Source organism: Vulpes vulpes, chromosome 15 (assembly GCF_048418805.1).
Source record: "Vulpes vulpes isolate BD-2025 chromosome 15, VulVul3, whole genome shotgun sequence".
NCBI classification, from domain to species: Eukaryota; Metazoa; Chordata; class Mammalia; order Carnivora; family Canidae; genus Vulpes; species Vulpes vulpes.
Window position 1 is genome coordinate 105367177 of NC_132794.1, and position 70696 is coordinate 105437872.

At 51.3% G+C, this 70696-nt stretch overlaps 1 protein-coding gene across 2 annotated transcripts; it reads left to right on the top strand.

Annotated features, from left to right (window-relative positions):
• Positions 1-38653: 38653 nt before the first annotated feature.
• EMX2 (empty spiracles homeobox 2) lies at positions 38654-45508 on the top strand. Of its 2 annotated transcripts, XM_025994187.2 has the most exons (3): positions 38654-39648; positions 41568-41752; positions 43985-45508. In XM_025994187.2, the coding sequence occupies exons 1-3, from the start codon at positions 39240-39242 to the stop codon at positions 44150-44152; spliced, it is 762 nt and encodes a 253-aa protein (XP_025849972.2). In that variant the 5' UTR covers positions 38654-39239; the 3' UTR covers positions 44153-45508. The 2 variants fall into 2 exon arrangements, with proteins under 2 accessions (XP_025849972.2, XP_025849980.2); XM_025994195.2 differs by lacking the exon at positions 41568-41752.
• The last annotated feature ends 25188 nt before the right edge of the window (positions 45509-70696 follow it).

Sequence of the window (70696 nt, forward strand, 5' to 3'; positions counted from 1 at the left end):
GAGAGAGAATATGGATTTTCCCCTGCTCTGAAAGGCACATACGCACTCACACATGCACACATGCACCCACCCATGGGTAGACATCTCAGGAATGAAAAATGACTAATCGTGTTATTGGAACTGGCCAACGCGGGGCCCCGGTGGTGAGATAGCAGGCTCCCGCCCTGCCGATGGGAGGGCTGGTTTCAGAATAGATTTAATATCCTCAGGCCCAATGCCACCAAAGAGTGATCTTAGAGAATAATCCCATGAATGCTGGATCGCTTTTATTAGGTATTGGTTACTGGTACCAGGCTCCGTGCTGAGCACTTGGCACGCATTACCTCATTGCACTGTTGCAACGACCCCTCTGCCTTACAGACGGAAAGATACCCCATTCCGAGCAGGTCCTTGTTCAAAATTATGTTCACTTTTTACAGATGGTATTTGGCTTTCTTAGTCCTCCATGCCTAAACCATGTAGATAGAGGCTACAATTCTACATTGGTTTCGTAGAGCATCACCTGGGAAGAGGTCATCTGCTTTGGCTGTGCTCGGTGCTCTGTGGGTTCCAGTTCAGTGTTGACAGAGAAAGACTCTTCTGGGGGCTTATTTCTAGTCTCAGGAAACCGGCCTCTTCTGGCCTCAGTTGTCCCAAACTTGCATGGCCTAACTCTTCAAGCAATTGGCTGAAGACTGTTAGTTCCCAGGGAGTGGGAATGGCCCTTTGAAAGAGATCCCTGGAGAAGGCAAAGAAAATAGCACAGTCAAGAGGAATCCTAAAATTTTTGGATTTTCTAAAAGTTTGGAGCCAAAAGACTTTGGATATCAGTGTCAGGAGTGGCAAATATATGGCAAAGAAATGGTACCACCACCCTCATTCCCGTGGTCGTAGCAGACATTGCTAATTGATCCCAGTCCTTGCTCTCCTTCAAACCCTCAAAATCCTTCTGAGCACAGTTCTCCAGGCAGCCTCTACCAAAATATCAGAATTAGGGAAGGAGTTGAAAGCTATTTGCAGTCCCTTCCAGCCAAATGTTTCATTTTTGCGGCAGGAGAGACAGGGGCCCAGAGAGAAGTCAGCTACAAAGCCAGTTAGGGAGACAGTTCCCTGACTTGCCTGCCCACTGGTCCTTGAATCCACACTAATGGGGCTGCTGGAAGCCATGGCACAGTGGGTCATAAACCCGTGTTTTGCTGGGTATGCTCTCACCCCCACCCCGCCACCCCCAAGAATGTCACAGATGCTGCTCTGCAAACAGGATAAAAGGTGTCCCCTAGAAGGCTGCAGAAGATTGAAATCTCTCTTTTACTTTAGAATGGTTAACTCCCAAACTGGGATACGGTGGGGCCAACCTGAACCCACAATATCTCACAGCCCAGAGAAAGAAGTAGAAGGTTTCATTCTGGAAACACTCCGGTCAGCAGACATGCCCCACTCTGGCCTCTCCCACTTCTCTTTGCTTGCTGGACTGCAGGAAATGCCTACATCAAAGGCACCAGCACTCAGCAGGCTGAAGGCATAGAGTGCGTGTCTCAGGTGGTGGTCACACCTTCCTAAGACTTTTCAGCTAAGTGGAATTTTCTGTAGGAAGAATAATGCTTTGGTGAAGGGGAGGAGGCATCTCCAAGTTTGGAAGTTCTCTCCAAAACCCCTTTCCTGCTGGTCCTTCCCCAGACCCATCTTAAATGTATCTCTTGGGCCCAGTGTGGCCCAAGAGGGAATTTGGGGTCTCTCCTTGTGCTGTGGAGTCTGATTTTCCATAAGAGAAGTGAGGCTGAGGACCAGGACTGGTTCAGATAATCAGAATGAATCCGATACACCACATATTTTCATGCGAGGCAGTCACAGTGTGTTGAATACTGAGAGTCTCACCACTATCCCATTTAGCAAGGTTGGCTATTGGATCTTTAAGGGACCTGCTTAAAGAGTGGGTAACAGTTGTGTGTGACTTGCATCTCACCTATTGGGTGGCTCTTGGATGTTTCTGCAATTTCTGAAGAGGTTTGAAAACACCTTGTTTAAACATACCTCCTACCATCTTGTTTACACTATGAATTTGGAATTCACAGTGAAGAAAAGTTTGCTAACTGAATCATACTCTAGCCCAGCAGAGGCTCTTGAAAAGATCACAAATATTGAATTAGTGAGGTCCCGAATAATGAGGATTTTACAGGACTCAAATGACACGCCTTGAAGGGGTTTGTTGACCAAACGTCATTTGTTGAATAAAGGTGTTTGTCTGTATTGCAAAGTAGTTTTCCGGAATGTTCCTGACTGAGGGAGTGATTGAACAGTTTGGGTGGGGTTCAAGATAGGCATGGGGGTGAGGCGTGGGCAGGTGGGCAGTGAGGAGGGGAGGCATGTGGTGCACAATTTTGGATTCCATGAAGGGATACGTGAGTGAGCGGAGGCATGTGTGAGTTGCCTCTGAAGACCCCAACACAAAGGAGAATCAGGTACCGCTGGAAATTACAAACCAACTCAGTGGCCAAGCAGGGATTCACTACTTGTGCAACGTTGGGCAAACCAGGTAATCTCTCTGCACTTTGATTTCTTTCTTTATAAAATAAAGGTAATAACAGCACTTGACTCATAGGGTTGTTGTGAGGATTAAGTAAAGATGAAGCACTTATAACAGGGGTTGACAGCATAGTAGCAAGAAAATTGTATCTCCCAAGCTGATGAACGGACAGACAAAATGTGGTATATCCAACCATTCAGTGGAATATTATTCACCCCTAAAAAGAAACGTAGCACCGATACATGGGACTGTGTCGAAAGACCTGGAAAACATGATGCTGAGTGAAAGACGTCAGACACGAAGGCCATACACAGCATGGTCCCATTGATAAGAAAAGCCCAGAAGGGGCAAATCTATAGAGATCAGGAGTAGAGTCATGACTGTCACAGGCTGGTTGGGGGGTGGGGGATAGAAAGGTAGTGACCTGATCGTTAAAAGGATTCAGGGTTTCTTTATGAGGTGATGAACATGTTCTAAAACAGACCTTGGTGCTGGTTGCCCATAGCTGCGAATATACTGAAAACCACTGAATTGTACACTTTACGTGAGCAAATTATTCGGTGTTTGACTTATATCTCAATAATGCTGCTGGGAAGAAGAAACCTGTCTTATGAGTGTGTTTGAGTGAGTGTGGTTGTAACAGAAAATGGCAGTGCCTGAGACAGCAGGGGACTCCTTGCCTTGCCAGAGACATTCAGGTTAAAGAGACCCAAAACATGCCTGGAGGCCGGCCTTGACCTCAGCTTCCCCATCTGTTGGAAGAGATAGAAGCTCCCCCCTCCCCTCAAAGGGCTGTTAGGAGGAAAAATGAGGTGATCCGTGTATTGTGCTTAGCATGTCCTAGGCGCTGAGGAGACAGCCGTGGACATTGCCACTATTCCATTAGTGTCTAGAATTCCATGCTGGAAGGGGTGGGGGGGACAATCTGGTTGGAAAGAGGGGTGCCTAGGGGTCATGTACTGAAGCCGCAACCTTTGCATGTCAACCTACTGCATCAGCTTTGGTCATGCCCTACAGCATCAAGATATTTGCAAAGTTTTCTAAAGATGCTCATATTCACACTTTCGTAAGGTTGAGGGCTTGTCTATACCAAATAACAACATTATTATTGTTAAATTTGAAGCATCCTTGAGGGGAGGCTGATGAAGATTATAGAGGAATTGGAGTCTCCCTCATTCCTGCAAGCCCCCCACCCGCTACCGTTGTTAGAAGTAGGTATTTAAGACCAAGGCCATGTACAAAGAACACTGAACAGAGTCCAGTGCTGGAATCTAGAACTGACCCAGCTGATCTCAACTGTCAGACTTAAGGAAAATAATTCAACTTCACATTTTTCCATTATAAACTGAGAAGGTAGTGGGTTTAATTGCTATCTTTCGAGCAAAAAACTTCAGTGTCCATAATAATGGCCCAAGCCTTATTGCCAGCTAGGTAAGCCACTCTGGCTTTTCCAAAAGTGTGGACACTGGTTCCACAAGCCTGGAGCTTATCCTTTCTAGTCCAAGAGTCTCGAGTTTAGAATCCTGAGCTGAAGCTCACAGCACCCGGGCCAGAGAAGAACCTCACTAGCGCCTCTATCTTGATTCCTCCCTGACTGAAGCATCAATGTGGTTCCTTAATCACTCTCTGGACCTGGAGGCCCAGGGTTGGCTCTTGTTTCCCCCCCTCCAAAAAAAAAAAAAAAAAAGAAAAACAAAAATCTCATATCCATCAGAACCTATGAATGCAACTTTACTTGAGAATAGGATCTTTTTTAAAAAAGATTTTATTTATTTATTCATGAGAGACACACAGAGAGAAGCAGAGACACAGGCAGAAGGAGAAGCAGGCTCCAAGCGGGCCCTACTGGGACCCGATCCCAGGACCCCAGGATCACCACCTGAGCCACGGCAGATGCTCAACCACTGAGCCACCCAGGTGCCCCGAAAATAGGGTCTTTGGAGGGGTGTCTGGGTGGCTTAGTTGGTTGAGCTCGGGTCATGATCTTGATTTTTGGCTCAGGTCATGATCCCAGGGTTGTGAGATTGAGCCCAGTGTCAGGCTCTGCACTGAGCGTGGAACCTGTTTGGGATTCTCCTTCTCCCTTTGCTTCTCCCTCCTCCTCCTGCTCGTGTGCTCTCTCTCTCTCTCTCTCAAAAAAAAAAAAAAAAAAAAAGATCTCCAGTCTTTGGAGATATAATCAAGTTAAGACAAGGTCATACTGGACTAGGGTGACCCTAATCCAATGTCCTTATAAGATGAAGAAAATTTGGAAACAGACACCTAGCGATATAAAGAGGCAGACATCGGAGTTTTACTGCCATCAGCCAAGGGATGCCTAGGATTTATAGCAGCCACCAGTGGCTGGGAGGGAAGCATAGCAGACTCTCCCTTGGAGCCTCCAGAAGGAACCAATCCTGATGACACCTCAATCTTGGACTTCTAGCTTCCTAAAAAGTGAGAGAATAAATTCCTCTGTGTTAAGCCACCCAGTTTGTGGTACTTTGTTACGGCAGCCCTGGGAATCTAATAGAGGGCATGAGGCTTCTGGTCTCCCAAGCATCAGCACCATCTTGATTCAAGAAAGACTCCCGGAAGGGAGGGAAGAAGGCGGCTACCATGTGGGCACTGCTCTCCTTTGTCCACCATAGAGGCTCATGAGGCTGCTGCAGGAGACTGCCTCTCCCTGGCCCATGACGCTGAGCATGGAATTGGGCAGCAATGGGCTGGGTACCATACGCCCAGACTACTCAGGAAGGCTGCATTTGACACAGGATTTCCCCATGTAATCTTGACTGTGCTCAACAGTAAGAAAGACATTTTACATTGCAACCTCATACCCACATCCCTGAAATGAATGTCATGAAACAACGCTTGTTCTTACCTATACTTGGATATTTTCTGTTCTATATTTTTAAAATGATGGTTGCTACCCCCTAAATTGACTTATGATCCACTAGTTGATTATGACCTAGAGTTTGAAAAACACCGACTTGGAAGAAATGTGAAAATAGTAAGGTCTGGTCCCTAGCCTACACTCTTTCATATTTGCAGACCTCAGAAAGACAGTCATCAGCAAAAGTATTCATCCAGCAAACATTTATTAGCATCTCCTATGGCTTTGAGAGATGGGGGGCTAAGAGAAAGCGGAGAAACCAAGATAATAAATAGCAATTGGAGAGCCACTCTCCTGGGCCAGCCATTGTGCTAAGCATATTATGTAGATTTTCTCAGGTAAGTTAACATACAGGTCATGTGCCCAAAGTCAGACAGGTAAGAAAACAGCAAGAGCAGGATTTGAACTCAAGGCAGCTCAACCACAGAGTCAATGGGCTTACCCACCTGGCTTTCCAGGAACCTACGGATAGAGGGAGGGGAGGCTCGTTTGTGAGCGTTTGTAAAAATCCAGCAAAATTGCGCTTTTCCTCCTTGGCTCAACTACTGTCAACAGTTTGTAAAATGTCTATTCAGACCTTTCTCCCTGTATTCAGAACACGGATACAGTTGGAATAAGATCCTCTTTTGTGTTTATGCTCATCGGAGGTGAAACATAAAAGGAATCTGCGTTTTCCGGTGTCATTTACAGATGTGTCTCTGTCGTACTTTTATGTCCGTGCACACAGCACCACTTGTGTCTCTACCCCCTGCCCGGCTACCCCACGGGCCGGCCAGCTACTCCTGTTCACATCTCCTGGCCCTGTTTCTCAACCTTGGGTTCATTTCTAAATTTTCACTCTTATGATGAATATTTCTGTATCTGCGTCTTTGTGCACCTGTGACCTCTTCTCCGGGGCGGATCCCTGGAAATGAGTACTGAGTGAGAGAATAGGTGCTTTTTAAGAAATGCTGTGGGGCACCTGGGACCACCCTCCCCCAGAAGCTGTCCTATTTTCTCCTCCCTCAGGCACCTGGGTGGCTCAGCGGCTGAGCATCTGGCTTCGGCTCAGGTGATCCTGGGGTCCTAGGATCGAGTCCCACATCGGGCTCCCCACAGGGAGCCTGCTTCTCCCTCTGCCTGTGTCTCTGCCTCTCTCTGTGTGTCTCTTATGAATAAATGAATAAATAAATAAATAAATAAATAAATAAATAAATAAATAAATACAATCTTTAAAAAAGAAAAAAAGAAATGCTGTCAAATTCTTCTCCAAAGAGGCTGTGCCATTGACATGTCATGGTGGGCACCTGACAGTATGCGTTTCTCTGCAACCTCACCGCAGTGCGTACCATCAGTTTGTGATTCCCGCGGGTTCAAAACTAATCTGTGCTGATTTCATTTGTGTTCCCTTGATTACATGAAGTTGAGCATTGCATCTGCGTGCCATCTCTGGAATCTGTCAGCTAGCCCAATATCCAAAGGCCCAGCACATTCCTATGCCTGGCCCCGTGGCCGCAGGGGTGCGAAGAAGCAGGAATTGCCTCCTCAGCTTTCCATAGTAGGGGGGGAGCCTGCATCGCCCCATGATACCTTGCAGTGGAGAAAGGCCATGGTGCCCTGAAAGGCCAGCCGGGGGTCAGGAAGAATGGGGTTGGGATGCTGTGTGGGAACAATGACAAGTGTCCACAACCCACCTTTGTACGGTCAATGCCTCTTTCTGCATCTGTTAATCAGTGGATCATGCTCTTCATCCATTTTCCTCTCAGCTTGTCTTTTGTCATATTTATTTGGAGATTCCTTTAACCTGCACACCCCCTTTCCCAGATCCCCTCTGCCATTAGGGCAGCTTTCTTTTCTGGGCGTGGTGAGACCACCACTCTTCCTTTCTGTTTGCCCGGAGAGGAAGAGGCTTCCCAAAGATAAGTGGCTTCTCTCGGGATTGCTGTCAATTATACGGTATCTCTGAGCGTCTTTGGAAAAGGGCCGCTTCCTCAAAACATGTCGCTTCTGTCTTTTGGAAAAGTGTCGTAATAAACTGATTTTATTTAGAATAGACACTTTATTGCAATCCAGAGAAATGGAATAAATAGACAGATCTATGCTCTGCAAGATGTGCCTGGTACTCCTTTAGTGAGGCCGCCCTGACGCAGTGCACAATCTGCCCAACTGGATGGGGTGATCCTGGTCCTAACTTCTGACAGCCCCTTCATGGTACACAGTCCCCATCTGCATCCTTGGGGGGAAGCCTGATGTGAATAGACTCCCATCCTGGCCTCTCCACCCCTATCTTGCTGGTTAGCTTCAAATTTGTCACGAGATCTTTCTTCCTCCTGAATAAGGCTTAAAGAGATACTGTCTTCTGGGAAGCCTTTGAAAGGTCAGAGGGTACCTCCAAGACGTGCTATTACTACTATGGAAGCACATTCAGGTTACCATAATGTAACAGTCTTAAGCATACCGTTTTTTTTTTTTTTTCCTTTTTAAAGCATACCTTCTTTACAGGTTGTTGGTTCTGTGCTCATCCGGCCGTCCATCCAGAAGGGCACCGTGCCCTCCTCACTCTGGCTGCCCTTAGAGGGGCACCCCAGGGTTTCTTGGTATCTTGTGCCATCTGGATTTGCTTCATACAGTTGCAAAGAGGCCTCTATGTGCAGCCAGGTTTCTGCCCTCCATGGTTTTGGGGGCCAGACCACTCCCCAGAAGCTGTCCTAGTTTCTCTCCCTGCTTGGCCTCAGTACTTGGTCTATAGGTCTCCACAGTGGCCCGCAGCGGTGTGAAGGGGCAGAGATCAAAGCTGGCCAGTCCCTTGGACACCATAGCACCCCTGGTGGGCCCGAGGATGGACAATTTGGTGATTCCAGGGCTCCAGGGTTAGCAGAGATTGTTCTGTGGATTCCTGAGCATTTTTGCAATTTCTAAGAGTCTCATGGACCGGTGTAGTGACTCCTAACAAAGTCACTCGGGCTGAGTGACGCTTTACATTCCTTTGCAGTGATCTGGAATGACATCAGCTGGACACAGAGACGCTGATTCTCTCGTGGTGATCGGAAGCTGCCCTGATGGCAGGATTGCAGCTAGAACGGACTTTTTAAAATAGGGAAGCGATTCGTACCTAATAAAGTACATTAGTTTGGCAAACAGACAGTTTTCAAAGTGCAGAACTGTAGGGAGAAGCAAAATAATTGAAAGTGTTCTTGGTGGGAGGAAAGCCCTTAATTCAATAAAAATATCTTTGCACGGCACAGCATGTCGGGTCATGTCCTTGGGGGTGGGGACAGTGACGCACAAGAAGAGAGGGTCCCTGCTCCCACGGAGCTGACGTGCTTACCACAGGAGAGGGACAGTAAGTAGGGAAACGAAAGAGTCTCTCTCAGGTGCTTAATAAGTGCTAGTTATTAATTAGAAACAATTTAAATGTCCCACAATAGAGGATTGGTTTAATAGATTTTAATGCGCCCACACTTGCAAGTATTTTATAACCTTTTTAAACGTGGTTTTGAAGAATAGCTAATGACACAGAAAAGTGCTCATGGTTGATTCACTTGTTCAGCAAACGTCAGTTGAGTACCTACTCTGGCAGGTTCTTTCCTGGGCTCTGCAGACTGAGCAGGGAGCAGCAGAGGCAAAGCTCAGACAGGCTCCCGGATGTTCTAGAACTTATATCCTCCTCAGGGAGACAGTTAATAAACTAGTGGAAAAACATCCAGACAGGAAAAGAGCAGATGGAGACAACAAACAGGGTGATAGTAGAGACTGCCTGGGGCGGGGGGATGCTGTGGGCTGAGTGATCAAGGAGGGCTTCTCAGAGGAGGTGACCCAGGATTAAGACCTGGTCAAGAGGTGGCCGGTGGGTGAAGCTGAGGAAGAGCTGCATTTGACCATCTTTCAAGGGCAAGGTAAAGATGAGGGTGCATAGATAGATGCCCCAACTTGGCAGGTCAGAGCTTTGGGGAAACTTTAGGACCAGCTAGCGTTTCTTTAGGAAAGCTGAGTTGGCATGATTTGTTCTGGAAGCTGGTAGCAAAACCGGGGTAGAGCCTTGGGTATGGACTCCCTGGACAGTGCTCTTCCCCTGCTGTGGTTCACTCTGGCTCTCAGTAAAGGCCCCTTTCGAGTGCTTTTACAGACCTAGGGCCACACAAAGCCTGTGTCTCTCCAGCAGGCAGCTCTCGGGGATTCATGGAAGGCCTACAATGTGCCCGGTGCTGTGCTCACAGCCGTGATAAGCCTAACAGACTGAGCCACGAGGGATCCACACCCATGCGAAAAATGGAAGCAGCTACACCCAAGAGCTTGAATGGGGACACAGCCTCCAGAGGTGCCACCAACAGGTAGCATGTTGAAGGGACCAGGAGGAGAGGTCAATGAAGCCAGGCCGGGAGACTGTACTCTCACCTATTCACAGACAACTTCTCAACCCCCAGGTCATGGGTCCCCCCATCCCTAATGTGGGACCCCAGGGAGGAGAGGGGGCCTTTGCTTTGCACCCTGAGTCGGGGGTGTCCCAGGCCTTCAAAGAAGCCCCAGCCCCAGCTGGATGCAGCCACAGGAATGATATGGGACCAGTCCCACCCCTGCTCATTTCTGTTCCTCACCGCTGTGGCACCCCCCACCCCCGTCTGGCTTTGATCTAGGTCCCAGGGAGCTTGGACCAGCTTTGAGGTCTCCTGCTGTGACGCCCCAGGCGGGGTCTCCAGCTCACAGGGACTCTCTCTGTTTGTCTATATCATAGCCTGGATCTGGCCTCCTGCCTGCTGGGCTGTGGCACCAGGATCCCTGGGGACCCAGGGGAAGGTAACAGGGGGGGGACACGGAACCTAGGGCCAGCCTGGAGAGGGTTTTGCAGGCTGAGGATTGCTAAGCAGACGTACTTCCATGGGCAATGAGAGCTCCCCCATTCATGACCATCCGAGTGGCATGTAAGACCCAATGGGGAAGCTCGTGGGTAGTAGGAGTTCAGGCTCAGGGGTGGAGGGGTAGTCGTCAGGGGTTCAGGCTCGGAAATGCCTGAACACGGGGGAGACGTGTTCACACACCAGTCTAAGCCATTTCCTCCCTGCGCGACTGTGGCCACATTCCTTAACCACTGTGTGCCTCAGTTTGCTCATCTGTAAAATGGAGTTGAGAGGATAAACCACTTCCCATGGTTTGTTATGGGGATGGAATGAAGGGATGTATGTGACGGCAGGTGGCTCATGGTAGACACTGTACCCTAGCTGTCACTGATGTCTCCGTCTCAGCCGACTTCGGGGGAATCGGAGCCAGCCCTCCGGATACAGAGCCGCGCTGGTCCTTGGAGCCTCTTAACCTGCCTTCTGCATGAAAAAAGTGTAACTCCTCTTTCTCAAATCCTTGTTGTCCTCTCTCCTCTGGCTCCTGGTCCGGGTTGGATGGAATGGCCTCTAGGGAACTGGCCCAGATCCTTCCTTCACCTTCCGGACCCAGCCTGTCTCTGCTCCGGCTCCTCCTGCCCCCCGCTGCCCCGAGGATGTCCCAGCCCTGCGGCAAGTCCTCCGCGGCCCTCCGAGACTGCAGGGGGAAAGGGCGGTCTGCTCAGCTCTCTGCAGCTTTTCAGACCCTTGGCCATCTGACCCTTCCTGAACCTTCCGGCCAGAGATGGACCTGAGGTTGAATGTGGTCGGGCTCTACTGCATCCGAGCTGTGAACCCTTGGGACATGTATAGAACACCGCACCTGGGTTTCCTTACCTGTAAAGCGGGGATGATCGCACCTGCCTTCCTGACTTCACAAGGATGTCTGAGGGTCAGATGCGTGGCGTGTGTCCACCTGGAAAGCAACTCGCTGTTTGGGGGCCGCACAATGGTTTCCTTTCCCTGGGGCTTTGATCTCACCATTCCCTCCACCCTCCGGACCACCTTGTGCCCCCTCCCTCCGCCTTGTCCCCCCCCACCCCCCCCACCCCCCCGGTTAGCATCGTCCAAATGGGTACGTGTTTGGAGCCCAGGCAAACACCACGTCCCCTGTGAAGCTGCACTCGCCGCCCTGCCTGAGCTGATCTTTTGTCTCAGCTTTTCTGTGTCGTGTTGCTTACACGTCTCTGCAGGGTAACAGGGTACCGGGGACAGCCTCACATCATCCCCGTATTCCAACATTTGCCGTATGTCTCCTTGGACTCCTGGAGGCCAGGGCTACCTTGGAATCAGCTCTAGTTTTCCACCTAGCCCCCCACACCGGGTGCTCGATGTGTGTTCGTTGAGGGGACAGGTGATCTTATGAACGAATGCACGCATTTGGGCAGAGAGCCATGGAGCCCTGAGGTCGGAGATGGGCCCCATCCATCCCCTGTGCAGCCAAGGGATGGTCCCAGTTGGCTCTGTCCAGCCCGGACAGCCATTTCCTCCATGGGCCCAAATTTTCACAAACAGAATGGACCCAGGGTTCCTATTTAGGAAGGGCTGAGGGCAGAAATCTGAGTGGTGGCTGGGGCCGGGACTTGTCTGGAAGCTGTGTCATGCAGAGCAAATATACAGAGAGATCTCCCCTTATTGACCATGCGGGTGAAGGGCGGGCCTGGTCATACAACTAGACCAGGGGCTGGGGATGAGTCCGTGCCACACCTTGCTCCTACGCCTGAGGGATGGGGTGTCTCTAAAAGCATCTTTCTGGGAGGGAGTGGGGAACAGCCGGGCTGCCTGGGAGCTGGGGGTGATCTGAATTATGCGCCATACACAGGAGCACCTGATTTATTATCAGGGAGTGAAACCCAGGAAAGAACAAAGGACCCTGGGGACATTTGTGACTCAGCTGCTCCGTCTCCATACTGAGCCCAGGCACTGCACTGTCAATAGTTCCCAGAGGCCTTGTCGCCTCTTTGCATGAGCCCCTCCTCGATGCTCCCCCACACACACTGTTATATTCTGGGGCCGCGCATTCCTCAGGCGATGCTGAATCCTAAGTATTTTAATGCCTGATACCTATCTCCGTATGGATTTTTGTTTTATCATGAGGCCACTGGAAAGTTTTTTTTGATATCTCTTTGAAACAGATGTCAACAAAAGCTTCCAGCACAGATCAAGGGCAGGTTAAGGCCTTTGAGATGGGTCTGAATGTCCCTTTAACATCGTTCAATCTAATACCCAAATATACCTCGAGTCATTACCCTGTTTTTATAAGAAGCTCTGAACCATATGTTCGGGAACTAATTAAGCATACAAATCAAGCCCTGGGATCAGGTGGGGCTCTGTTTAAATATCTTAACCTTTTATGATTATCTTAATTTAGAGAAAATTCAAAACACATTCAGAAGTCTTAGAAAATGAACTAACCAGGAATTTACTGGCTGGTTTCTTTTCTTGATGTTGGGATCATATCTTTACAAGCCCAGCCCAGATTCCTGGGGAAATCCTCTGCACTCATGACTTCCCGGGGAATGCAGACATTCCCGGGCCTGGGAAGCCCAGGAGGGGCCACACCTGACTACCTGCCCCCCTCACCACCACCCCGCAGCCTCTCCCAGCCTGAAAGCCCACCATTGCCCAGTTCCAGCCCAGATGTTTTTTGGTCACCAGAAGGAAGAGGGAGAAAAGAACGGACGCTGAACCCAATGTTTCATCTTCTTTTTTTAATAATATAAATGAAGTATGAAGTGAGTTTGGTGTGAAATATTCTTGTAGCCCACGTTGTTTTGCGGGGAGCCCTGGAGGGGGGTTCAGGGCAGGGGCCGAGAGGTATGCTGCACAGATCCGGCTTCATGTTGGTCACAGGTCGCTGAAAGGGAAGAGGAGAGCATGGAGCCTGGCCCTTTCCCATTCCAGGTCTACTCTGGAGGTGGGGAGTGAGGGCTGGAGCAGCTGCAGGGTCTGTCTTCTAACCTCCTTCAGGTAAAGCACATGCTAGATCCACAAGGCATGTTTAAAATATACATTCTTTTTTGGTAAATTGAACACCAATAAAAATTAATTAAAAAAAATAAAATAAAATATACCTTCTTACCCAGTCTGACTTACAACAAGGTCTCACAGTCTTTCAGCGGCTCATTCAGTACGTCTTTATTGGGGACCCACTGTGTGGCAGGTTCTGTTGTAGGTGCCGGGGATTCAGTGAGCAAGAAAGACAGTCTTGGCAAGGATATTAAACCACTTCCGATACAGGTGCTCCTTTAGGGTACCAACCCTGGACCGGGTCTCAAAAACACTTTTCCTTAAGGTATTTATTTATTTATTTATATTTTTTATTGGTGTTCAATTTGCCAACATATAGAATAACACCCAGTGCTCATCCCATCACGTGCCCCCCTCAGTGCCCGTCACCCAGTCACCCCCACCCCCCGCCCACCTCCCTTTCTACCACACCCTTGTTCGTTTCCCAGAGTTAGGAGTCTCTCATGTTCTGTCTCCCTTTCTGATATTTCCCACTCATTTTTTCTCCTTTCACCATTATTCCCTTCTTAGGACCATTAAATCTTTAGAACAGGGTTGCCAGATAAAATATAGAATGCTTACATTTTAATTTCAGATAAACAACAAATACTTACGTACTGTATGCTCCACATATTGCATGGGCCATCCTTTTACTGCATAACTGTTGTTTACCTGAAGTTCGAATTCAACTGGGCATGGTGTATTTTTATTTGATAAATCTTACAATCTTAATTAAAAAAACGATACAAATCCGTAGAGGGTAGCATTTCCGTCTTGCATGTTAAATACTGATTTTGAAGGTAGGCAACCAGAACACAGCCTTGCTCAGGCCCCTTTACCCGTGCTATTTCATCTAGACCCTACCACGACTCCATGAAATGGGTTCTGTTATCATTCCCATTTTGCCTACAAATGGATGGAAGCTCAGAGAGGTTAAGTGACCTGCCCAAGGTTGCCCAGCCTGGCCTTTTTCCATGGCACCCCAATTCCAAGCCAATTGTTATCTTTGCGGAGTTCTTATTTTCCTAGCTTGTCCTGGCTTCTCTCAACTTCTTCCCTTTTTCCATAAACGTTCAAGGAAAGATTCACTCCCATCAGATCAATGTCAGTGCCCTAATGAAAACCACCACCCAAGCCCATGAAGGACGAGATCTGTCGAACCCTAATGAGAATGGTTCCGATTATGCAAAAAGCAACCTCATGGTTATTCTAATGTTACAAGTAAATATAAAACATTTAGAAATACTTGGCTTGTGCTGTTTTTTTCAAGTACAGATGTCTGACTCCCTGCCAGTTTGTTATTAAAAATGCTACGGTGGTTTGGGTACAAAGATTGCTGTAAAAATAAAAGCTGATGCACTCCGAGCGCTTGTTTTGACTTTGTAGGGAAAGTCAGCGACGGCGGGGCCGGAGCAGATGGTGGCTGGATGGGGGCTCTACAGCGGGTCCCCCAACATTCACAGCCCAGCCACCCTCCAGCTTAAAACGCTGCACCTCGAATCCCAGATCGGCTCCTGCTGCCCTCCAGCCTCACCTGCTGCCTCTCCCCTGCCTACTGGCTGCTTCCAGCTCCAACATTGGCACTTGCTGCATCCTCTGCCTGCCTGTTTCTCCCCATCTAGCTGGTTCCTTCTCAGCCTGCTCTGACCACCTTCTCTGACATGGGTGCGCTCCTCCACCCTCCAGTGGCTGGGGCCGATTTCCTTTCTTTCCTCCTCACTTTGAAATTACCATTCAATTTTTGTCTTTCTCACCAGAAAGTAAGCCCCATGAAGACAGGGACCCCGTTGGTGCCATTTACCCACTTTGTCCCCAGCTAATAGAGCAATGTCAGGGCACATGGTAGTTGCCCCGTAGGTGTCCGTGGAACAAAGTAATGAATTTTCCAAGGCAACTGAAGCCTGGCATTGCAGAGTCCCCTCTGGGTCCATGGGCCAGCAGGAAACAGGCCACTTCTACACGTTTTAATCAACTCATGGAAAACACTGAAACTGGGGAGAATCCTAGACCTCTGTGAGCAATGCTTTTGCTCAGGGTCTCCAGCAATCGGAAACTTTAATTTGCTGTAGCTACTGCTTACGTATAGCAGGAGACGTGTGAAAGAGATGGAAGGTTGAGGGGGTTCCAATGTGCCAATGTCAATATCGTCACCCTAATAAACACATGCTGTTCCTGGTAAATGTGCTGATGTGGTGAGAATGATTTTGAGGCATGGGAGAGGGAGCATTGCCCAGAGCCTTTGCATCCTAGCTTGGCACTCAAGACTCCTCACACACTTGCTTTAAACTCTTCCTTCGAGTTCTCCTCCTGCCTCTTTTTATGCAGCCTGCGTCTCATTGGTCCCAAACTATTTCTCATGCATCCCATTCCCTGCATGCTTTCCCTATGCCTGTCCCTTTACTCTCAAGAAGCCCTTGATCTAAAATGCCCCTCCCTCACCTGATAGATCCAAAGCCTACTCACCAGTAAGGGCTGGGTTCAAAGATTATCTACTTGTCAGACTTTTATTACGTCTACCCCCACCTGGCAGTGATGTCTCCCTCCTCCAAACAACCTGGGCATTTTTTTTTTTTCTTTTCCTCATCATGTTAGACTTGATATCAAGCCTGACTTCATGCTCCATAAGGGCAGGAGCTGTGCCTCATTTTCTGCAATAAATGAGTTCATGACGTTTCCTGGGCATACACAGCCTCATGTCATAAGCTCTGCCCAAGAATGGGGCAGGGTCAGGAAGCTATGCTGAGCAGAATCCAAAACTTAACTTCTCCCTCCCCAAAACATGAGGAGGGAGTGCTGTGGCTTAGAGTTTGGGGAATCTAAACCAGTGTCCACAGGATCCTACGTGTCCAGACGAAGGGTCCAGAAAACAAACTGAACTTTCCCCTTTCTACTCAGATGTTTTCCTGTTGGGTGGCCAAAAGCCTGAAACAGCTGAATTCCTGGGCGCTCTACAAACCTCTCCCATCCCCAACTTTCCCAAATATTTTATTCCAAAACTCTGTCCAAATAAAAAATCCCTAAAGAAACTCAAGTGCTAACACTGAACACATGAGTCCAAGAACCAGAGATCCGAGTGGAAATAAATACCCTGTCTTTGCCAGGTAGATGTTGTCAAATATAGGAACATGCAAATATATTTATCTCAAGTGGGTTGTAAACAAAGCATGCATCTCCCTCGAGGTCCAAGTTCATTTACAAAAAGATGGTAACTGGTTTTGGAGAATCTCATACGCATGAAGCCAAGGATCCTCCCTTTCTGTGTGATCCAGGAGATTTGGCACTGTTCTGTGAGCAATGTGGTTTTAAAACGAAGCCCAGTACAAGCTTTTGATCTATATAGGACAGTATGTGTGCATGTGCAACCCTCCTGAATCGACAGGCTAACAGTGAATGCTTCTTTCCCATACAGAATCTGGGTTTATTACTTTGCTTTGGGACACACACATCTTTGGGGTTTTCTACATATATAACATGTGCAGAAGTGAGGTAGGAGTCTGTGGACCAACACCCAAGTGTGGCCTTGGCAGCTCTGGGGACACCGTCCTATTTTCAACAAGTGATTGCTGTTAGAGGGTGAGCTAGTAAAAATGTTCCCCTGAACCCATCGTGAATTGCAACAGGAGGAAACACTCCATCACTGAGGAGTGACACTAATGTATTCTATTAGATTTGCTTATCATGTTAAAGAGCATATTAAAAGGAAATGTTTGGAAAAGAGATGCCATAATGTGGTATGATGGATTGAGAATTCCTAATTTGGAAAAAATGTGCTAAGACAACATGATTGATGTGAGTGACCTACTTTATTTTATAAGAAAGTATGAGTTGCCTCGGGCTCATTGGTACACATATTTGGAAAAAGTTGTTTTTTTTCCACATTAAGTTTTTATTAACATTTTCAAAAGAGCAGAAACACCATAGAAGGATATAAGTTGTGACTTGTCAATGCAGATGTGTTTGTAGTCACTTGCTGCTTAGAAAAACTTATCCCCTTGCTGGAAGGGTTTCTGAATTAGGAGTTTCTTGCCAAGTGAACACCTGATGGGGAGAAATATGACACCTTTTTGACTGATAAAAAACGACAGGGAAGGGGCATTTTTATTTCAAACACAAATGGGTCTTCTGCTACTTGTAGCTAGTGATCTCTCAGAATGATTAACATTTCATGGAGCCTCCTGGCCACCTTCCTGCAGCAGAGCGCAAAGGAAATTGAGACTGATTTAACCATTTTATTTCTCCTCTGGAAACTGGAGCCCAAAGTTGTGGTTCTCCGTTCTCAAAAGAAGCTGCTTGGTCTGGAATTTGGGAACTCTAGGGGTTTATCCCAGAAGCAGAACTGTGGGGGTTCCAACAGAGGGTTGGTGGCTGACAAAACACTCTGTTACCATTAAAATGACGTTGCCTGGGAGTTTAAGACTTAGGAAATGCCCACGGTACAAATGTTTACAGAAGAAAGTGGGATCTGAAGAAGAAATATGTATTGAAAAGTGGAGGTAGAAGAATAAATTGGTACAAGCTTTCTGGAGGGCAATTTGTCAACTTGTCACCAAAGCCTTAGATTTCTGCATGCCTGTGGACCCAGAAATCCACTCCTAGAAAGTTCTCCTAAAGAAACAATCATGAATACTCAGAGAGTTTGCAGTAATTAAGATGTTCTCTATAGATTTCTAAAATTAAAGAAATTGACTCTCTAAATGTCTGCAGTTGGGGGTTGCTTAAATAAATTCATGCATTTAATGCAGCTGTTGACATGATAATGTAGAATAACAACACTGTGGAAAAAGGTTTGTGATAGTTTATTAAATAGGAAAAGTGGGTTAGAAAGTGTTATGCATAGTATGATGCTATTTGAACAACTCTGTATACATATACCTACTTAATTCTTAAACCTATGCATTATACACCTCAGTAGACATATGTGCAATGTCATATATGTTATGATACTATTTTATGTATATATATATACACATACATATACATAAATGTATATAATATATACAGTATATGTGTATATTGTATCTTTTGGGGGGTGAGACATTCATCAAGTGCTAAGAATAACTTTTCCTAAGGAGTAGATTTTACAGGTCCTGTTTGTCCCTCTCCTTTTGTGTGTTTTCATATTCTACAATAGATATGTTTCCCTTTTGTAATAAGTAAAGCAGCTATTAAGTGGAAAATCCAAGAGACTCAACAGATTACTTAATAGAAACAATAAGAGAATTTGCAAGGATTCCCAGACACAAACTAAATAGTTTTCTCATATAATAGAAATAGCCAGTTGAAAATATAAAAATTGTTCCTTTCGCTACAGCAAAAACAAAACAAAGCATAAATCACCAAAAAATTGGAAATACCCTAATTTGTGTAAGAAATACCTTAGACCTGTTTAGAAGCAAGTTTGAATACGCTGACGAAAATCTAAATAGAGCACCTGGGTGGCTCAGTCGGTTAAGAATCTGCCTTCAGCCCAGGTCATGATTCCAGGGTCCTGGAATCTAGCCCTACATCTGGCTCCCTGCTCAGCAGGGGTCTGCTTCTTCCTTTCTATCTGCCTCTCTCCCGCCTCATGCTCTCATTGTTTTCTATTTCTTAAATAAATAAATAAAATCTTACACAAAAGGAAAATCTAAATAAAATATATTTCTGCTTGGGATGTTGAAATATTGTTAAGATCTCAATTCTCCTCCCAAGTTAACTCGTTTATAAATTTTATGCAACTTCAATAAAGTTTCTGATTAAAATAACTGGCAAGTTGACTCGCAATATTATCTAATATTATCTGCCTACAGAGGGCAGATACATGAGGATAGACAATTTTTGTAAATGAAGAAAAATGAGACGGGGCTTGCCCCATTGGACTTGAAAAGATATTACAAAAGTCGGAATAATTAAGCAGTATGCTAATGTACAAATATCAAATAGATAAAGAAATAAAATAGAATGTAGACTAGAATAAAATAGGCTAATGGAATAAAATGTAAGTGATGTGATAGAGATTGTAATTTGTATTTATGGAGAAAGGCTACATTCGGTGCATTGATGGTGCTGGAATAATCAGTTACCCATTCAAGAGGGGAAAAAAATAGGTTTTCACCTCATGTCACATTCACAGAAAAAAAATTCCTAATGTTTTAAAGATGCACACATTTTTCAAAATTATAAAAGTTGCAAAAGAAACAAGATAAAAGTAATTCCATAATCTTAAAATTGTGAAAAGCCTTCCTTGAAAACAGACAAGCCTCAGAATCTATAAAGAAAAGAAACTAGGGGAATCCCTGGGTGGCTTAGAGGTTTAGTGCCCGCCTTCAGGCCAGGGCGTGATCCTGGAGACCCGGGATCGAGTCCCACATCAGGCTCCCTGCATGGAGCCTGCTTCTTCCTCTGCCTGTGTCTCTGCCTCTCTCTCTCTCTCTCTCTCTCTCTCTGTGTGTGTGTGTGTGTGTGTGTGTGTCTCATGAATAAATAAATAAAATCTTAAAAAAAAAAAAGAAAAGAAACTAACAATTTTACCTGCATAAATATTCAAATCTTTGGTATGGGAGATACACACTATAAACACAAGACAAACTAGGGACATAGAGTAACTGATATGACAAGCAATTGGTTAAAAGCTTTACTATATAAAGGGCTGCATTACAATAAGAAAAAGACCATCACACCAATAAAAAGATCAGGAGACAGAAATGAACACTTTACAAAAGAAGAAATACAAATAGCCACTAAATGTACCAAAAAAAAAAAAAAGAAGCTCAACCTCATTAACTAGCAGTTTAAAATGAGAAGACAATAATATTTTCCCTCATCACTATCAAAGTCTTAAAAAGGAAGAGAGTACTCAACGTATTGAGGATGCGGAGAAAGATTTTTGACCCATGACAGGGAACTGATCCAATGGAAATATTACAAAATGGCCCAAGAGATGTAGAACACTCTGCAGTTGGTTGAAGGAAAGAGGCAGACCTACCTATGTGAAGATTAAAAAAAAGTCCAAGAGACAAGATACCCTCGTGATCTCAATTTCTGTTTAAGAAGTAGGAAAAAAAAAAAAAAGAAGTAGGCAAAACTATTGGTGTATTGAGAAGAATTTCTACAGCGGACTGTCAGTGGCAGTGGAATGGGGGAGGCGTCTTCACTGACTCTTTCCTCTTCTGTCACATTTACATTTTTTTATGATCATGTATCACTTTTATAATAAAAAACAACGCACATCTGACATGTACTGTCAGCCCAGAGGGGGAGGCAACTTGCCCAAGGTGGACAGTACATGAAGACCAGCGGCTCTGGGTGTCCCAATGCCCAGGCTCCCACTGCCCCCAGGGTTCCTTCTTCCTGCTGAAGAAGAGCTTCACCCCCATGGAACCCAGGAAGCACCCTGAAAAATGCCATTTGTCGCCACCTGTCGGCCATGCATGGCATTGGCTTAATGGGTTTCAAGTGGGGCCATAAGCCGGACGTTGTAATGGGACAGCTCAGTCAGTGCCAGGGCCAGTTTGCCCACTTGCCTCCTAAGGAAATCCTGTGAGGGCGTCTGTGGTTCTAGAAGGACCCCCTGAGAAATACAAATCAAAAACCACAATGAGATACCACCTCACACGAGTGAGAATGGGGAAAATTAACAAAGCAGGAAACCACAAATGTTGGAGAGGATGTGGAGAAAGGGGAACCCTCTTGCACTGTTGGTGGGAATGTGAACTGGTGCAGCCACTCTGGAAAACTGTGGAGGTTCCTCAAAGAGTTAAAAATAGACCTGCCCTACGAGCCAGCAATTGCACTGTTGGGGATTTACCCCAAAGATACAGATGCAATGAAACACCGGGACACCTGCACCCCGATGTTTCTAGCAGCAATGTCCACAATAGCCAAACTGTGGAAGGAGCCTCGCTGTCCATTGAAAGATGATGGATAAAGAAGATGTGGTCTATGTATACAATGGGATATTACTCAGCCATTAGAAACGACAAATACCCACCATTTGCTTCGACGTGGATGGAACTGGAGGGTATTATGCTGAGTGAAGTAAGTCAATCGGAGAAGGACAAACATTATATGTTCTCATTCATTTGGGGAATATAAATAATAGTGAAAGGGAATAGAAGGGAAGGGAGAAGAAATGGGTAGGAAATATCAGAAAGGGAGACAGAACATAGAGACTCCTAACTCTGGGAATCGAACTAGGGGTGGTGGAAGGGGAGGAGGGCGGGGAATGGGGGTGACTGGTTGGCGGGCACTGAGGGGGGCACTTGACGGGATGAGCACTGGGTGTTATTCTGTATGTTGGCAAATTGAACACCAATAAAAAATAAATTTATTATTAAAAAAAATAGAAGGACCCCCTGAGCTGAGGAGTGGTGAGCCTTCTGCCACCCACACGAATGTTCCTGGATTTGCTATACGGGGAAACCTCACAAAGCTGGTGGCACAGGGCATTCCTGGTGGGGTGGTGGAGGTGGGCCTCAAAGTCCATGATGTCAGCTTGTACTGTAAAGTGCTTTATAATGTGATTTTTCATCGATTACCTCATTTGATTTCCAGAATCATCTCCTGAAAGAAGAATCAGCGGACTGTTATTCCCATTCCAGAGGAAACCACTGAGACTCAGGAGGCTGAGCCACTGGCCAGGTCACACAGCCGGGAGGTGGGGAAGAAGGAATGAGAGGTTGGGTCAGCTTGGCCTTCGTTCCCTGCTCCTGCCACACTGCTGCTTCTCTTCTGTAAAAACACCCACCCACCCTCGGTGCCTGGAAGCAAGTTCCCCTTGCTGGAGATTGCCCTTGACCATGGACACTGTGGAGTTTTCTGCGTGGTCTAGGATGACTTCTGGCCCCAGCCCCTACCCCCGTGCCTAGCATGGCCTGGGTCTTCTCTGCCAGCATTTTTCTCCTTGGCAGCTAAGACTGGTTGAGTTGACTGTTTAAGGGACCCAGGAGAAGCGCACAGATCTGAACATTCTCCAACAGAGGTTATCATCCTGCCCAGGAAAGGCTTCTAACCACCAGAACCTGGTCTGGGAGCCCCAAGAGGCATTGGTTCCCACTTGTGCTACATCAATCTAGAATAATGCCTGCCATACAGCAAGTGCTCAGGAAAGGTTTGCTGAGTCAGTAGATTGGTAAGATCCTGGGTCCCCACTCCAGGTTTTTGGATCTCACCCTGACCTCAGGCTAGCCCTGTCCCCACCCTGAGACTCTTCTTCCCCCAATATAGCATGGGTGTGGGCCAGTTTCTGGGACTTGAAGCAATGCCACATGGCTACGGGACACTACGAGCTTACATTCAGAACAAAGGGGTTGGAGGAGCAGAGGCCAGCTCTGCGCAAGAGACATAGAGCCAGAGGCTGCAGAGAATGGCAGGAGGGTATCCAGAGAACTATTCCGAGCCCACCTTTCTAGTAGTTTCATTGGCTTCAACTTCCCCAAGAATTTGACTCCACCAAGAGCAGCCCCTTAAAATCAGAGACCTTGCTTTTCTGCTTCTGTTTGTCCTCAGCACATGGCAGGTGCATGTGATTGAACGTGGGCTCTTGTAACAATCTGCCACAGTAGAAATGAGAAGTTTGGGAGTATAAATGACACTATAGGCTACGCAGGCCAGCTCCCTCCATTGGAACCCAGAAGATTTGCCGACAATCCCAAAGAGAGAAGGAGAGGGAAGCAATGGAGAAGATCTGGGCAGGATGAACGAGCTGATTTTCAGAGATCAGCCAAAGCCAAGGCCAGCTCACTTGGCTTGGGTTGGGGAACCTGATTGGGAGTCACCCAGCACATACCAGAACCCCCACATTGGCTCCAGCCAAAGCTCAATTACTGCTGGGAGAGGCATGATGCTCTCATAATGAAGTCATATCTATCGAAAAGATCCTTGAGGCTACTTACCTGTGAAATAATTACATGTGCCTCAGAACTAGGAGATCAAGGATTTTTATCCAACATCCCATGATGCTCTTAAAAAAAGGTTTCACTATAAACTGCAGGTGGGGTGGGGAGAGGCAAGATTTCTGAGCCAGGGCACCATGTTTTAATTCCACCTTTTATGTTCTGGCATCATCTCATCTACGTGTATATATCTCTCTATAGACATATTAAAACAACATTAAAGGAGATTAAAAGAGCAACAATTGTCATCCATAATCATATTGCTATAACTCAGTTGTACCCACATGCATACACTTTATTTAATTACACAGGCCATACACCAATGTACTTTCAATGTCAGAAGTGAAACCATCAAGAAGTATACATTGTATAGTTGTATACATACATTGGAGTCAGTAATCGTGCCTGGTGCACACCATTCCCCCACCCGTTCCCCTTTCCTCCCTTGAAGTAGCACTGTTGTCATTTGTGTATCTTTCCAGATTTTTTTTTCCAAGATCTCATTTAAGTATATACATGTAATGTATATTAGGTAAGTGTTTTTTAAAACATTAATGGGATCATATTATGTATTGTTCTGGAATTTGCTTTATCCCCCTGTAACAGGTCTTGGAGATGTTCTTATAATACTACATATAGATAGCTACTCCCATCTTTTTAATGGTAACATGACTTTCTGTAGTATGGAAGCAACACAATTTTTTACTAGTCCTCCACTGAAGGACACATGGATTGTTTCCAATTTTTCAATATCCTACATAGTGAATATATATATATATATATATATATATATATATATATATATATAGCTTTGTTCAGCCTTAAGCTTTCTGCCTCTATCACGTGGCTGATGAATCTTTTTATTCATGTCAGCAGATTGTCCTATTGGGGAATGTCAGCTCCACGAGGGCAGAGATTTTGTATTTTCTTTACTTCTATGTCCTCGGCGCCCATCCCAGTGCTTGCTCGGCAGCTGTGCACAGTATATATTTGTTGGATGAAAAACTGACCAGCAAGAGGAGGACATAGCTGCAAACTATTTTAACATTAATGCTGGTCTAATGCTGGAACTTTACAGAGCAATGTTTGCTTCCTAATCACATTCTGTCCTTGGAACAATTGTGTGAAGTCAGTAGATCCTACATTGTTGTTACCCCCCAACTTGGTGATAGAACAGCATCAGGAGGAAAAAAACATAGGGGATTTTATATCTGGGCACACTAAATACTAGTTATCTAGTTTCCCAAATAATCTTTGAGAGCAAGAATCATGATCCACTAAATTGTTTAAGCCCTGTTAATTGCTGGTCAGGTGCAAATTTCCTTATAAATGGTAAATGCGCTATATTGATTGAATGACTAAATGATTCCCAAATACTATAAATACATGATTGATTGATTGATTGATTGATTGATTGATTGATTGATTTTTGAGGGAGAAGCAGGTTTTGCTGAGCAGGGAGCCCCATGCGGGGCTTGATCACAGGACACTGGGATTGTGACCTGAGTTGAAGGCAGATGTTTAACAGACTGAGCCATCCAGGTGCCCCTAAATATGTGATTTTAAGTGGTGCCATACATCTGTGGGCACAGTCTACTAACCCACTTTGTTTTCAACACAGCAACCAAGCTATCCTGGCCCAACTTCACCCCCTGGTGGCTGGTATGGGGAATGGCCTTTCTTTCCTCCCCTGTGTTGGGGTTGATGCTTTTACCTGTTTCACCACTGGGTCAAGTTTTACCTGTGACAATCCTTTTCCAAGGTTTACACATCTTCTAAATTTCCATTCCTTTTCTCTTTGGAATATTAAGTATTGCCCACCTCTGCTCCCTTCTAATTTGAAAGTCAAAACCAACCAACCCCAAACATGACTGAGAGGTCCAACTGTCATGCTCTGCCAAGAGAAGGAAAGACATATATTTTGAAGTAGAATCAGATCTAGCACCACAACCCTTCAAAGTGCCCCAGGACCTGAAGGGTGTCCCTCCAGAGCTTCATCTAATTCCTTGTCCCAACAACTCACACCGCTTCAAAATGTGTTCTCCTCTGCCAACTAGCATTCACTTCTATTTTTGTTTTCTTTAATTATGACAACCTCTGTCACCACATCTATGAATCTTATTTATTTACAAGGTCATCTTCCTCTACTAGACAGTGAACTGCTTTAAGGGGAAAGATCATAGATTTTTCATTTTTGAATCCCAAATGCTAACACAGTGTCTGGCAGAGAGCAGGCACATTTTGGCGGGGAGAGGGGGAAGGAATTTGCTTTTCATAGCAGTACAACCAGTACAATTCAACACACTTCTATTCCTACCAAGCCTACAATCCTTTATCTTAGGAGTAGGCATCCAATAGATTTTTGAGGGGAGGAGAAACTTGAAACCTTGACTATTGTTTACCATTTTTAACACTGTTGCTGTGAGGGACAACATTCTGAGTCCTAGACAGTGATGAAGAGAGAAACTTTTGGAACATAATCTATTTGAAACTTTAGGCCTTCCAGCTTCCTTCCTGACTCAGCACAGATTCTTGTTAGGATCCAAGGGACACCACGCCTCTATCAGGAAATGCAGTTCCTGACTACAAACATGGAGGAGAAACAGCATCAAAGAAGAGAGAGTCTGGTAGATGGTGGGTCCCAGCAAGATCTTAAGATTGCTTACCCTGTTAAGGATCCAGTCCTCTTGGATTTAGCCATGGGCCTGCAAAAGGGGGCTGCTGGGGGCGGCTGCTTTATGGGGCCAAGTCTGGTATCCCTTTCTGTAAAGGTCCAGGTTCTGTGTATGGTATGTCTTAGCTGAGCATCTTATGCTTCTTTTTTTTTCTTTTACCTCCCCAGCTTGGTCTTTGGCTATGATATTTGCCCAAGATTCTTCCTTTTCTTTCCTTTTCCTTTATTGAGGTATAAAATTCTATAGTAAAGTCCACAAGTCTTAAGTTCAATGAGTTCTGGCAATTATATACATACATGTTACCATCACCCAAGTCAAGAAAGAGGACCTATCTAACACCCCTCAAAGTTTCCTTGTGCCTCTTTGTACCCAGACCTCTGCCAGAGGCAACCACTGTTCTGACTTCTATATCCAGTTATGCATTTCATAAAAACAGAACTACATGGCGTGTTTCTTTTCTTTCTTTATTTACTGGAACAGCAATAATGAAAATGTGTAGACATAATCAAATTTCTTTTCTTTTTCAAGGTGTCAAAAGTTAACATCCCCAAATGTTTGACAGTGGTGGCCTCTGGCTAGGGGAAATTCAAGTGCTGTTATTTACTTCTTCACACATTCTGGTCTTGTATGAAAATATTCATATAATTTTATAATAAATAATGAGACAAAGCTTTTCCATGGAATGGAAGGACATGGCTCCTGGAGAAGTGCAGAAGTGAGGTTCAGATGGGCATGGAGCTGGAGCCCTGGCTGTCTGAAGGCTTATGCCATTCCCTGGCAAGGCTCTTCCTGGTGGCAGGGTACTTGGTACATCCCCTCCAGGTTAGAGACCTCTCAAGTAATTTCCTGTCTGGATTCTTGGTTATGCTTTTGGATACGGAACCATTTGACCAAAGGATTCCTCCTTTAAACTCTTCCCTTTGGATCTTAGCAAATAGGAAACACTGTCTAAAGCAAGGTTTAAAAATTCCATTAAAATCATGAAAAATACACACATACATAAATTTGAATTTTTATGATACATCTGAGCTTTAGTGATGAGCATAGGGCAAATGATTATAGAGCAAAATATATAAGCATAGGTAAAATCTATACACGGTCATCTCTGAATATCATTGAACACAGACAAGAAGCAGTTCCCTGTTTTGTTCCTCTGATGGCTCTGTGACACAGCCGGGTACACACATGGAGAAGGAATGAGTACGAGAGGCATAAATGAAGAGAAAGTTTTGAATCCCCCAAATAATATTTGCAGGAACACTTAAAGAGAAAACAACCTAGCAATTTCACAACAGAATGCAAGGCCTGACTCTGTTGGTTAAATGGTCCCATATGTGGTGTGCAGAGCTGGGAGGCTTGGAATGGGCTGGCCCGGGCCAGTGCCAGGGCTCTGAGTGAACTGCCTGGGCAGTGAACACGTTGTTCAACTTCGCTGAGCCTCTCTAACTGGCTAGTAACAGCAGTATCCACCTCTCTGGGCATGTGGGAAGGTGGCTGAAGCAAGGTGTGAGCAGGCTGTCTGCAAGCCATATATGCTACCCATATGCCATCTCTCTTGTCTGTTCCAGATCTGGAATAAATGCTCCGGAGAGAATGTGGGATCTAGGATCTGTATTTTGTGATAATTGACTTACTGGGGGACTCGGAGCAAAGTGTTATCCTTTTTCTCACAAAGTGTTATCCTGATTTCCTCACTGGGGAGAAGAGGAACATTATGTTAGGATGCAGGGGCTAGGGGGAGGAGGACGAGTTGTTGGAATCACACAGCCCTGGGTTAGAATCCAAACCCCTTCATTTACTAGCTGTGTGTGTGTGTGTGTGTGTGTGTGTGTGTGTGTGATCTTGGGGTGAATCCCTTTCTTTCGAAGTCTCAGTTTTCACATCTGGAGAGTGGGAATAGACTGATACTTCCATGAATTTCTGAGAAGACTGGATAAGATAGAACCTTGTAATGGATGCGTAGCACAGCATCTGTACAGGCGCCATCAGTGATAGAAGTGGACTGTCTCTCATGCAAGATGCCCCCGCAGCAAATGAGCAATGAAATAGACCCTATCTTGTTCCCAGCACACCTGAGCAGCTGCCCCTTGAATCAGAGTCAGCGGGGCTCAGAGCAAGGGGCAGAAATATGGAACTCTCATGCTTACACAATGAGAATCAAGTTTTCCACCACGCTGGGCAGAGGCAAGATGGATCACCTGGATGGAGAAAATGCTACAGATGGGCCAGATGTGCTGAAGCCCATCTGGGGGAGATCCACGTCCACATGGTTGGCACTGTGATCCACTCTTCATCTGGAAGGCTTGGCATCCCCTGCGTGTTCAGACGCCTGGCCATGCAGCCAGGCCTGGAGACTGCAACCACTGGGGAGGGGGAAGGTCGGTTGTTTTATTTTTAGCAACACGAAGACGTTCTCCCACTCCCGGTCCCCAGCTCTGTCCTAGGAGCCCTCTCAGGGACAGAGCAGGGAGGCCCCAACCTGCAATCTTCCACCCCTGTGACTTCCACCAAAACCTTTCCAGAAGGCTGGGGATTGGACCCAGATCAGAGTTGGGCTCCGACTCGCAGAGCTCAGGTTTTTGTTGGAAATGGGAAACCCAAATCTCTTGGTGAGCTGTGTGTGTGTGTGTGTGTGTGTGTGTGTGTGATTACAACTTTCACTGCTTTATTTCACAGACCAGGTAGCCATTGGGGGTGGGGGTGGGGGCTCTTTTTAAGAAATGGCCCACGCACCCTGGCAGCCTCCCAACCTCCTCCGTCTGGCCGCTAGGTCTTCTTGCTCCCCCCACACCCCAACCCAACCCAGCCCCTCTCCCGGACTCCCAGGCCTGGGGGTGGAAGGAGCCGCCTGCCGCTTCCCCACTGGAAAGTTGGGGCGTTTCTCAGGTCTGAAGCTGTCTTGGCCGTACCTGGCTTCCACAGTCTCTTCCTTTCCTTTCTCGTCCGCGCCCCCTCCCACCACGAAGTGGGTCTCGGGTGCGGTTCCTGCCTCTTCCAGGGGCGCACGCGTGCGACCTGTGAGGTGCCCGACCCGGTTCTCCCCGGCCCCGCCGCCGCCGCCGTCCGCTCACTCCGGCCCCTGGAAGAAGCGGGCGGCCGCGGGCAGCACCGGCCGGGCGGGCGCTCGAGCCCCGGGCAGCTGCTCGGAGCGCGGGCCCCGGAGGGCGGCGGCCCGCAGGCGGCCGAGGCCGGGACCCGCCGGAGCCGCACCCCCCGCGAGGCCCGAGCCCGCCGCGGCGGCGTCTGCAGCCCCGAACCTCCGCCAGGCCTCGGCTGAGCATCTGCCGCACTCCCCAAATTCATTTTTAATTCATGACATCAGGTTAGGGACCGTCTGAGCCTCTAAACGGCCCCTCTCAAAACCAAAACAGCCACCACCACGCAAATGCAAAGTCCAGAACGTCAGTCTTGGGACTGGTCCTCCCTCCCGTCCCCAGGGCCAAAAATTGGACCCCCCGGGTATTTGTCATAAAGACAGAGCTGGCGTCAAGGTGGTTTCGATCAGAACTCTGTAACGTTGCATTAAACAATCAAATATACACTTTCAGGGAGATTATAAGGCTCCCCCAAGTACTTTTGCACACAGGACACATATATAATAAATGTCTGTATATGTACCTATGCATCCAGAACTGAATACAGCTACAATATATACTGTGTAATTAAACACACGTTAATAAGTAATCTAATGTAACCTAAGAACTAGATGTTAAATATACGTCAAACAGCATGTAATATGATGAAACCATATAATCCATGTTATGTTAAATAATATGTAATACATAGCACATGATTATATATTATATATAATAATAGGAATGATGCATAATGCAAACGGACCATATACAATGTAATACACGATAGGTCACGTAGATTAAACAGAATGTCCTCCTCCGAAATATCCCAGAGGCCCCAGGAAGCCTGAGAAGGAGGCAGGTGTACAATGGTTCTGGATGCTGGTGGCACCGGCCCCAGTCTTTGCCGCATCCCAGTTCCCCACCAGCCCACGTGTCTTGGGGTGGACATAAAGATTTCAAACGACTAGCTCCTTATTGGAGTAATGGAGTTAACAGATTATCTCTTATAGAGGTCAGTCTCCAATGAGGGGGGTGGGGCGACACAAATTTCGTAAATGAGACCCTAGGGCATCCTTCCTTACGTTGCCTGAAAGCCCTGAGCACTTGGCATTCGGTCCCCCCCAGCGTCAACCTAAGTGTTCTGTCTCAGACACGTAAGACAACTTAAAGTGCCATTTTCGAATGTCGGCATTTAGAGGCAATTTGGAAATTGAAACGAATCTTTATATGCAAGACTTGACGTTTCGGAGGCCCTTTAAAGCTGCGGTCAGAAAGGCAGCTAAGAAACCCGTGGATGGGCTGCAAGGAGACGATTCAAAGCAAAGCAAAACGCACAGTTAGAAATTTGATATTAACCGCGCACTTCCAAGTAATGCAGCTTAATGATAATTGCTGCGAGTGTTTACTCTTCTCGTGCCGGAGAAACAGGAGAAACGCTTTGACAGAGAAGTTTACCCCGAAGAGTTACATCTTTTAAAAGGGGAAAATATCTTACAGGCCGACGCTGGCTTCCTGGCAAGCCAAAGCCGCGTGAGTGGGAGCCAGTTTTTCTCCAGTTACCTAGAGGCGGCACCTCAAAATCCAGCGTCTGGGAGGTGGGAGCGTGCGCTAAGCGAGGGTGGTTCTGGTGGGAAGGCGCAGCGCTCTCCCCAGGCGCGGCCTCCCCAACCCCGGCTCCCGGGTCGGAGGCCCGGGGCGCGCGCCGCGGAGAGCGCCCGGCTGCGGGCTTGTCCTCCGTCCCGGGGCGCGCCGCCGCCCGGCGGCTTGTTTGCCGTCCCTTTAACTTTCCATTTCTGATCCTCTTCCCTCCGAGCGCCCTGCCGCGGAGCGCTAGGCAAGCTCTGTCGTCTGTGGGCTCTCACCCCAGAGTCAATATTATCTCAGATGGGCACAATAGACTGGAATGAAAAGCTAATATTGAACCAATGAGGTCCCTGCCCGCGCCGCCGCGATGCCACCCTTTGTTGCGCTGCTCCCGGCGAGCCGCGGGCGGCCGGCTAAGCGGAGGGCGGCTGCGCTCGGGCCTCTCCCGGTCCCCCCCGGGTGGCGGAGACAGGCGGACCCCGCGCGGAGGCCCCGGAGGCCCGCCCCGGAGGTCCCCTCGGGCGCCACTCCGCCTGCCGCCAGGGGCTGGCCACCCGGCCGCGCGGACGCTGGGCGCACAGCCGGTCCCCGCGCTCGGACGCGGAGGGGACGCAAACAGGGGAGCCGGGCCTGATGCGTCCAACCCCCGGGCGCTAGGAGTCCCGGAATGTGAATGTGGTGGGCAGGGGTGCAGCTGCGGGGCCCCAGCTGGAGGGGCTCCCTCCCACCAGTCCTGGGGGCAGCCTGGCCGCCGCCTGTAATTAAAGGCCGCGGGGGCCCAGGCTCCAGGAGTGGGTCTCATCAGGACCCGGGCTGGGTGGGGGGAGGCCGTCTCTGCGGGCCTCCTCGGAAGCTCCCTGTCCCTGGGCACTCTTCTGTCCCCTAGCCGGGTCCGCGCTCGCCGGAGGAGCTAGGGAGGCAGGGGTAGCTGGATGAGGGGCCTCCAGGCCGCCCTGCTGCCTGGGAGGGGAGCTGGGACCACGCTTTGCCTTTTGCGGCCGCAGGCGCTGCTCTGTAGGCGCAGGGCCTCTCCGAGTCGCCCACGGGAGCCACCCCAGGGTGCGGGGCGCACGGAGTCTCCGCCGCCGCCGGGCCACCAGCGTTGCCCTGACAGCTCTCCGGCTCCCCGGCTGCAGTGAGGCCGATGTCGGCCCTCTTGTCCTAAACCCCGAGGTTGGATCGCGGGAAGGGACCAGGGAAAGAGAAAGAGGGTGTGGGGGCGAGGCCTGAAAAGGTGGCCTGGATGACAACGGTGGGCAAGTGGCTTCCAGGCAGGCGCCAGAGTTCCGCCAAGTGGGGCCTGGATGAACCTCCCTGCTGTGACGGGTTTGGGTGCCCCCCCCCCCCAGTCTGCCAGCCGGTTGGGGGGTGGGGCTCTTCACTTTCTTTTCTCATTGGCTTGAATGTAGGTGTCTGGCAACACTGGGGGGTGGGGGTGGACTGATCGGTCCCAGGGCCCCTCTTGGAAGGGCCACAGCATGCTCGGCTAGGGGGTGAGAATGCTTTGTGTCACCTCTTTGAGCCTCAGTTTTCTTATCTGGAAAACGGGTATTATGGCTCCTTCCACATCATATTCTGAAGTTCACTGAGATTACCAATGTGAGAAAAAACGGGCTTTTAAATGCTACAACTTCTAAACCTTCCAGGCATCCTCTCCAGGTTTCAAGGAGAGCTGCAGCCTTCAAGAGAAAGTTTCCAGTCTCCCTCTTTCCTCAAATGGCAGGATCCCTTTCTCAGCCTTAGCCCAGGCCCCTAGAGTCCAAAAAAAGTGGAGAGATACCGAGAGAAGACACAAATTCCTGAAAGAGGGTCTGGTGGGGCACCGGTGTTTCAGAAGCCATCCCCAGGTCTGATGGTTCGTTAGTGCTGACAATCTCAAGGAGCTCCTAAAAGGACCGAACCCCAATTTACGAGGTCGGTCACGGGTGGCAAGAGCAGAGTCTCAAAGCAAAAGATGCCAAAGAAGGCAGTAGAGGAGTTAGAAGGTGTGTCCCCCACCTTCCATGCTGGTCCCGTGGCCTTTTGGACATCTTGTCCAGCCTCCGGGAGCACCTGGCAACAGTCAGTGCCCTTGAGTCCCAAAGGAGACACAATTATAGGGGTGGGAGGAGGGGAGTGTGACAACTCTATCTACACAGGGAGGGGGGAGTGCAGGAGAGACAGGACTATCGCCACCCCTGCGGAGCAGTCCCTAGAGCAAGGCCAGTGGTTCCTAACCCCTCTTGCCGGTCTGTGTCCATAAGTCTGTCCCTCACGCTTCTTTGCTTGGCCTTAGACTCATTTGAAGGCAGCTGAGGGAGATAGAGACCGGCGTCTCCTCTGATTCTGTTTCTTTGCTTTCAGTAGTGAGTCCAGACAGCCTGTGTGTTGAGGGATTGATGAGTGAGGTAAATCTCTAGGGTCAGGTCCTGCTTGTAGCTCCAACCAGTGCGGAGTTCCTGGCTCTGAAATGTTAGATCTAAAATTGGATAGATCTCTGGAGCCCCAGGGGTTCACAAGCCCCTGCTAACATCCAGAGAAGGGCAGCACCAGTTTCCTGCAGTCGCCTGGGACAGCAGAGGCCGAGGCCAGGGTCCAGACACTGCGGTGAGGGCTTGGCCCCCAGGTGGACGCACTGAACAGTTACCTGGGGAGTGCCTGCATTTCCAGAGACCCCCGCGAGGATGCCACGGCTTCACCTCACCGGAGAGGCTAGCCTGCCCCGAGACAAGAGCAGGTCCGCGGGCTCCAAGAAGAAGGAGCCTGTCACCCGGCCCGCGGTGGCGGGGCCACCTAATTTCGTCTGATGACCAATCGCCGCCTCCGCAATAATCACCAGGACCCCAGGCTCCAGCGATCATTGGCCGCCCACGAGGGGGCGCGAAGCCGGAAGAGCCGCGCCCCGCGCCCCTAGCTCCTCCGACTCCACCCCGCGTGGGGCCAGCGCTGGGGAACAGGGGTCCATTCTCTGAACCACCGCGGTTGGGCAGCGGGATCTGGGACCTCAGGCACGGGTTTGTGGGTGCATTTGTGCAGTAGTTGGCCATCGCCCTGGCCCAGGTGATCACGGCCCTCCTGGTCCTTTTGAGAACTGAACCCGTTCCCCCTTCCTTGCACTCTTCGGGAAAGAAGCCCGACTCCTCCAGGAGCTGGGATTCCAAGAGCTGGAGCTGATGGAGGGGGGAGGGACCCATTTCCAAGTCGTCCTCTCTACTGTGTAGTCAGTGAGCCTCCATAGACGGCCTCTCCCGGCCCTGATGGCGGGCCCCGCAGGAGCTGGGCGGTGGGGCGCACCCCAGCACTCCCCAGGGCGCGCGGGGCTCAGGGCGCCGCGGCTATGCAGCCCGCTCCGGCCCTCGCCACTAGGCGCCGCTGCGCGCACGCGGATCCCGGCCCAGGGAGCAGCCTCGGGGAGGACGCCAGGGAGGGATTTTGCTCTAATAACAATTTTTAAAAACATGTTTTTAAAGGTATGAATTCTTTTCGTCTTCCCACCCTCTCCGTGCGCGTTCGAAGACGCCGGGTTACTGGGAATCACAGTGGGTGGGAGGAGTAGTTAACTGAGCCCCTAGGCCCTGACCATCCCCAGGTACCTTTTGCTTGTGTTGTGCCCAGGAAGGGGCTCTCCCGGGAAGGGGCTCACCCTTCGCCGACGTTCATGCTTCCCCTGCTTCCTGGAGGGCTCACGGACCCCCTACGGGCTCCCAGGGAGGGCCCTGGACATCGCGGGGTGCAGGAGGCCGGCTGGACCACCCCAAGCCGTGGCCTAACAATAATATTTGATGAAGGGTGACTATGCCAAACATTAGCTCACTTACCCCTCAACAACTGTTAGGATAATGCTATCTCCTGTTCACGGATAAGAAAACCGAGAGTCGAGAAGGTGGTCGCAAATGTAGTGATCCCAGGCAGCACCTGGGCATCTATCCTGAATTGCAGGAGGCGGTGAATGCACCCCAGGGAGGAAACTCAGGGCAGAGAGCTATGGGAGATTCCCCTCTCCACACACACACATTTCTGCCCTTTGATACCTCCCACTAGCCAGGAATCCAGGCTTCTCTCACCTCAGCACCAGCCCAGGGAAGTCCTTGGCCTTTTGAGGGAGCATGGAGAAGCTAGTGGCGGGAGTGTGAGACCAGCAATGGCTTATGCTTGCACAACTATATTGTTCAGTTTTGAAGCCCAGGAACAAGCCCTGGAGGTGGCAGGTAATAATAACAGCAACGCAGGAACAGGAGCTAACTTTTATTACAGCTCATGATGTGCTAATCACAGCCTAAGCAAGCACTTTGCTTGGCTTATCTCCTTAAACAACCCCAAGGGCCAAGATACTATTATTTATCTCCAGTTCACAGGAGAGAAAGGCACGGAGAGGTCAGGTAATTTGCTCAAGGTCAACCAGATCTGACTGCCGTTTTGGGGTGGGGCAGATTCATTAGGGTCTAACATCTAGTGAAATTCACCCTTCATGGTGTAGAGCTCTATGAGTTTTGGAAAATGCTCCTAGAGTTGTAATTGCCACCATCATCAAGAAATAGAAGGGTTCTATCACTCTTCAAAACAAGCCTGACTTCTAGGCTCCACTGTCTTGGGGGCAGCATTGGCCATATTTTTACAGATGACAAGATGGAGGTGGGGAAAGGTTGGGTGTCTGCCCCAGATCCCTCATCAGACAGTAAGTGACACATCTCAGATTTGAACCTTCATCTTGTGTCTCTTAGTCCCACTGCCTGTTTAGTGGAGATTCCTGAATCTACAGAGTCCCACTTGAGGTGGTTTGGGGCATGTAGGAAAAAGAGCCCCTTGCCCTAAGAGGGAGCCTCAGAAATCCCCTCATGGCTCACTGCATACTCCAATACCTCACCAAACACCCATCCTGCTAGGGCAGCTAGGGAACAAAGAGGGGCCGGATTCTGCAAAGGCCTAAGCCTCGAGGAAAGTAAGTGGCGAGGAAAGTAAGTGGCAGCCGCACGGTGCAAGGAGCAGGGGTAGAGTTGGCCCAGGGTCCGAGTCCAGATCAGAGTGCCCAGTGCCCTGCTGAGCCTCTCCCACTGGTCTTGGTTAATGAGTTACTGTCCTCGTTAATTCTCCTGTATGTCGGGCCGCCTTTCGAACCTTCCCGAGTTCCTCAGGTCTCTGGCTGCATGAATTAGCATAGATTATCTGGCTTCCCCGGTTTCCACGAGGCTCAAACTCATTTGTCCCTCCTGTGGGCCTGAGTGAGACTTGGGGCCCCCAGCACTTGGGCCAGAGGAAACGGACCCTGCTGCTCCTCCACCCTTGCCCACCTGCCAGCCACAAGAGACCCTGAGGCAAATCTCTGGGCACTTTGCAAGAGGCGGGTGGCCTGCAGAGGATATTGCGTGACCGTGACCAGAGAGGAGGCTCCAAGCAATCTGGGCCCTTTGCCCCAGGGCTAAACGTTCCTGCCTCGGGCAGCAGGAAGAGGAGGGGTCTGGGCTCCAGACTGTGGTTCACTCCCTTCGGCACTCTGGATGCTTCTAGGCAAAGGTAGGAAAGAGTTTAAGGGAGTACCACCAATACTTGAGCGCCTGGCCTCTGACTTTTAAAAAAGGTCAAATGCCCTACGTTTCACACGCCACGGTGGCCTCACTCCACCTCCCAGACACTAACTGGATCCCCTCTGCCCTCAAGGTCATCTACTCTCATGTCCCTAGCCAAGATCACTAATACTGTGAAATAAATTATCATTCCCCACCCTGCAGCCAGGGCAGGGCTTCTAAGTGCCCCTAGTTCGGACCCTCATCTTTCCTGGAGAGCCTGCCCAGGAGAAGGAGGACCTTTCCCCCTGGTTGCAGGATCCATGATCTAAGCCCACCTAAATTGGGTGTCCTTTTCTGGCTTTAGAAATGGAGGGCTGACCTCTACCCTCCACCCCCAGGCTCTGGCTAGCAACAGCCAACCGCCTTTTCAGGTGGCTTCAGGTTCCCTGCTGGCCTGGGCATGGTGAGGTTTGTGTCCCTACAGCTTAACTGAGGGAGAGATTTCTGAACTGGAGACGATATTTCTGGAGGGGAGGATATTTCTGGAGGAGGTCGGTGGTTCACGCCACAGGCAGGCAGGTACATCTCCAAATGTACCCCATTACAAGAGGCTGGACTGAACACCCTGCATCCTTGGGCCTGGGAAAAAGGATAGGGGGATGCTGCAAAGCAAAACCACAGGAACCTGGTAAGGGTGAAAACCCAGCCACCACCCTAGCCCAGAGCTGGCGTCAGAGGTCTGAAGTCTGAGACAGGGTCAGGTTTCGCAGGGCATGAGGGCAAAGCCAAGGCCCACACCTGTCTTGTGTGTGAATGTGTGCATGTGTGCATGCTCTGGGAAAATTGGTGGTGGTGGTGGGGGGGGGGGGGAAGTGCGGCAGATGATGTCTGCTAGTTAAGGTCAGGTGCCCAGACAACCCCAGAAGACACACTTCTAACTTCTCTTGCCTGGAGAGTTTTCCTGAAGGGTTTTCCCTCCCCACCCCCAAACAAATTATGCCTGGAATAAAGAAGTCAAGAGATTGATGTGAACATAAAAACACATCAGATGAAACCAGAGAGGGTCAAGGGAGATCCCAGGGCAGGGAGATGGGTGGTTGGGCAAGCAGGGGGCTCAGTGCAAAGACCCAGACCCTCCACTGATGAAGCTGGTGGTGGTAGCCATCTCCCTCTCAGGACTTTGCTCTTCTTCCCTCTCCCAAATCGACTTTTCCTGGGTCTCACGGCAACCTAGTCACCAAACACTGGCATTTCTTCCTCCTTAAGAGAAATGGCACGGACCTCTAAGTGATAGATTTAAAGGATGCCGGATTTTTTCCCTCATTAATTGTAAACGTGCAAAATACCTGCTGGTACTTCACTTAGGAAGAATGCAATTGGCAAGAAGAAAAAAAAAAAAAGGAAAAAAAGAAGCGGCTGATGAATAGATAATAGATCTTTAACCACCAATAAACAGAGAGCAGCGCCAGCAGCCTGGGGGATGTGATCATAATTATGCCGCGGCGCGAGCCAATGGGGACGAGGGAACTCGGCCCTAAAATCATCCCAAAACCGAAGGCGAGCTCGAAAATGCGGACACGGCCTGGGACCGGAGACGCGATCTGCAGTCCCTAGCTGCAAGCCCTGCTCAGCAACCCGCCCCTGGGACGACAGATGGCGGAATAATAATAGAAATAATAATAATAATAATAACAAAACAACAACAACAGCAGCAGCAGCAATAATAATACTAAAACTAACGCAGGTAATACCGACAGCGTAACGATAAGAATAACACCACATCCGTCTTTCCCCTGACCTTGGACCCCTTGGTCCCACTTATTACAGAAAGGAACAGTTTGGGGGAAGGAGGGGAGCATCCTCCCAGAGAGAAAAAAGCCGGGAGCCCGCGGGGCCGGTGGGAAGCGCGTCCCCCGGGCAGGGTCGCTGACTCGTGGCTCAAGTTGCAAACGAAGGACCCCGGTGGAGGATCGCGGACGCGGCGACCCTGGGACCCCAAGGCCAGGCGCGGCTGCAGGACCCCCTCCGCCCCCACCCCCGAGCCCGCGCGCCCTCCTCACCTGGGAAACCGCCCGCGCTCTGCCGGGGGGTGGGGACTGGGGGAACCGAGCGGCCCCGTTAGCCCTCGCGCGGAATCCCCCCCTGCCGTGCTTACCCTCCGGGGCTCCGGGCGCGATCCCGCTTCCCCGACGCGGGGCCGCGGGGGGCAGCGGCGGCCGAGAGCGGGGCGCAGGGACCTGCGGGTCCGTCCGTCCGTCCGTGCGTCCCACCGGCTCGGGATCCAGGGGGCCGCGGCGGAGGCGGCGCGGGCCGGGGACTCTGCAGGGACCGGGGTGCCCCGGAGGGAGTGGTGGTGGTGAAGGAGGAGGCGGTGGCAGAGGGGGAGGAGGTGGGGAAAGAGGAGGAGGAAGGAGAGGAGGAGGAGAAGAAGGAGGAAGAGGAGGAGGAGGAGGAGGAGGAGAAGGAGCAGAGGAGGCCGGAGGAAGAGGAGGCGGCGAAAGAGGAGGAGGCGAAGGCGCAGCGGGCGCCGCGGGGCGAGCGGGCCAGGAGCGCGGGGCCAAGGCGCGGCGGGCGGGCGGCCTGGCGGGCGCGGGGGGGAGGCTCGGCCGGGGCCGCGGCGCCGACTCCGTTCCACTCTCGGCCGGGATCCAGGCCTCCGGGTTCCCAGGCGCTCGCCTCCCTCTGACGCACTTTAAAGAGTCTCCCCCCTTCCACCTCAGGGCGAGTAATAGCGACCAATCATCAAGCCATTTACCAGGCTTCGGAGGAAGCTGTTTATGTGATCCCCGCACTAATTAGGCTCATGAACTAACAAATCGTTTGCACAACTTGTGAAGAAGCGAACACTTCCATGGATTGTCCTTGGACTTAGGGCGCCCTGCCCGCCTTTTGCAGAGGAGAGAAAACTTTTTTTTTTTCTTGCCTCCCCCGAGAAACTTTCCCCCCCCCCTCCTCCCTGCCTGTAACTCCGATCCCCCCACGCCATCTCGCCAAAAAAAAAAAAAAAAAAAAAAAAATTACCCCGATCCGCGCCTGCAAATTCTTCTGGAAGGATTTTTTCCCCCCTCTCTCCAGGTTGGGCGCGTTTGGTGCAAGATTCTCGGGATCCTCGGCGTTGCCTCCTCTCCCTCCCCCCTCCCCCCTCCTTTCCTTTTCCTTTCCTTTCTTTCTTCCTTTCCTCCCCCCACCCCCACCCCAAACAAACAAGTCCCCAATTCCCGTCCGTGCTCGCCGCGGGCAGCGGGCGGCGGAGGCAGCGCGCCGCGGTCGCCGGGAGCCGGGAGCCTCGGGCGCCCGCTCCTCGGCGCAGCATGTTCCAGCCGGCGCCCAAGCGCTGCTTCACCATCGAGTCGCTGGTGGCCAAGGACAGTCCCCTGCCCGCCTCGCGCTCCGAGGACCCCATCCGTCCCGCGGCGCTCAGCTACGCCAACTCCAGCCCCATAAACCCGTTCCTCAACGGCTTCCACTCGGCCGCCGCCGCCGCCGCCGCCGGCAGGGGCGTCTACTCCAACCCGGACTTGGTGTTCGCCGAGGCGGTCTCGCACCCGCCCAACCCCGCGGTGCCCGTGCACCCGGTGCCGCCGCCGCACGCCCTGGCCGCCCACCCCCTGCCCTCCTCGCACTCGCCACACCCCCTCTTCGCCTCGCAGCAGCGGGACCCGTCCACCTTCTACCCCTGGCTCATCCACCGCTACCGGTATCTGGGCCATCGCTTCCAAGGTACGTGCCACGTCGCGGGGCTGCAGCGCGCCGCGTCCTGCGCTGCCCTCGGCCTGCGCCGGGTGGGCGCTTGGCAAGGCCTGGCTGGGAGGAGGTGCCTGCAGCTTGCGGGCCCGCGCGCCCCGGTGCGGGAGCTGCGCGGCGAGGGGCCGCGCACGGGGCGGGTGCCCCGGTCCCCGGAGCTGCGGCCGCGCTGGGGGGCCGGCCTGCGGCCGCGGGACCCCTTAGAGAGGGGGCGCACACGGAGAAGTCGCCCCCGGGGCGCCCTCGCGTTGGGGCCAGGCTGGGCAGCCTTCCCGGGGCGCCGGCCTCCGCGCAGTCCCGGAGCCCGCGGGGTACCCAGGCTCTCCGCCTCCTCCGCGGCGCCCGGGCTGCCCTCGCGCCGAGGGCGCACGGCCACGGCCCGGCCTCCAGGTTCGCCGTCGCCTGCGCAAGACCCTGTTTGTCACCCACTCCTCGCGCCTTCAAGCCCAGCCCTGCGACTTCTCAGCTTCCGACCCTCTTCGGGCGGCGAGGAGACCCCCGCGCCCACAGGGCGAAGTCTAAGGGGCTTCTTCTCCCCCCTTTTTTTGTCGGCCCGGGGAGGGCCCTGGAACCCCCGCGGGTAGCGACCTGGGCGGCTCGGCACCCGCGCGGAGACCTGCTGGAACGCGGCGCGGGGCGTCCGCGGCGGGGAGGCGGGTTCGCTCTGGGTTTTGTTCCTGATTCTGTTTTTGTTTTAAAAGAAACGAACCGGATCGGGAGACGGGCTGGACAAAAAGATCTGTTTGGGTGTTTTCCCTTCCTGCTATTTTTTTTTTTAATTTTTATTTATTCTTTCTCTGGGTGGAGGTAGGAGAAAAGTTAAAACTCCAGAAAAGGGGAAGAGTAATTAGTTTAGCGGTCGGAGCACCGGGAAGAGACCTTCCTCCCCGCGACAGCCGATCAATACTCCGCGGCTGGTCCATCCATTAACCCTTTGCGTTCCTGCCAGAGCCTAGAATCCGGGAGATGCCACTTCCACCCCCCAATTACAAACAAAACAAAACAAAAACAAAAACGACCTTTCATCCTAATTTTGGGGCCGGATTTGCCTCGGTTCTCGCCTAAACTGTCCGTTTGTTTTTTTGGGGGGGTTTTAGCGAATCGATTAGCCACCCTCCAGAGTGAACCCGAAACTACTCTAGCTCTGCCCACAAAGTTTATGGCTCCTCTCCTCCTCCTCTGCCGGCTTCGCTCTCGGTGCCCCCAGCAGGCCCCAAGTAGCCGGGATCTTCTGGGACCGCGGACAGTCCCATAGGGCGCCCGCGGCTCGGCAGCCCCGGGTTTCGATCCCTTCGCCCGTGTCTGCTAGTTCTCTGGAGCGGGGCAGTGAGGGTGCCGGGTCCTCGGGCCGCGGTGGCCCCGGCAAACCCGCGCACCCGCCGGCGAAATTTCGGTCCCGGCCGGGCCGCACGCACGCGCCCGGTTGCTGCACTTTCCCGGAGGGGAAGAGCCTTAAATAATTTAAAATTAAGTCCCCGAGAAAACTCTGGATAGCGGGCCAACTCCCCCCCCCCCACACACACACCCAAGGGTTAAAGTTCCCCGAGGGTAGAAAGAGGAGAAAGTTTCGGGCCTGGATCTGCCCGGAGAGCGCGGCACCGAGGTGGTGAGGACCGTGGCGCCAGGGCGGCTGCAAAGCCCGCGGAGGTCAGGAGCCTGGGGACTTGGCCCGCCAGGCAGCTGCTGGGTGGGTGCCGCACAGGTAGAGGCTCAGTGTTCCGCGCAGGGAAGCTGGGCCGTCATCCTCCTCCCGCACCCCTGGGTCCCCACGGGCCGTGTCGCATCGGCTTGGCGAAGGCCATGAGCGCTGTGCCCCACCAGCCCGGCTCGGGAGAAGCGTGAGGCCCGGGCCAGGACGGGCCCCTCTAACGGGACTTCTGCTATGTCCCCGGCAGGGAACGACACAAGCCCGGAGAGCTTCCTTTTGCACAACGCGCTGGCCCGAAAGCCGAAGCGGATCCGAACCGCCTTTTCCCCGTCCCAGCTTCTGAGGCTGGAACACGCCTTCGAGAAGAACCACTACGTGGTGGGCGCCGAGAGGAAGCAGCTGGCGCACAGCCTCAGCCTCACGGAAACTCAGGTGAGCGAGGCGTGCACCCTGCGAACCCAGCCCACAACTCTGGCCCCACGCAGCTAGCACACAAGTGCGGAGCTCGGAGAGGGCCTTTGGCGAAGAGCCGGGGAGCTGGCTCCACGCTGGAGTTCATAATGTATAAGTTTGGAGGCGCCTGGCTTCCCTGGGCTCCAGCAAGGGACTGCAGGAGCCGACCTACCCCAGGCTCTGGGGAGACAGGCTGAGTAGCTCCTTCTGTCCACTGGGCATGACTTACAGTTCCTGGCTAAGGCACCTGTGCACTTTTGGTGACACTTTCAGTTAAAGTCTGGGGACTCGGCTGAGTACTGGAAGAAGGAGAGGCAGGAGGTGAGGGGCGGTGGCGGAGGGGATGCGTGAGGTTCAAATCTGGAGGTGTCTCCGAGTGGGTTAAGCGCGGGTTCTGTGCCACTGCAGACCCAAGGTTCACACCGGCGGCTCCGGTTTCTCCCCTTGAGGGGATCAGAGAATCAGAAGGCAGAGGCCAGACATCCTAGGTGCGTCCCTAAATCAGCGAAACAGAGCTGAAGGCTGCGGAGAAGGGCTGCCTCGGGGGACAGATCCTTGCGGTGCCTCGGGGCTCGGAGGCGGGCCTGGCTCTGGCCTGCTGGGGTCGGGGAGGGGGCTTAGGGCTACAGTAGGCGCTACTGTACGTGGAGCTGCAGGGCGGGGTCAAAGTTCCCGACAAACAGTAACGTTTTGGGGCAGATTAAGTTGTAACACTTTTCCTGGGAGGCGCAAAGAGGTCGAGGCTTTTGTTTTAAAACGTCCCCCTGGACAAAACCGAGGAGGGCCTCGCGGGTTGGTGCGGGGCCCGGCACAAGGCGCGGCCCGGCTGATTTCTCCTGGATAGCCGAGGCCGCGGTGGTCTTTGTCCGCCTCGCTGCCCACGCTGCCTGGAGTCTTTGTGTGCGTGTCAAGCCCGGAGCGCACCGACGCGCGCCTTGGGCGAGCGCCGGGGAGAAATGAACCGTCCTCCCCCTCAATTAGCAAACTCAAAGCAAATTAAACTCAGCCTTGTTCCAGCTCGGCTTTTTCATGGGGCACTTTGGGGGACTGGGGCATTGGGGAGAGCAAGCCGGGACCTGGGCCGGCCTTCTAAAAGGAGGGAGTGGCGAGGGCTTCAGGGGCCTGGGCTGCTTGCTGCTTTGGGCACTGGACGGCCTGGGGGCAGGGGAGGTGCAGTCACCCGCTTTTCCCTCACTGTACCGCACTGGTGGGAGGGTGGGACAACGTTGGTGTCTCCTCTGGTGGCTGAGTGGGGACTCGCTGCCCAGCTCTCCCAGGGGGTGATGGTGATCGCAGCGCAGCCCCACATCATTGCTCCCCGGACCTCTAGCAGCTGCTCTGGGGACATGAGGCCGCCAGCCCCAGTCTGCTGGGAAGTGATGTGACCAGAGTGGGAGCCTGGGCCTGGTGGGTCCTGGGGGTGATGGGGGGGGGGGGAGGGAGGGATGGGAGGGTGCTCCATCTCTTCTCTCCTCTCCTCTTTCTTAGTTTCTCTCTCACTTCCTCTTTATCCAAAGGTCTTTCAGAAGCTTTCACTTTTGAGCGTCTTTTCCTAGCTGGAAACGTACAGCTGGGTTGGTCCCCAGGCCTCTGCATCCCACCATCCCCTCGCCTTCTTCCAGTACTCCTGTACCCCCCAACTCCTGCTCACCTGCAAGAGTCCTGGGCAAGGAAGAGGAAGCTCAGGCAAATCCTGACTGCCTACCCCAGGCCAAGGCCTTGCAGAGGAGGCGCTATATTTAGGCAATGCTGCGGAAACAGGCAAAATAGGAAGCACATTGGGCCTTGCACAAGAAAGCTGCTGCGGCAGGGAATGAGGTCTTGCCTGCACTGGCTAGGTACAGGGAGTCAGGGACCTGTCTCTTTTTATTTTACCTTGCTTATTATTGTTGCAGGGGCTTCCCAGGGTTTGTAAGACTTTGGCTTCCCAGCAGAGGTGGGTGTCCCCTCCAAGGCAAGGGAGCAGGGGCCCTGTGCACCCTGGGCCACCTGGCCCCGAGGAAGCACCCTGCCAGGGCCCCAAAGGGTAGGAAAGCCAGGCTTCCTAGCTGACAGCAGTAAGGGCTCGGATCCCAGAAGGGAGGCCTTGGGGAGGCCCACCCTTTGGATGCACAGCTGGGGGACTAGGCTTTCGCAGGCAGGCTCACAGGAGGGAGCGGGAGGAGGGCGCTGTGGAGGAACTAACGTGCCCCATCTGCCTCTCGGCCACAGGTAAAAGTATGGTTTCAGAACCGAAGGACGAAGTTCAAAAGACAGAAGCTGGAGGAAGAAGGCTCAGATTCGCAACAAAAGAAAAAAGGGACGCACCATATTAACCGGTGGAGAATCGCCACCAAGCAGGCGAGTCCCGAGGAAATAGACGTGACCTCAGACGATTAAAGACATAAACCGCACCCCACCGAACGGACAACACGGAGCAAAACAGAGACAGGGAGAGGAGGGGTAGAAGGAAAACAAAACAAAAACAACAACAAAAAACCCTATGAAACAAAACAAAACAAAACAAAAAAACCGCACACACATGCACGGAGAAGAGGAAGAGGGATTCGGAGAGAGCGTTGGCGCGTCGCAGACTTTGGGCAGCGAGGGCACAGGGTCCTGATCCCAGGCTGCGTGGAGATGGCAGAGGACGGAGGCTTCTTGATCAACATGCAACCCTTGTCTAAAGAGGCAGCTGAGTGAGAGAGGGAGAGAGAGAGAGTGGGAGAGAGAGAGAGAGAGAGAGAGAGAGAGATCCAAATGTGGCACAGCCCGAAGGCGCTCTGAACAAGGGAAGCTGCCAGTCAAACACCAACCCAGCGAGACAAGATGATTGGCAGGTATTCCGTTTATCGCAGTCCTGATTAAAAAAAAAAATGATGATGATATAATGATGCTAAAAAAGAAAACCCCAACCAGGCACAGGACTTTTCTTTTGCACTTCGCAGAGTTTCCCGCCCCCCAATCTTTAAAAATAATCAGTAATAATAGCAATCGAAATTCCGTATCCAGCCCCATCCCACACCTGTTCAAAAACTTGAATTGCATGTAGCAGTTGTTGGGCGAATGGTGTCTAAAGACAGAAAATGAATTGTAATTTTCTTTTCCTTTTAAAGACAGGTTCTATGTGCTTTTTATTTTGATTTATTTTTTCGAGAAATGTGCAGTCTGTAAACACTTTTTGATACCTTCTGACGTCAAAGTGATTGTGAAAGGTAAATGAAGTAGGCTCGGCGATAGTGGTCCTCTTACAGAGAAATGGGGAGCAGGATGGGGGGCTGGGGGTGGCGGGGGAGGGTGCCCATGAGAGGAGTCAGGACTTGTGCTGGGAAAGAAAAACCCTAAATTAATTCTATTTCTTGAACATTCCCTTTTCCTAACATCCCGAAGGCTTAAAACCGTGAAGTAAACTCCTTTTGGTGGTTGGAGAGATTGGCCAAATTCAACCATTCGCTGTAAAGGCCATTCCCAAACTTTAAATCTATCTGTTGCAAAAACTGAAGGACTGTAGTTAGCGGGGATGATGTTAAGTGTGGCCAAGGACATGGCGGCAAGTTTTCAAGCACTGAGTTTCTATTCCAAGATCATAGACTTACTAAAGAGAGTGACAAATGCTTCCTTAATGTCTTCTATACCAGAATGTAAATATTTTTGTGTTTTGTGTTAATTTGTTAGAATTCTAACACACTATATACTTCCAAGAAGTATGTCAATGTCAATATTTTGTCAATAAAGATTTATCAATATGCCCTCAGAGTAGTCGTTTTGAGAAATTGAAGTGAGTTTTTTTTTTTTTTAAGTATCTATAATTTGAGTGTGGTCCTTCTCCAATGAGGCTCAAGAAACCCAGGCTCCTCACCCACAAAGGGCCAGACTGATGGATTCTTGGGCATTTTAAAGGGAGATGAGGGTGCAAAAGGGAGAGGATTAGGAAAACTTAAGTCCTTCAGAAAAGGAATGGGAGAAAAGTTTTCCAACCAGACCTTTGCCCACTGCAAGGCTCCCCGAGGGAGTTTGGTTTGAATTTCAGGTTAAAAATGCTTACTTCTCTTAACTTCTAGTTTGTCATCGTCGTCGTCGTTGTTGTTGTTTTAATCCAGACATGTTAAGTTTTGCGTTGAAGGATATTCCCCTAGGATTGGAGGAAGCACTTAGCAGAATCAGAATCCTGGGACTTTTAAACTGCTTCTGACTTCAAACCCCAAAGTATAAGCTCCTCCCCACCTCCCACCAATCTTTTCCTTCCTTCCTTTCCCTACATTCCTCCTTCTTTCCCTTCTTCCTTCCTTCCTTCCTTCCTTCCTTCCTTCCTTCCTTCCTTCCTTCCTTCCTCCCTCCCTCCTTCCCTCCCTCCCTCCCTCCTACCTTCCTCTCTCTCAGGCCCCAGTCTGCTGGAGGTGAGGAGGCAAGCCCAAGGGTCTCGGCAGCCTTATAAGGCAAGCATTCTGAGAAACCTTCAACTCTTAATTTTAACATTAAAGAAAAAGTTGTAACCAGTCTTGGAGGAAACTTAGCTTTTTTCCCTCCTCCTTCCCCCTTCTGGGGGTACGAGGTTGTTTTTGCATGCTTCATTTGCTTCTTATCCTGATAGGCTGCATTAATCAGTTTTATTTCCATTGATAGAGAAACCTCGTCTGTTCTGTTCGAGCTACAAAGCGTCCTGCGAGCTTTTGTGAAAGTGCAAATCAGTTTAAGCAATTATCATACCAGGAATATGAAGGGGAAAGAGGAGGCCTGGCCCAGTGGTCTCCTTTAATCTCTTAATCCACGGATCCAGGGGGGCTGCCTGGACATAATTTAGGACAATCTCCCCACCCTTTACACTGTGATAAGGCCAAGTTACAATGCAGGGCAAAAATACAAGCTTTGTTAACATCCTGCCTTGAAAAGTTAAGATTAGACATTCCGTGCACGTGTGGGGACTATAGGGCACTATGGAAATTTTTCTTTTTTTCTTTTTTTTCTTTTTCCTCCCCTCCTCTCTTCTAAAGTAGAATTCATTCTTGGTTTCTGTCTTTTTTTTTTTTTTTCTTTATCTCTGCCTGTCTCTTCTTTTTTTTCTCCGTCTCTGTTCCTTTGGAGAACCCTGGCTGTCCATGGCACATTTTCTCGCAGACTGTTCTGGGAAGGTGTGTGTATTATGGGGGACACTTGGTTGCAGGAGGATGCTGGGGTGAGGCAACCTGCCCAGGGAGATCCAGGCTTGCTTCTCTAAGGGACAGGTGCTACTCTGGGTATCCTGGAAACTCAAGTTGGTTTTCCCACCGTTTTGACAGCGAGAGCTCTGTCGGATGGCTGTTCTCAGTACTTTGCAGTCACTGCTACAGTACGTCTTCCCCTTTCCTTAAACAAGTCACCTTCTCTTTCCACTCATTTTCCCAAACCCAGAATGCCTCAAACACGGAGCACAGACATGTCAAAATTCCAAATGGCCTTTCCAGAAAAAAAAAATTTTCCCATCTTAATAAAAGGCTTAATTTTGCAGAAACTATATACTTTTTTTTAAGTACAAAGAAAGGGGTAAGGTGACGAAGATGTTTTTTTTTTTGGTAAATGTCCTATGTAGTGTAACAGCAATAAAATCATCAGAGAATACTATTAGCTTTGAAAAAAAAAAAACTAAAAGCTTTATTACAAACCAAGCTTTGAAAATAGGGGGGATTAGGCGGCTGAAAGGGTCCCACAATGGTAAGAAGAAAAGGTTTCATGCTAATGAGGTTAATGCCCTTTGTATCTCAGGCCTCCACATCTTCATTACGCGCTATCTCCGGCTGCACCGAGCGGCTCAGAGAGCCGCAATCCACTCCAACGCCCCCCTTCCCGGCCCAAAGAAGGATTTGATAGCAGCTCTGTTCAAACTAGATAATTATATCTTTTCAAGTCGGAATTAAGATAAAGAAAGTGAAGCAGAGGCGGCTCGCCTTGATCCACTGCAAACAAATTTGGCGCACTTTCGAGTCCTTCCCCCGCCTCAAAAAGGCAGGACAGTCAGCTTATTAGCCGCTCGTTTGCTTTATTAATTCATCTATTTAAAGTGGCAGGATTAGAGCGTCTAATGTGGACGCGGGCTGCCGTGGCGTTGAGGAATATAAATATTTGCGAGATGCCATCCCACGATGACTATCTGGGCGCGGGGCGCAGGGCGCGGGGCAGGGTGCGGGGCGCGTGTGTCTTGCGGCTGAGTCCCCTTCCCAGTGAGCGCATGCGGGACTGGAGGGAGCCCTTTGGGCTAGGGTACGTGGGAGCCGTGTGCCCCAGGTCTGTGTACTTCTGCGTGGTATACGGGTACCAGGCCTGGATGCCCCTGGCAGGGCTCTGCGGGCATCGAGGGGCAGGTTCTGCGTTCTTGCCTGCACATGGTGGAACCAAATGCGAGTTGCCTTACGGCCCGCCTGTTACCCCGAATGAGGCGTGGGTTACAGTGGATCTGCATCTTGCTCCCTTGTGGATTGCTTGCGGGCCTTTCCTGAGTAGCCCCCCTGTGCCAAGTGGATTTGGGGGTGGGTTTTCAGATGCGTTGCCCTGAGAAAGTAAAGCGGAGTGTACAGTGCATGTGTGCTCCAGCTACGTTCTCCTGCGGGGTACACGTGGGCTCCGTGTGCGTTTCTAGCTTGGGGTCCTGTTCCTCCGCAGCCAAGGGTCGGGTCTGTGAGCACCGGGCGGGGCTTTTTCCAGGCACCATAAACTCCGGGGGTGGGAGCAGCCTTGGACCCCTGGACAGTTACCCCTTTCTGTCTTTCATTCTGGGTGTCCGGTGCCCCCAGCTCCTTCCAGCTCTGCTCCTGGCAGCCGAGCCGAGCTGGAGCGGGAGCGTTGGCGGCAGCCCGGAACCTGCCGGGCCACTTTTGTGCTAGGGGCGGATTGTGGCAGGCAGACAGCCACGCCAAGTGGGCCTGGCAGAAAGGGGGCTCGGGCCTGCGCGAGGCCCTGGAAACCTCGGCTCCTCCCCGTCCCCGCCTCAGAGGCGCAGGAAACAAAGTCTCCGACGCGCAGGCCGGCTGGGGAGGGACTCGGGCGGCTGGGCCCCGGGCCCACTGCGCAGTGGGGGCATCTGGGCTGGGCTGCCCGCCTGTGGGCTCTTTCAAGTTGGAATAAGCGGGTGGATGGAGCCAGAGCGAGAGGCTATGGTAGCGTGTTTAGGTCTGTGAAACAGTTGTGTCCGTGTGGAGATGTAATTGTGTGTCTGAGCCAGGACTCAAGTCAGGATGCATAGGTGCTGAATATGCCAACTGCGTGTTCGAGGCCGAAGCGGCCGGTGCTACCTGTGTGGCTAGTGTGAGCGTGTCAAGGTGTCCAGCTTGCCTTGTGCAACGAGATCATATTGAGGCAGGGCGAGAACAGTGCAGCTGGGTGACTGTAGTGTCTGGTGAGGGGGTTAGAAATGCGGTTTGTCTAGGGAATCTGTGTGCCAGGGTCTGGTCCAGGAGTGTGTATCTGGGAGTCTTGCTGTAGTTGTGAATCTCAGGGAATGGGAGTGGCCTCACTGTGTGTGCGTGTGTGTGACCCGTGGGAACAATTCTCTGTGTTTGGGTGGAGGTCCCCGAGTGACGGCGTCCGTGCCCAGCACCAGGGCAGCATTTGTTCGTCTCAGGATCTAGGCGCGTGTGTCTAGCAAGAAGCTCGAGTTCACGTATTGTTTCCGCGGTGCACCACTCGCTCCGGAGTTGGGTAAACAACAGCCGTTTTTGGTAACTGCGCATTTTTTCTAGGCCGGCCTTTCGTGTTTCTGCAGCGGGCCTTAGACTTACTTGGGTGCCGCCTCCGAGCAGCAGCGGTGGGCAGGCCGGAGAGGAGAGGGCCTGCGAGGTCGGGGTGCCCGGGCCGAGCTGCGGGCCGGCTGGTGGGCCCAGCGCCTGGCCGCCAGATTGACCTCCTCCAACCAAGCCCGCAGCCAGCGGGAAGTGGGAGTTTTGAGAACCCGCTGACCCCAGCCGTGACCCCGCTCGGGGAGGCGGCCTCTCCCGGCGCGACCCCGTTCGCCAGGAAACCCGAGGCGGTGCCACGCTTGAAAGCGAAAGGTCCATTCATCAGCCGCGCCCGGCGTCTAATTGGCCTTTTGTTCATTAGTGCCTATTGCCCAGCGGGAGCGGGAAGGGGGCTTGGGAGGGCCCCGGGGGCTGCAAGCAGGGGTGCTTGGCGCCCCGGCCCGGGGTCCCGGTAGGGCAAGGCGCGTCGCACTCCTCCGAGGGGGCGCCAGAGCGCGCCAAAGATCACGCCCACGTGCAAGGATGCTCGGCGGGAGGCTGGGCTTCTAGCTCCGGGCCGGTCCTCCCAGCTGCGGCTGCAGGCCCACGCCCCGGTCCTGGCCCACACCTCCGCCCGCGACCCAGGACACGTCTTTCCTCCGCTCCCTCTGGATTTCAGGTCTGCCTTCCCGCCTCTCCCAACTTCCCAGCTCGGGCGCTGGCCTTGGGGCCGGGTTGGGCTCACCTCCCGCCTTTCTTCACGCTTCTAGGGTTCTTTCCCTCTGGCCTTGCCGCCTCCCCCATAGCGACTCACGGTTCCCCTCCCTAGGCACCAACAGTGCTCTCACCGCGGGCCAGTGCCCCGCTTCTCTTGGGGGAATTGGGAGAAAATTTTGGGAGGTAGGAGGCGGCCCACTTTTGTGGGATCCTTTGGAGGAGGAAGCCCAAGCCTCCAGCGCTCCGCATTCTAGCTACTTCTCCAAATCAAACCTTACCTTCTCGCTCCCCATCTCCTACCCAGTGTCCACATCAAGCCTCCACGTCCCCTTCTCTACCCCACACCTGCTGCCTCTCGGCACACCCGGGGAGGAGTCCGAGAGAAAGCGCAGGGATAAGGGCTCCTCCCAGCAGAAGCCCAGAGGTCCAGACGCACCTGTAGGGCCCAGGAGGTGCCTGGAGTGGGGGATGCGCTAGCGCTTGGACAGGCATCCAGGCCCCCAGCCCCCATCTTTCCTCTCTTTCCCTGGGAAGCCGGGGTTTCCTGGCGGTGGGCTGGCTGCCCCGGACCTCCGGGCTCCCAGCCTCAGCCCAGTCCCAGGCCACCCCTGCCCCCAGCCCACTTCAGGCCCTATATATAGCACGGGTCTCCATAGCCCTCTGCTGGACCTGACGTCAGGAAGAACTTGATCTTGCCTGCTTCGCTCCTGCTTCTGAAACTGATCCTTGAAATGAGAGAACAGACTCTACACAATTCCCATGGCCTTGACATAAGGTACAGCGATAAATATACACCACTAATGAGCAATTACCATATAATCACCTTCCAATTAGCTCGCATAATGATGAATTAAACATTCTAGCAGGCGGGATTAGGTTTCTTACTTTGTATATTATTTACGAAGGCTATAGCTTCTGCAAAGAACCAAATATCAAATTAGATGGGGAATTTTCGCGTGGGGGTAATTATGCATTCAGGCCAGCGGCTGTGTGCTGGTCACTTGTCAAATGAGGCCTGCAAGGTACTGACCAGTTCGTTTGGGCATTTATTTCCCCTCTTTCCTCTTCTCTCTTTAGGTGCAATTGCCTTGCCTTTCCCTTTTACCGCCCTGGCCGGCGGGGTGGGAGGATGGGGGTTTGGGGGAGGGGTTTGGGGAGGGACCCGGGTCTCAGCAGGGAGGATGCGGGTGCGGATGCGGTGCGGGCTTGCGGCCCTCTAGTGCCTCGCCCCCTCTGCTCCCGGGCTGCATCCTGGGGCCTCGGAGCCCTCGGAGCTTTCGGAGAGGAATCGCGCTGCTTCGGTGCTACTGCGGGGCTGGCGGCCGGGCGGCGGGCCTGCCATCCCCACGCGGGTCACCTGCCCCAGGCCCCTCGGGCTGCTCGGCCTCCACCCCCCACTGCCACCCCAGCGGTGGCGGGAGAGTGTGTGCGTCTGGGGGGGCGGGGGAGGGACACTGAAACAAACAACCAACCTCCACCCGCCCGCCCGCGGCCACCTCTCTTGTTCGGAAATGAATTTTGGCAAGAGATTAGCTCCTAATCTGATCTAACGCTGCTGACATTTGGGAAGAAGATGAAAATGGCAGCTCAATTTCATTCAGAAACGGGGTCACTTCTCGGGGCTCCGCTCTGCTCCCCAGAGAGCGTGGATGCTCCTCCCCTCCCCCCCCAAACCCGAGGAGCTAGTCTGGAACTGGGGGGCAGGCAGGCGGCCAGGACTGCCCCCCCACCCCACCCCTGACCCCCAGCAGTGGGTGGGTGGTTCTCTGCTGGACCCTGTCCTGTCCCGAGTGAATGGTGGAGGTAGGAGGGGGTTATTGGCTGGGGCATCATCCTCTGTCCTCCCCCCTCCCCTTGCTTGTCTTCAGGGTACTTGGGCAGACGTGGGGACTCCTGGGCCAGTATGAGGTCTCTTCAGGTGGGAAAGCCTCTTTCCTGCAGGGAGTTTGTGGAAAGTAGGAAGTCAGCAGTCACCACATAGTGAGGTCATTAAAGCCAGGAGACTCAAGGCCTGCTTCCTGTCCTTCCCCTGGGCTCCCTGGGCCTACCTGTGGGGGGGTGTGGGGGGGTTAGGGGGGCAAGGGGGTGGATCAGTACCTGCAGCCTTGTCAGAGGGCCTGGCCTCTTTAGAAATGGTGGACTTGGACATAGCCTCCCCTCTGTTTAACTCCAAGAGGCTGCAAGGTCCTGAGGGGTAGGAGTTAGGGCTTCCTGGAGACAGTGCCTCCTTTTCTCCTGAGATACCCACAGGCACCCACTGCAGACTCCAAAGGTGGGCAGGCCATGTTCTCGGCCACCTAGAGGGCCCCACAATGCCCAGCCTCTCCCCTCAGCTAGGACTGTGTGGGCTGAGCCTCATCCTACTGCCGAGTAACAGGGGACAGGTGGAGTCATTTGTGGGGGATCCTTCTCACTGGATCCTGTTCTTGAGGCAGGTTTCCTATGGTCCTGCCTATGGGGTGCCAGCCCGGGATGGGGGTTGATCAGCAGCACAGCCCAAGACAAGGACAAGCTGAAGGATCTGTGCTTGGGCCCCTTGGAGTGAACATACTAAGGAAGAGAGTTTTGTGCCTGACTTTGATTGTGTACCTAGCATGCGCAGGTGGCTGTACCTGAAATGTGCTTACACAGCAGGTGGGTCACACACATGGATGTGTAAGTGGACACAAGGCTGTGGGGACGGGGAGGCTGCAGCCCCTCCTGTGTCTACAAAGCTGAGGAAGAGGCATTCCTTGGGTACCTAGGAGAGTGAGGTGTGAGCTGGATCTCAGCCCTCCGCCCCCTAGGCAGCAGCCGGGCACACTCTGTATTCCATACACTTGAGTTCAGATGGGCTTTCTGTGTGTTGGCTCTGATGTTATTGAAGGTGCCTTTATTATCGAGAGTCAGCTTTGCTCTGATTAGTCCTTCCTTCACTGGGTGCCCACAGGGCAGAAGGGGGGGACTGCCCCTTGCCCTCCGTCCTTGTTCCAGCCTGGGGTTCTGGATGCCACAGTCCTGGTTATCTGCCACTATGGAGTTACTGTGAGTCAGGCAGAGGGGTGGTAACCGCAAGTATGTTTGCAGGCCTGGGAGTGGGAGGAGCCAAGTAATGAGCTGCGAGGGCATGTGTGCATGTGAATGTTTGGGAGTGCATGAGTGTTTGCGAACATTCGTGAGAGCCTGCAAGAGTGTGTGTGTGTAGGCGAGCATAGGGTTAGCACAGCAGGAGGGCAGGGCTGTGTGTTGGTGGGAGCCCTGTAAGGGTTTGGGGGTGCAGCTGGCTTTGCTGCCCTGGCTCTTCTGGCCTCCCTGGGCCCCCTTTGGTCTGCCTTACAAAGGGTTCACCCTGCACCGCTTCTTGGCCTCTGCTCTAAATGACTGTGCCTGTGTCTTCATGAGAAACAGAAGTGGTGACTAATGCTGTGGATCACTTCAAGTGGAGGCCACAGCTTCAGAAACCATGTCATGCTGATGGAGATGTCACTTTCCCTATTGGTCATCTGGGACAACCCAGAGGGTCTTCCTCAGCTCCAGGGGCCTCCTGGTTGTGTGTGTGTTGGGGTGGCGTGGGGTGGGGTGATCAGTGCTGAAATTTATGGAAAGCCAGAGCACTTTCAAGGTCCTTCTTCTCTGCCCGCCTTCCTGCCACTCATCCAACCTGCTCCTCTCTGCCCCAACCTTGGGTTTTCCCAGCTGAAAAGGAGATTTTTATCTAGAATATACTATAGGCCAGAAGAGGAGCAGTTGGACCAGCATGCAACATGTGTAATCTGTATTTGCAGCCTCATGACCTAGGTCCTCATGTGCTCACCATCCATCATCTGTCTGAACAGGTTTCTTCAGAGCAAATTCAGTGTAAACCTCAGGAAGAACAGTCCAGAGAAGTTACTAGATTCCTAGCCCCGGGAATGGGAACAGGTGAGGCCAGGAGCCTCTGGAGTTTGCATCTGGCCCCGATGCTCATCTCAGAAGCTCTGACCCCTTCCCTGGCCCCTGTGCTAGATTGTAGGCCAACTGGGAGCAGGGAGTGAGTAGCCATTGCTTCTGCCTCAAATACTTGCTGTGGGCCAGCACTTTAGAAGCATTACATCGGGGGATCTCTGGGTGGTGCAGCCGTTTGGCGCCTGCCTTTGGCCCAGGGTGCGATCCTGGAGACCCGGGATCGAATCCCACGTCAGGCTCTCGGTGCATGGAGCCTGCTTCTCCCTCTGCCTATGTCTCTGCCTCTCTCTCTCTCTCAGTATGACTATCATAAATAAATAATAAAAAATTAATTATAAAAGAAAAAGAAGCATTACATGGCATCAGCCTATGCCTTCCCTCTGCCATAGGTCAGGCCCTTGTTCCTGACCTCCTGTCCACTGCTTTCTCCAACCTCTCTCTTTAGTGCAAGTGAATGGGGCGATGGAGGGCAGCTGGGGCGGAAGAGGCCCTTGTGCGCTTCCTTCCCAGTCCCAGACTTGCTCTCTCCTACCAAAGATGCGAAACCGGGGCGGTGCTGGGGTCACCCAAAGAGATAGGAACTAAGACAGCTCACCCTGACCCCATATCCTTTCTGCTGCCTCTCTGATTGTGCTTTTTTTATCCATGTTTCCATATCTGTCTCCAGGAAGGGTGGAGAGCCATTCCCCGGAGCCCAGCGCCTCTCTCTAGGCATTTCTTACCTCCCTCTTTTCCTCCTGGCACCCTCCCTTTCTTCCTTTTTCCTTTTACTTATATGGATTTATTCTACAGCTTTAATCACTCATCTATGAAGTGATATATGTATGAGATTAATTAGTAAGTCTTGTTTGCTATAGGGAAATATTTGAAGCAATCTAAATATCCATCAGGAGGGGATTGGTAAAATAATTTACCCCCAGACTAGAATTTATACAGCAGCTAAAAAGAATGTTCTAATATGGGAGGATCTCTAAGATATGTAAAGGTCCACTGAAAAAAAGCAAAAGGAGTACGCAGAGAATACCATTAGTTTAAAAGAAATACATAAAGGGCGTGTATATTTGTTTGAAGTTGCTTATAATCTTTCTAGGAGGATGCAAAAAAAAAAAAAAAAACTGGTGGAAATGGATTCCACAGTCTTTTTTAGGTGCCACGGCATGCTTTCTACTTCCCTAAGCACCTGGCTGCCCCTCGCCAGATGTAAGGCTGTCGTTCCTAAATGCTTAATGTCTCCTTTGCAAGAGGCTTCCTGGAACGGAGCACCCGGATCCAGGTGGTTGCCTTCAGTCCTACGAAGAACAGGACTCTCTCACCAGTGTTTTGGCTGCTGTACTTCTGTCACTGTGGCCCAACACAGCATTGGCTTTTTTTGCAACCATGAGTCAGAAGCCTAGCTCCCCCCTCTAAGGAATCCTACAGAAGGCCCCACTGGTGATCACGCAGCCTGGGCTTGGATGTTTCCAGGGCTGGGAAGTTCACCACCTTCAAAGTTGCTTTGTCTCTTCGGAAATAGATTTGAGTTTTAGGATTTTCTTTGAGGCCTAGAGAATAAGTCTCATCTCCCTGAGTTCATCTGGTGGCATGACAACTGTTTGGAGCATTGCTTGCACACTTTGGAGTGTGCTTCCCTTTCTTATTATTATATAAAAAAATACAGATTTATAGACTGCAGAGTGCATAGTTTGAGGTATACACCCTCCATCTCCAAAAATTATGTTATGAATTGAATCCTGTCCTCTCCAGGTTCACAGGCTGATGTCCTAAGCTCCAGTCCAGAATGTGACTTTGTTTGGAGATAGGGTCTTTACAGAGGTGATCGCGTTCAATGAGGTCATTAGGGTGGGCTAGTGTTCTTATAAAATCCATCATGACTGGTGTTCTTTATAAAAAGAGGAAATGGGATGCCTGGGTGGCTCAGCGATTAAGCGCCTGCCTTTGGCTCAGGGCGTGATCCTGGAGTCCCGGGATCGAGTCCCACGTCAAGCTCCCTGGATGAAGCCTGCTTCTCCCTCTGTCTGTATCTCTGCCTCTCTCTCTCTCTGTGTGTCTCATGAATAAATAAATAAAATATTAAAAGAAAAGAGGAAATGTGTGTGCACGATCCAGACACACACAGAGGGAAGGCGATATGAGGAAGACACAAGAAGAAGCGGACATCTACGAGTCAGGAGAGAGGCCTCAGAAGGAACCAATCCTGTTGACATCTTGATCTTGGATTTCTAGCCTCCGGAAGTGTGAGACAAGAAATTTCTGTTGTTTAAGGTAACCCGTCAGTGGCACTTATTATAGCAGCCTGAGCAGACTCATACACATGATAAATTCAAGGTCAATCTTGTTCTCTGTCTCTTTCCCAGGCACTCACCATCCTGTTGCTGTTTTGAAGCAAATCCCAGACCTCATACCTTTGCTAGTAACAGTTTTAGGTTGTGTCTTTCATAAGAGTCTTGTAATAGCTTAACCACAACACTATGATTCCTTAGTAATTCTGCTCTTGGTGAGCTCATGAGCTGATCTGTGAGTAGATATGGCCTATACCTATGCTCCCATGGGTCTGGACTCCCCACCCCAGGGTTATGAGGAAGAGAGGCAGTCCATCTGCGATGGGGGCAGGCCCATCTGCACACCCCAATGCCTTCCTCCCATTTGGAGAATTTCCTTCCAGGAAGATCCCTGTGTGGGCATCTTGGGAAGAAACGTGGGCACCTCTCCTTTCCTTCGTAGGGAGCAAACATCTTTTTTTTAAATAATAAATTTATTTTTTATTGGTGTTCAATTTGCCAACATACAGAATAACACCCAGTGCTCATCCTGTCAAGTGCCCCCCCCAGTGCCCGTCACCCATTCAACCCCACCCCCCACCCTCCTCCCCTTCCACCACCCCTAGTTCGTTTCCCAGAGTTAGGAGTCTTCATGTTCTGTCTCCCTTTCTGATATTTCCCACACATTTCTTCTCCCTTCCCTTCTATTCCCTTTCACTATTATTTATATTCCCCAAATGAATGAGAACATATAATGTTTGTCCTTCTCCGATTGACTCATTTCACTCAGCATAATACCCTCCAGGTCCCTCCACGTCGAAGCAAATGGTGGGTATTTGTCGTTTCTAATGGCTGAGTAATATTCCATTGTATACATAGACCACATCTTCTTTATCCATTCATCTTTCGATGGACACCGAGGCTCCTTCCACAGTTTGGCTATCGTGGACATTGCGGGAACAAAGATCTTAAGGTTGTCAGTCTGGCCATACTGCAGCCATTAGCAGGGCTCGAGGGGTCTTGGGAAGGGGCTGCTTCCATTGTGGCCTGGCAGGGTCCGGGGCCCTGGAAACGATGGCCACGGGGCCCCAGCCTCTCCAAGCATTGCTGAGCCTGGCTTCCCATTTCCTCTGGCTGTGGCTGCATTGCTAAGTAGTGTCCTGGCAAAGCCATTCCACCCACGGCAGCTCAGTTGCACCCTAAGCAAATTAGGTGCTGATCCGAAGGTGTAATTGAGCAACAGTGAGTGCAGTTTAGCAATGGCAAGTGTCCTCGCTGGGGTAGCAATCAGAGGCCGAAAAAGTCGATGAAGACCTGTTGGAGGCCTGTTTTGCTTCCCTGACCCTCCCTGTTCTAAGCAGAGGCGAAGAGATGCCTCGCAGCCAAGTTCTGTTTGATTTTTAAAAATTGGGGCGAACCTTTGGATGTGTCAGGGTGCTAAACATAATTAGCATTCTTTGGGAACAAAATAGACAACAAGCCTGCTATTGTTTCCTTAATTATATGTCTTCTGATATAAAACAATCCCTTGGTGTTGGTGATGTGTTGATTAATTATCCCAAACAGTTCTTTTTGAAAGTTAGGAAATGTGCCTCCTGACCTCGTTCTCTGTTTCAAGGGAGCAGGAGCTGAGTTTCTTCCCCGAGCCCCAAGAACCCCTTGGTTACCTGTGCTGGGAAGGTGGAGCGGTAATGGGTATCTGGGCTGAGGTAGGGCCAGGCTGGCAGGGAAGTGCTGGGGGGTAGGTGGGGGGTTGGGGGTGGGGTGGGGGCCTCGAAGGCTTCTGGGGGAGCAGAGCTGGGGGACTTTCTGGGTTGATCCTCTGGGGACAGATCAGCAGCCCCTCCATGTGCCCCAGACAGGAGGCCCAAAGGGGGAGGGACATGAGAGGGAGGAGCCCTTGTGGTGTCTGTCTGGAGTCTGGACCCTCGAGGCGGGATGTCCTGGTGACTCACTGAGCCATGTCTCCCCACAGCCCTCACTTTCTTCCACCCTCTTTTGTGTTTTCGGCCCTCCCAGCAGCCTATGAGTCGCATGCCAAGGTGGCAGCAGGTGCCAGGCCTGGCCTGAAAGGTCCATGAGGCTATAGCCAAGGGCCTGGGAGCTTTGTTGGGTGTGTGTGGATGACAGTGTGGGTGCTGAGGGGATGGAGAGGCCCCTCCAGAGAGCCGTGTGTGTGTGTGTGTGTGTGTGTGTGTGTGTATGGGTGCGTATGTGTCTATGTGCGTGGGGATGTGGGTGTGTGTGTGTTATGTCCAGACAATGGGGAAGGGTAGGGTGTTTTCCTGCTGGGGATTCCTTTAAGTTCCTCATGTCAGTCTTTGCTCACAAGGGCCTAAAATGCCTCCCTCTGTCCCCTTTCTGTCCCATGACACCTTCCTTGTGCTTTTAGGGCAGGCTCCACATCTTCCACCTCCAGGAAGTCTACCTGGATTGCCCAGCCAGCCCTCTGGAGCCTTTGCTTGTACAAAGCCTGCCACCCTTTCTCCACCTTGCTGCCCCAAATGCCCAAATGCTTACCTCTCTCTAAGTGGGTAAATCCAGGCTCTGCAATGGACTCTAAGATGCATGTGGGAGCAGGGCTGGCCTCACCCATCTTCATTGCTCCTCGGTGCCTGGCTCTAGCCAGACCTGCTCAGTCTTCCCCCCACCCGCCCAGTCCTCCTTCTACTCTCTTCTTCCTTTTCCCTTTCTCCCTCCCCATTGGTTCTGTTGGTGTCCGTGGGTCTGTGTATCTCATGACAAAAAACATTTGAGGTGGCCTGCAGGGAGTATAATTAAGCTTAATTCATGATACATATGACGTACAAATTATAAGGTAAAAATAAAGCTGCATAAGTCAATACTAGGGAAACCATAAATGAAGAGTCAAGACCAGGGGGACGTTAGAACATGGCTGTGCTGTAAGATACTATTAGGATTTCAGTGTTGGCAGTGATGCTCGTTAAATGTGCTCCGTGCTGGGCTCTGAACTTGACGTGCCTTATCTCATTTAATCCTCTTGATAATAACTTCAGACATGAGGACTCTCTTATCCCCATTTTATAGATGAGGACACCTGGGCTCAGAGTGGTTCAGCATCTTGCCCAAGGTCACACAGCAGACATGAGACAGCAGGGATTTAGGTGAGGCACTGTCTGACCTTGAATGAAGCCCAGCTGCATCTTCTACAGAGCTCTACAGAGGCATGACGGGCTTGGCCTAGAGGGAAGGGGGACCTCACGGGGCAGCAGCAGTTAGAGGAAGCTTGGGGAGCAGAATGCAGGGGAGGGTGGGAGGAGGTTAACTCCCAGTGATCCAGAAATGTCAGGAGGGATATGAGGAGGAATGGGGGGGAAATGGAGTTGGGCAGGGGGAGAAGAGATCAAGCAGATCCAGCCAGAGGGTCCTCGGAGGGGAGATCCCACCTGGCAGGAGGAAGCAGGGCCCCTTCCCCCCATCCCCACAGGGGCAGCTTCTTCCTGGAGAGGAAAACCAGCCTTGTCTTGGGGCGCACCTGGCTGCCCCACAGGGCCAGGCGTTGGGTTTCAAGAGCACCTGATAACATGCCCAGGGGCAGTCCCCTGGGGAGGGGGCTGTGTTCTGCTCTCTGTCCGGATCCAGTCCCCTTAACTGGCTGCCCACCAAAAAACTACTTACTTTCCTGAAAGCAGGTACGCACACAGGACACCTGTGTGGTGTCAGGGGCGCTGGAACAAATGGCTGCTGAATTAAGTGGCTGGCCTGAGCTGAGGATGGTGGGAAGCGGGGGTGGGGGGGTGTGGGGGGGGACGCATAGGGAAGAGCCATTCAGAAGGAAAGAGGAGAAAGTGTCTTGTCTCAAGGGGCGAGTTGCAAGGCAAGGCTTACAAGCTAGAAACATGATCACTTTCCACCTCCTGTCTAGGGCGTGAGTCTTGGAAGATCTCGCAGTCAGGTGGGTTGAAGAATCTTAGCTGCAGGGGCATTTGGGTGGCTCAGTGGTTGTGTCTGCCTTCGGCTCAGGGCGTGATCCCGGAGTCCTGGGATCGAGTCCCACATCAGGCTCCTTGTGGGGAGCCTGCTTCTCTCTCTGCCTCTGCCTCTCTCTATGTCCCTCATGAATAAGTAAATAAAATCTAAAAAAAAAAAAAAAAAAAAAAAAAAGAACCTTAGCTGCAATGAATGACTTGGGCAAGAGGAGAGGTGGCTAGACCATATAGCTGCCTTTGACTTGGAGAGAGGGAGTTTGGACCCCGGGGATTTGATGATGGCCATGTGACGGGCCCTCCCTCCCGCCAGCTGCGGAGGCATTCGAATGGTCTATGGAGCCCAATTTATTGAGCCTAAGGATGCCAGCTTCTTACCATGGCCCAAAGCGCATGCCACTCACCTAGCAGCTTTGTGACCTGGGGCGAGTTTCTCAGCCTCAGTTTGCTCATCCATAAATGAGGGCAATCATAAAACTTGTGACATGGAGTTGGCCGTGTAAATTAAATGAGCCCAGCATACAGTAAGAGGTAAGAGCTCCGTAAATGCTAGCCAATATATATATTTTTAATTTATTTATGATAGTCACACACACACAGAGAGAGAGAGAGAGAGAGAGGCAGAGACACAGGCAGAGGGAGAAGCAGGCTCCATGCACCGGGAGCCCGACGTGGGATTCGATCCTGGGTCTCCAGGATCGCGCTCTGGGCCAAAGGCAGGCGCCAAACCGCTGCGCCACCCAGGGATCCCGCTAGCCAATATTATAATCATTTCTGTGGTTTGGGGACCAAGTGGCTACCAGTGACTACTTGAGAGTTCGGCTTTCTTGTGACTGTGTCCTCTCTCAGAAAGAGTCAGTTTGTGCAGTAGGAGGAGTCCTGGACTCAAAGCAGGGGGCCCTGATTCTAGTTCTAGACCTTTCTCTGATAGGTATGTAACTTTGGGCAAGTCCCTTTCTCTCTGGGCTTCTCATCTGCACAGTGAAGGAGCTGGACCAAAGGATCTGCTCAGCCTGCTCACCACAGGTCTGTGGTGCTCCTTGAATAGCATGTGTAGAGGTCCTCAGGAGGAGCCTCTGACCCTCAGAGGTGGACCTCACAGGAGGGATCCTCGTCTATAAGGAACAATTCCAATAGGAAAGAGGATTGGAAAATCCTGGTGAGTCTTCCCCTACCACCCCCTCTCCCACCATGCTTTGTTCAGCGATGAATGAAGATGATGGCTCAACCCCTGTGCCAAACAGGCTCATACCTACCTACACGCAGAGCACACTCCCAGGGGGCTTGGGGCACACACAGGCACACACATAACATGCACGGACACACACACACACACACACACACACACACACACATACATACACACAGAACTACTTATGTGATCTGTGTAGAAACCACCCCCTTTACCTTCCCCCAGGGTGTGGTGTGTGGTGTGGTCTCTAAATACCTGGCTTCTGGGAATGACGTTGCCAGATTTAGCAAATAAAAATATAGGATGCCCAGATAAACTAAGAAAAGAGCTCTAAAAGGGCTGAATGTTTTTTATCGATTGATAAAAACTGAATCCTGAAAAAAAAAAAAAGGAAAAGAAAAAAAAGCTAAATCTTGTTTGTGGAGGACATCCTGCTGGCCCACACAGGGTGTGGGACATGTTTAGCAGGTATAAGATATTCTGATATACAGGATGCCTGGCAATCCTATTCTGGAGGCCCCCAAGGCTGAGATGAATTGGACTGAAACCTATGGAGAGCTTCCTGGCTTGGAGACAAGCAGTTCATCTGGAATGTTCTCTAACTAGAGGCTTGGGGAAAGTGGAGAAAATATAGGAAGAGATCCAGAGCAGTGCTTAGGGCTTTGCTGGGGGAATAGGGGCCTGGCTGCACTGTCTTCCAAGAGCTGGTCCTCCTTCCTGCTTCACTGACCAATGCCCTGCTCACCACTCTGTTGGCCTGCTGTTTTGGTGGTGGCTGCCCCGGGCGCTGCTGCTCTTACAAGGTGGAACTGACCTAGAGAAAAAAGGGACAGTAGGAATGACCCAGCTTAGATCCCATCTTAGCTTCCATAGGTCCCCAAGCTAAGGTCAGCCCTCTTTCTCTTTGTTCATCAACCCTCTGAGCACGCAGGGTCGCTCCCACTTTGCAGATGAGCAAATTAAGGCCCAGGGAGATTCTGCTGGGCCCTCTAGAACATTGGCCGCTGACCTCTCCTGTCTTGTGGGGTCGCAGCCTGTCAAGGATGAGGGGGAAGCTCCAGTCAGTTGGCACTACCATGTGCAGGAGACCAAATGAGTTGTGTGGCAAACTGAGGCTTGGGGAGGGAGCAGTGGTCAACCCTCCACTCTATCCTCCCTTCTCCCCTCCTGGATCGGAAGCTGTTCTCAGCCCCCCTCCGAGGCGTGATGAGCCTCCAATCATACATACGTGGGAAGTGCTGAAGGGTAGGGGCTTGGGGCCTGCAGACTTGAGTGCAAATTCCTGCTTTATTTCTTTCTTTGACCAAGTCATGGCTCTCTTCTCCTCATCTGTAAAGTGGGAGGAATAGCACCTGCTAGGGTTGTTGTGGGATTGAGTTAATGCAGTTAAAATACTCTGCCCAGGGCACAGCACATAGTAGGTGGTCGGGAGACGAGCCCTTCAACAGGCATCTGAGTGCTTACAGCGTAGCCAAGTGGTGTGGTCCCTGCTTTCTGCCCACATACATTTGTAGAGCAGTGGTAATCAATCAGGCACTGCACTGAGGACCAAGGCGGTCCCCAGGGCAAGTACCAAGTGCTTCGTATCTCCTAGGAGCCGCCAGCAGCCCGAGTGAGGATCTATGCAAGCCACACATGACATACTACATAAGCAAGGCAAATTGGTGCTAAGTGGGAAGTTGTGTACCTTGGTCATAAAGTATAAAATGACTTTGAAGGTAGTCAGGGAAGGCTTCCTGGAGGAGGTGAGGTTCACATTGTGGTCTTGGCTGGGTCTTCATCCAGTGTGTCCTGAGCTTACAAGCAGGCCTCACACGAGTGTGGTGAGTGACCCTAGCTGTGTATCTAGGGGCTGAACAGAGAGACACCAGGAGGAAGAAAGGGGATGTGAGCATTCACGGTCTGGATGGAGTTTGGAAGAGCTGGGGAAACTTCAGCTCCTCACCTGCTCTACAACCTCCCGAGGCCCAGCAGGGAGGAGGCAGGTAAGAGCCAGGTGTTTGCCATCAGGTGGCCCTGGCCAGGAGGCTGCTCTGTTGAGAAGCTGATAGGCAGCCTCTCCTGGGCCACAGTGACCCTAGGTGCTCACCTTGGGCTTTGTCCTACTGCCCAGGGGTGGGGAAGGCCCTATCTCCATCTCAGGATTCCATCTGGTTTTTATTTTCATGTGTAGCAGTGACAAATGTTACTAAAAAAGAGAAAAAGGCAAGAGAGCCCTACCTCCTCCCTGAACGGGACGTTTCATCGCTTCCTGTCCACGCTGCCTGACTGATGGAATTTGACATTCCGAGCTCATTAGTGCAGGGATCCCTTACAGCAAGCAGCCTGCCACGGGGATGTCACAAAGGGGCTTTAACTTGGGTGTCATTGAGAAATTTGGCTTCCAGGGAGAAGCTGTCTGGCCAGGCTGACGCCCATTCCGAGGCTTTCCCTTCCATTCAGCAGAGGCTCGGCCCAGCCGGACCCTGTGTCCCCTTCTCTGGTAGGAGGTCCTTTCTGGGTCCTGGCGGCCACCCTCTGCCTTGTGTCTCTCAGATCAAGACCCTTGATGGTCAGAGTTGCGAGAGAGATCAGCAGATCTTGCTCCAGTAATTTGCACATGGGGTAACCGAGGCCTAGGGAGTGGAGGGATTTGCTCGAAATCGTCAGCCTGTCAGGGTCAGAGTGGTGGCAGATTAGAGCATGGGATCTGGAGACAGAAAGACGGGGGTTCGGGCCTGCCAGCCTTGCAGGGCTCCTCACGGGCTGTGCGAACTTGAACAGCAAATGCCCTCACGGGAAGGCGGAGGAGAGGGAGCGCGTGTATCGGAAGTGCCCAGCTCTGTGCCTGGCACCAGCTGCCTACTGCTGCTCTTGTCGTTACTGAGGCCGAGACCTGCTGATCTGCAGCGTGGCCCGTTAGTTCACGGGTAAGTCTTCTCTGCCTTGGTGAGGTGCCCAGCAAAAGTCCAACAGCAGCTGGGTCGAGGACCCCCAGGGGCACCTCTGCCCAGGCTCTGTCCTGTGGCCCCGACCTAAATGGTAGAGGCCACCGCAGACCAGACCCCAGACCGAAGGGAAGCCAAGCTTCTGCAGGTGGGAAAACGCTCCCTGCGGGCAGTGGCGCGCGGCATCATTGTCATCATGCCCTGTGGTTGAGCTCCAGAATGCCTGACTGAGTGAATGAACGATGGAATGCTTGCCTGCTGATATCTCCAGACCTGGGCCCCCCTCTGGGGCTTCCCTGGAAGGCAGAAAGAGCGGGGGTTGGGAGCCAGCCGGCCTGTTTCTTCATCTGCAGAGGGGGTGATGGTTATCCCGCAGGGCTCGCTGGGGGGACTTCGGGCAGAACCCTTGGCAGGTGATCTTGAATCAGAAGCCGCTGCTGAGCCTCTTCTTACCTCCACCTTCACGGACAGCCTCCTCCTTCCCTTGTGCTCCTCAGAACCCTGCTGATGGGAGAGACATAATACTCCCATTGTGCAGGTGAGAACACTGAGGCCCTGAGAAGGGAAGTGACCCGCCCAGGTAGTCCTCCGCAAAGCCAGGGAGGGCCTCAGGCCAAACATCTGGGCTCCCAGGCCAGTCCCTGTGCTGCCGTGGTGCTTCCGTGTCAGCAGGCTGATAGAAATCGGGATAAAATGGATCAAGTCAGCAGGTTCTTGGTCCTCTTCACCTGCCCTTGGGGATCTGGTGCATTTTCCTCTTCAAGGCATAAGCAGCACTTTGGGGTGGGAGTGCATTGGGTTGCCGCCCCATGGATCTGGGTCAGCTTTAGGCAGAGCTCCAGGAAAAAGGGAAGGGGCCCCCAGCTGCAGGATGGGCAGTGTGGGGAGGGGGACTGCAACCCCAGGCCAGGGGTCCTCTCTGGGCTGGCTTCCAGGTCAGATGTGTGGAGATTGCTCCCCAGGAGCCCCTCTGGCAGCCCCTGACCAGCAGGCCTCGTCCCTGGGGCTGGGTGTCCCTGTGAACACGATTTAATGAGCTGGCTGCAGAGAGCTCAGCGATCTGGGGCCATTCTTCTGCCTCTGTCCTAGTTGGAATTCCAAGTTTTGTGTTTCAGGCCAACTTGCTCCTTGTATATCTATTTGGAACCAGCAAGCCCCCCAGAGCATTTTATCGGGTTATTTTGAATTAGGAGTTTTAACAGCCTGCAGGGCAAACATAGAAGCCTTTAAGGGGAGAAAGCAAATGAAGTCAGCAAGGGGGAGTGCGCTGGGGAGAAGGGAGGAAGTCCCAAGCTGAGTTTTGGAATGGGGCTTGATTATGTTGGTGACAGCAGGCTGCATTTTGCAGGACAGGAATCCAGCCCCTGTGGTTTGCAAAACACTTCACCCCACATAATTCCATTTAAACCACACAAGGACGCTGAGAGGTAGCGATGGTTTGTTTGCCTTATTATCTTGATCCTACAGACTGAGGCTCAGAGAGGTACCGAGGCTGGCTCAAGGTCACACAGCAAGGAGAAGGCAGGGCTGAGATGTCTGACAGCGCAGGATCCCTCCAAAGTCTTCATTTTTCCGTTCTGGAGTTAGGGATCAGTGGCAAAGCTGTAGTGGGTGCTGCGGAAGCTCTGCCCACACCCATGGGCTCCCTTTGCCTTCTGGGTGTATGACCGCCCGCCTGCTTCTGGGTGGTTTGCTTCCAACGGCTCTTTGAGGCGCTCGAGCCATTTATTTGCCCAAGCACGGGGCTGAAAATGCCTGAGAGTTCACATCCCCTGGGTGGTCCATAGCCAGTGTTTGACTAGAGCAAGAGTATGGAAGCCCGGCTCCCTCGCTTGGAGACCCAGACAAACTCCAGAGTGTGATTTACTCTGCAGAGCTCCTGGGGGATCAAGCTGGCACGGGGGCTTCACGTGGAATGGCACCCTGCTTCTCCTCTCTCTCCTCCCTGCCCTACCTCACCCACTGCTTCCCTCCTCTCTCGGAAGCACTTCCTTACTAAATCCCTTGTAAATGAATTCTTATCTCAAGGTCTGCTTCTGAATCTGATCTCACACAGGTCTGAACAAGACGGAGGATCATTACTGGGAAAGACATGGGGCCAGGGAAGAAACGGGGGGTGGGGGTGGAGAGGCCGGTTGCTTTGCTAACCTCTGACCTTCGAGGGGAGCCCTTAGTGAAGCTGTGGCCAGCATAGAGGTGGGGAAGCGGTCATCTGAGAATGTGCTGGAATTGGTGGGAGAATGGACAGTGAGCTTAGAGGTCTGAAATCTCATCTACTCTTCCACATGACGGAGGTGGGCACTGAGGAGTGGTCCTGGCTCGGGTGGGGGTGCAGACGTGCTGGGTGTTGCCTTGGGTCTGAAGCAGAGGTGAGCATGCAGGACCTCTCCTCGGGTGGGGGGGGGGGGTGGCGGGTTAGGAACCAAACCTGTGAAGGAGTGAGGAAGGCAGGATTGGGCAGAGGGACACAGGGCTGCGGTGCAATTGTAACAGCCTCTGGTGGATGCCCTGGGGACCTGGAGCTGGGCTGGCCCCTCACAGGTATCCTGAGCCAAGGCTGAGGGTGGGCTCTTTGTACGCCAGTATAGACCAGGCACTGGACACTGGCTGCCTCCAGGACAGGTGTAGTCTCGGCCGGGCAACTTCTCCCAGATGAGGCCAAGTTCTGGAAAAACGTGCCTGCTTTTCGTTCCACTGAATCCCACATGATTTCCAGGGGACTTCCTACAGGTTAGGCCTTCCCCCTGTGGGACAACTGAGACATGGAGAAAGCAAGGCCCCTGTCCTCAAGAAACTTTCATCCAGTTGCAGAGACGCTGCTTTTGTCTGTGAAACGTGAAATGATCTAGTTCGGAGGAATTGCTGTCATCAGGGTTAATGAGCTTACTGTGTGCCAGGCACGGTGCTAGGTACTTCCCAAGCATTTATTTGCCCTCTCGTGGCAATTCTTCAGTCTTAGCCTCATTTCACAGATGGGCTCATCGACTGTCCCATGACTAGCTCGTAAGTGGTCAAATCAGAATATGTTTTTTCCCGCATATTTATTTATTTAAGTAATCTCTACACCCAGTGTGGGGCTCGAACTCACAACCCTGAGATTGAGTCACATGCTCCTCCTACAAAGCCAGCCAGGTGTCCTTCAAATCGGAGTTTTTAATTGGAGCATTCTGACTCCAGAACCCGATCTCTGAGAAACTACCTTCTACTGTCTATGTAGGTGCTGAGAAGACTCTGGAATTCCCTGTAGAGTATGGGAGAGTATGGTAAGGAATATCAGAAGACTGCCTGGAGGTGGTGGCCCTGGGTCTAATATTGGAGCATGTGCATTAGGGGACTGGGGCTTGCTTCAGTGTCTTATAGAGAGAAGGCAATCTCTCATTGTGTAAGTGGTTTATGAAATAAATGCTCTTTCCTCTGAAAGGTCTCCCTATTCTAATCTGTAGTTTAATGGGCTTGTGGTTCCCCTACTCCTGAGTGGAGGAAGCACTTTCCTGTCCACTCTTTGACTTCTGCAGTGACCTTCAGATTCCAACAGCTATATCCCATCTCTGCTGCTACCTAGAGGTACACTGGTATGTTTTAACAACTTGCTCTCTGGGGGGGGGGGCAGGCAAAAATAAAAGAAAACAAGCACCCCCACTTGCAGTGTTTGCCAATCCTGTGGTGTAAACATTTCCACCATGGCCAATTCATACTACCAAAGTGATGTCACTGACAGTGGGAGTGGGGAAGAGGTACCCAGGTGGTTCTTGTAAGCCAGCGTGAGCTGGCCTCAGCAGACACTGCATGTGACCTCTTATGTCTGTAACATATGTACTGCCAGAGTTGGACTCATTCTGGGAAGAGAAATGATTCCCTGGGTCCATTTGGCTATGGCCCAGTGGGTGTCATACTGATAAGCTGAGGACATGGATTTCATTGTGAAAGTCAGCTGTTCCCACAGAGCGGATGTCTCCCACCCTCACCCTGGGATTTTTCACTGTCCACCCCCCTTCTTCTGCGTCTGACACTTCCAGCTGTGGGATCTGCATGAGGCCCATTCCTGCTCTGTTGCCACGATAACCCCTTATACCTGAACAGCACTTTACAGTTTGCAAAGCAATTTTCACTGCCATGTTCTCCTAGAGCCCCCTACAGAGCCCAAGAGGTAGGCTGTATGGGGTGTGATTACCATCACCTGACAGTTAAATAATCTGAGTTTGGGGAGCTTCAAAGACTTGCTTAAGGCCACACTGGTTGGTAGCTGGTGGCAGGAACAGGACCTAAACCCCAGGCCTCTGCAGCCCAGCCTAGCACATTTCCATCTGTTTTGGGCGGTTGAGCATCATGAACATTCCGGAGTGCATCATAAGTTAAAAGTTGGGTTAAAAGCCACATGACCGGATTTATCCTTTTAATGTAGAAATGCTAATTTTAAAAGTTCTGCCAACTTATACCCATTTTTTTCTTCATCCTTCCCCTCTTGGTTTTCAGTTGTAGGTGAAAACAGAAATCCAGGAGCAGGAGGGGACATGACACTATTCATAGGTGGCCTCCCCCAAACCCCAACACCGCAAGAGCCCAGGTGACTGCACAGAGTGGGGCAGAGGTAATATTTCAGCCCTGGGCGTTTCAGGTAAACAGCTTCTTTGGTCAAGATGACAAAGGTATTTATTACAGGAAATCCCTGGCAAGGATGATCTATGCTTGTCCAAGAGACAGCAATAAAGGCAGTTTTGCCCGGAGCACTGGGCTTCCGAGCCTGGCCTGCGAGTGTCTGACTGGGGCGGCGCTCACATTCCTGCGGGAGACACAGTCTGCTCTTCTGCTTAGGAAGCTGTGCACAGCCTGCACCCCGGGTCCCGCCAGGGAGATTGACACCTGGGACTTTGCTTGCGACCTGCTGTCCTCTCAACTCCTGGATGGAACAGCAGCCGCGTTTGACCAGACTTTCAGGAAAGATAAACCTGCCATTGGGCAGCCACACCCACCGGCCTGCACACCCACACTCACACTCCGTGTCAAGCCCTCTCTGTTTTCTCCCAGTGTGGTGGTGAATTGCTAAAACCTGGATGAATGTTTCCTAAACTTGCCCCATGGGGGAATTTGTTAAAAAATACAGATTCCCAGGGCCTCTCCCACCCAGTCTGATTTAGTAGGTTGGCGGGGTGGTGTTAAGAAGTTGTCACTTTAACAAGATCACAGGTAGTTCTTGTGATTGGGTAAATTCTGCAGGTGTGGCCCAGGGTTTCTCCAACTATAGCAGGTATCTGAGTCAGCCCGGGGGCTTGTGGTGAAAGGAGTGCTGACTTTATTTATTTATTTATTTATTTATTTATTTATTTAATTTAATTTTATTTTACTTTATTTTACTTTTTGAGCACTGACCTTCTTAGCTGGGCCTGAGAATTTGCATTTCCAACCAACTCCCAGGTGACGTGGATGCTGCTGGTGTGGGAGCGGTGGGTTGAGAGCCACTGGGTGTGTGTAAACAGACCCTGGAGCCAGGCTGAAGCTGTTTAAACCTCAGGATCATGGTTTGTAATACGGGTTTGGTCATAATATTTACTAGCTAAGGGGTGTTATGAGGATTAACTGAGTTATGTTCGTAAAGCTCTTAGAGTAGTGTGTGGCACATGGTAAATTAGTTATTATGTAAGTGTTTGTTAAACAGATAAAATGCTGGACTAGGTTGTAGGTGTCTATTTATTCATGCACTTATTGAATACTAAATGACACGTATCCCGCTGCTGGAACCCTCATGAGTATGGGACCTTGCGGGGGTGCAAGAGGCTGACCCAGTCCCATCTCATTCTGATCAAGAGAGGCAGACTTTCTGGTTACAGCTGATGCATTCTTCCAGCGTGCTACTTATCTCCCCAGACCTTAAAAACATATAATGTGATCAACATCAGGACCCTGTCCTACAGTCCTAGCACCCTGGACTTGTCTTCCTGGTACCCATCCCAATCCTTAACCACACATTCATCTGTGCGATGATGTAACAGCTAGTTCCTTGCGGATAGCATGCCTGGTTAGGACAGGCTTTGTTTTTGTGGCTTGTCCCTGCTGAGTCCCCAACACACAGGGCAGGGCCTGGCGCATTGTAGCTGCTCAGTAAACTTGTTGAATGGATGGATGGATAGATGGATGGATGGATAGATAAGTGGATGGATGGTACACAATGGTCCCTCACCAGCCTCTTCCCAGGTGGCTAGAGCAGTCAGGCTTTCCCACCTCCATTCTTGATCACTTTAACCCTTTTCCCCCACTGCACCTGCAAAGGTGTTTCTAAAATCTGGGTCTGATCTGCCC

Coding starts and splice junctions, on each gene's coding strand:
- EMX2 (XM_025994187.2), top strand. CDS start 39,240: ATGTTCCAGCCGGCGCCCAAGCGCTGCTTCACCATCGAGTCGCTGGTG. Junction 39,649..41,567: donor TCTGGGCCATCGCTTCCAAG/GTACGTGCCACG, acceptor TGTCCCCGGCAG/GGAACGACACAAGCCCGGAG. Junction 41,753..43,984: donor TCAGCCTCACGGAAACTCAG/GTGAGCGAGGCG, acceptor TCTCGGCCACAG/GTAAAAGTATGGTTTCAGAA.